Source organism: Malus sylvestris, chromosome 5 (assembly GCF_916048215.2).
Source record: "Malus sylvestris chromosome 5, drMalSylv7.2, whole genome shotgun sequence".
NCBI classification, from domain to species: domain Eukaryota; kingdom Viridiplantae; phylum Streptophyta; class Magnoliopsida; order Rosales; family Rosaceae; genus Malus; species Malus sylvestris.
Window position 1 is genome coordinate 22,919,565 of NC_062264.1, and position 72,089 is coordinate 22,991,653.

At 36.7% G+C, this 72,089-nt stretch overlaps 4 protein-coding genes, 2 long non-coding RNA genes and 1 pseudogene across 6 annotated transcripts; 3 read left to right on the forward strand and 4 right to left on the reverse strand.

Annotated features, from left to right (window-relative positions):
- Window positions 1-1,541: 1,541 nt before the first annotated feature.
- On the reverse strand, window positions 1,542-2,469 carry LOC126623361 (uncharacterized). Its single transcript, XR_007623739.1, has 3 exons — window positions 2,318-2,469; window positions 2,116-2,225; window positions 1,542-1,584 (listed from the first exon to the last, which is right to left on the reverse strand). It is a non-coding gene; the product is annotated as an uncharacterized LOC126623361 (long non-coding RNA).
- A 2,708-nt stretch (window positions 2,470-5,177) lies between these two features.
- Window positions 5,178-8,669, reverse strand: LOC126623353 (beta-glucosidase 12-like; annotated as a pseudogene).
- An 18,544-nt stretch (window positions 8,670-27,213) lies between these two features.
- Window positions 27,214-29,098, forward strand: LOC126621682 (uncharacterized). Its single transcript, XR_007623134.1, has 3 exons — window positions 27,214-27,376; window positions 28,062-28,120; window positions 28,982-29,098. It is a non-coding gene; the product is annotated as an uncharacterized LOC126621682 (long non-coding RNA).
- A 13,739-nt stretch (window positions 29,099-42,837) lies between these two features.
- Window positions 42,838-46,346, reverse strand: LOC126622668 (uncharacterized). Its single transcript, XM_050291417.1, has 6 exons — window positions 45,824-46,346; window positions 45,415-45,655; window positions 45,054-45,183; window positions 44,288-44,684; window positions 43,803-44,123; window positions 42,838-43,646 (listed from the first exon to the last, which is right to left on the reverse strand). The coding sequence occupies exons 1-6, from the start codon at window positions 46,344-46,346 to the stop codon at window positions 42,838-42,840; spliced, it is 2,421 nt and encodes an 806-aa protein (XP_050147374.1).
- A 93-nt stretch (window positions 46,347-46,439) lies between these two features.
- On the reverse strand, window positions 46,440-48,289 carry LOC126622669 (uncharacterized). The gene is made up of 4 exons (XM_050291418.1): window positions 47,450-48,289; window positions 47,120-47,389; window positions 46,719-47,026; window positions 46,440-46,659 (listed from the first exon to the last, which is right to left on the reverse strand). Exons 1-4 carry the CDS (start codon window positions 48,287-48,289, stop codon window positions 46,440-46,442), a joined length of 1,638 nt encoding a protein of 545 aa, XP_050147375.1.
- A 1,823-nt stretch (window positions 48,290-50,112) lies between these two features.
- LOC126622670 (uncharacterized) lies at window positions 50,113-53,181 on the forward strand. Its single transcript, XM_050291419.1, has 6 exons — window positions 50,113-51,920; window positions 52,011-52,035; window positions 52,217-52,323; window positions 52,438-52,552; window positions 52,605-52,692; window positions 52,907-53,181. Exons 1-6 carry the CDS (start codon window positions 50,113-50,115, stop codon window positions 53,179-53,181), a joined length of 2,418 nt encoding a protein of 805 aa, XP_050147376.1.
- A 14,483-nt stretch (window positions 53,182-67,664) lies between these two features.
- On the forward strand, window positions 67,665-69,448 carry LOC126621636 (type III polyketide synthase B-like). Its single transcript, XM_050290178.1, has 2 exons — window positions 67,665-67,858; window positions 68,196-69,448. The coding sequence occupies exons 1-2, from the start codon at window positions 67,675-67,677 to the stop codon at window positions 69,188-69,190; spliced, it is 1,179 nt and encodes a 392-aa protein (XP_050146135.1). The 5' UTR covers window positions 67,665-67,674; the 3' UTR covers window positions 69,191-69,448.
- The last annotated feature ends 2,641 nt before the right edge of the window (window positions 69,449-72,089 follow it).

Here is a 72,089-nt window from a genome sequence, read left to right on the forward strand (position 1 = left end):
ACATATCGCCCTGCCTCAGGTCTATGAACTTATTCTTCTTACTATCCACATACTCAGAAGGAATAAATCTGGCCTTAAATTACTGTTTGAAAACATCCCATTCTGCAACATCCGCATCAGATAAGGATTTCTTCTTAAGATCCCACCAAGATTCTGCTCCCAATCGAAAGAACCAGGTCGCGGTCTCAACCCATCTCTCTAGGGAAAGATTACCCTGCATGTGCATAACTAGAAAAGTCTTCTCCACATGATCGAACCATATCTCTGACTTCTACGGTCCCTCATTACCATAGAAATCATTAATCTTCACGCGGGATACAATATCCAGAGTATTCCTCGGGGTAGGACAGAGTGAAGACTGAATAGTAGCGGCGATAGCCTCACCAAATTGCCCAAAGTCTGGAAAGTTATTCTCCGCTGGAGAACGTGGCTCTCTACGAGGTGGCATGGTTCTGACATAAGAAAACAAGCGTTAAAACACACTAGGAAGTGCAGGACTGTCTAAACCTATGCTCTAATACCAAGCTAACACATCCCGACCTGGAAAGGTCGAAGCATGCTGCCGTCACCATGAGGTGACGTAACCATAAGGGTAAGTAATGCAAAAAGTGAATAAAATTTAAACTAATTAGAACTAAACAGTGAAAGAGTGCGCAATTCGTGGGTTGAACCCACTACAATTATTCAGAGTGTAATAGACAGTGAGACTACGAAAGAGTAGTTAAGGCAACCAAAGTACACTTATTACATAGTAGTGATAAGTTCGTACATCTAAACATAAGGAAATGTCAGAACTGTCGTGATTCCTCGAGTGCCACAGAGAGTACAGCTATCTAGGTCCGAGAGGGGCGAAAATTAAAGTTGAGCGGGTCAGCAAAACAATGCTTATAAGAAAACATTTATCTTTGAATATAGTAACCCCTCGCTGTAAAACAAGTATAGTTTCCTCAAAACATACTACGTAAGTATGAAATCCAATATATCAGCCATATAACCAGAAATATGCCAAGTAAATGATGTATCATATGCCACAATAATAATCATGTGATAATCAATATAACTAAGTGCTCATCCCTCTAAGCTGACACACAAGTTCAAACAGATGGTTTCTGACACGAACAGGACTGGGTGTAATCAATATGCTCTAGTATTACGATCACGTGAAAACTGGTGCAAAAACACATCACATACAAGTCGGATCGCCTAATGCAATCTACCTGACAAGACTGGCACCTAAACTTTGATCCAAGGTAAGCGAATGGTGCAGATGTGAACATACACGTGAAGAACTGGCCTGGCCCTAGCCCTGGCCCTGGGGCGAATACTAACACCAGGTGCATCAAGATGAGCATGTACACAAGTATGTATGAATGTCATGACAGTAATATCACAACCATATAGCGGCATTTATCACAATTTATATCACAATAATGATAATATGCAATATAGGCGTAAAAGTGAAGTAAATACGTATTTATGGAAACTATAAATATATATAGGTATAAAACAACTGCCCACTCACAAGTATGTCGTTGGGTCCCCCGAGCCTAGCTTGGCCTCGAAAATCCTCGGAATAAGTTTCCCCTATATGTGAAATAACTAAATAACATTAATTAAGCACATAACAGAAAACTAAATAAAATGCCCATAGTTAGCTCAAACCTAGGGTGTAAATATGTGAAATCGATCTACTCGACGACACGAACGTGCATGTACCAACCACGCGCCGGCCGAACCCCGAACGCGCCCCCACGCGCCGCCTAAAGGTTCAGTCCACGCGCGCCCACGCACCCCCACGAGTACATTGTACTCACCTTCTTCGTGAAAATCTTCCAGAGCCTATAACAAGCTCGATTCTCAACCAAATTCACTTCTACAAAAGCCAAATTAAAGCTAGGAATGCGATCTACCGATCCCAATTTACAGAAAGTTAGAATATAGTTCGTGTTGTTCAGAAACTTGGTCTGAATGTGGCCAAACGACCACTGCTGAAATTTTCCAAAAAACTAAAATTTTCTTCCTAACTTCTAGAGTTGATTTCTAACTCGTTACTTAACCAAACTCAGTGATTCAAAAGCCATTTTGAAGTTAGGAATGTAGAGAACAAGTTTGTACCTAGAAGAAGTCCAGTTGTGGTCGAGGTTGACCAGAAAAATGGTTTGAAAGTGACTAAATGGCCACGGTTCTTGTACGAAAAACTTCAGGTTCTCCTTCTTCTCGCGTTTCTGGGTAAAACCACACGTTCAAAACACAAAAAAAGGATCAATAACAACCCATAGAAGTGAAATGAAGGTTCTAAGGGTTTCTCAAGGCTTACCTTAGCCATGCATGGCTTGAAAACCGTAGTATCGAACTCGCCGAGTCGGACCTTCCGAGTTGGACATTCAAAACTCGGTCAACATGCGAACCAGGGGTATGGTCATGATCGTGGGGCTGAGATGAGCATGATGATGTAGTTTGTTTGTTCGATCTATGAGCTTTGGTGCTCGCTCATCGAGTTGTAGAGGGAGAGAGAGCTCACGGGAGAGAGAGGAAGAAGAGAGAGGTTTTCAAATTTTCTTTGCTTTTTCTGATAGAGGGGGGGACAGAACATACAGAAAAGATGGGATGGAATAGCTGAAAGTGGAGTGATGCAGAGAGTGCACGGGATGGGTTTAAAAGGAATCCAAGGGGTAGATTTTTAGATTTCCTAATGTAAAAGGAGATCGAAATCTATCCGAAATAGATATTTTTACACTTTAAAATCTATGTCTACTCGTACTAGCGTGTACAATTTAAATACGATAGCGAGAAATAAAAATGGAAAGCGATAAGAATAAGTCCATGTCACTTGCCAATAAGGCATAATCATCAATACACATACTCGGGGAGAAATACATAGGAAAATTAGGGACGGGTTGTCACACGATCTGTCATCCATACTTCTCCTTTTGTTTTAATCATGATTTTGTGTTGGATTCACAGGTATCTGCCTTCAATCTTGAGCTTCCAGTAGCCCTTCACTTATGCATCTACTGATCCACCCTCCAAAGTCTCTGTTTGGGTAAAATAGTTTTTTTTTTTTAATTTTTTGTTATGGGTAATGTTGAATTTTTTTTTTCTCATAAATACATGAACAACGTCTTTTTCATTGGCCGATGAGCAGTGTATATATATATATTTTTCATTGACTCTATACTGGAGTGGAGATGAACAGGGAATCTAGGCTAAAGTTTGATGCCATTTGTGTCATCACTCTAGAATCTAGGGATTTACTTTGTATATAAGGAAGCTTATAAGGTAGCTTTCTATAGGTTGTTACAAGGCCAACTGCAATGGGGTACAAATAAGCCAAAATTTTGATTAAATGTTTTTCAATTTTTGAAATTCTTGTTTGCCTCTTTCTTGTTCAAAGTTTTTTTCTTGTATTCTTTAAAAGACTTTGATGGAATGTTATCTTTTTGTCAGACAATTGCCACATTCTTTAGCCAAGTCATGGTTGCCATCAGAGGAATTTCTGTTGGTTGTGTAATCATAGTCTCACTTTAACTAGGTTCAACATGCAACTTAATGTATTACATGATTCAGGATCTCATGGGTTTTATCTTAGAGCAATGTGTTTTCCAGTATTTGAACTTGCAGGTGATGAACCAGTGATGAAAAAGCTATATGAAGGAGTGATGAAGGAGCTACATACATGGAATTTCTGTTGGCTTGTATTTGCACGCTAATGACACTTCGTTTTTAGTGAGCCTTCTTACCCATATGACCATCTTTTTTCTTGCAGGAAGGAGAGAGAACCTAAAGTGGTTATCAAATTTGCTACAAGTAATTTGGGGTAAGTATAGTATGACCACTAAGTGTTTGATGAAATATCTCAAAGAGTTATGACATTTTGGAACGCATTTGTAAACTGGGTTATTTGCTTCTGTATAAATTTGTTATGAATTGAGTGGTCTTCTAGTTGCATTTGGTTACTCTGCAAAATCTCTCTCTAAATTCGTTTTTTCTTTTAGGATACGAAACATTCCTTTGTTAATCTCTCTACGAATTTGGTTTCAATTTTTAGGTGTCTAGATTTTGATGGTTTGCTAGACAGTGACGAGATGCACTCAAGTGATGATGTGAATGAAGCAAAAAGAGAAAAGGAAGAGGGCCAACAATGTACGACTTGTAATATTTGAATTTGTGATTTTTTTTATGTAGTTATTATATTGTAGTAAACATGGAACTTTGTTGGTTATTCTGTACTAAAATGTATCAATACAAATATATAAATATATTTGTTAAATAGTTTTTTTTTATTTTGGAAAATAATTTATAACTGGCATTGGCTGTGGTCAATTAGTAATTGACAACGGTCATAGCACGTGGTGTTAGATTCCAATTTACCACGGGTACAATCCGTGGTTATATTGCATTTGATAACGGGCATAGTTCGTGGTAGAAACAGAGACTTTTTATCACATCCAGAATACTAACGGGCATAGTATTCGTGGTGGATTGCAATTTACCACAGGCATTAACCGTGGTAGATAGGCTTTTTTCTACTAGTGAGTAATCGGTGTCTATTTAATAAAGTTTTCAAATAACAAGTGCATTCCCATATATTTTAAAAAATTACAATCATTGTCCTTACATAATTCTCTTTGATAATTACTATCTCACATTAAATATCATATCATGTTTAGTCATTTAGCATATTCACAACAATTTATATAAAAGTTTACCAAGCACTCAGATATTATTTTTATTTATTAAAAGCACTTTTATCAAAAAGGTAAAGCAAGCACTCAACACTTTATTTGACAGTTATTTATTCTCAAAACGCAGCAGAAGCATTTGTTTTTCAAAGCACAACAAAATTTTATTTGTGGCGTAGCTTATTATTGTCCTTATCAACAAATGAAAACTTTGAGCTTTAACGATAACAACAAAATAAAAGGTAAAGTGAATAGTACCAGTATTGACTTATTACAATTGTGGTATTTTGTTAAAGTGTACAGCACCGAGTGTACAGCACCGAGTGTTTTTCGTTAAAGTTCCCTATTAACAATTACTACTATGTCGAGCTGAGTTTCCTTACAACAGGACCTATTAAAATGATAACTTATTACAATGTGAAATTTATTCCTAAACCCAAACAGGGACCAAAACTTTTTATGACTACAAATAAGTTATTCGTTTATAGAGAGAGGTTTTATTGTAGCATTCACAACACTTACAGCTTTTTATTGAATTATTGAATCTCAAATAATGTTTACATTATTGCAAGGAAATACAAATGCATAAGGAATTGAAATGTAAATACATAAAAAAAAGTTATCCACTTAAATGTTTATAATGAACTGTAGCTTTCTTTGAATTTATTCTTCTTAAGCAAATTTTTGAACCAGTGTGCTGAGAGTTTTTGGTATCTTTTCAGCCCATCTTTATAATCCACGTAGTTTAAACCAAATCGGACAGTGTATCCAGAAGTCCATTCAAAGTTGTCTAACAATGTCCATGCAAAGTATCCCTTCACTTTCGCCCCATTTCTACACACACACGCACAAATGTTCAAATGGGTTAGGTCAATATAATGATTAAATAACCATAACATAAGAAGGCTAGGCAGTATATAGCCTTAATCATTTTGTTAATCACTACTTACTTGATCGCCGCTTGAAGGTAACACAGGTGATGATAGTAGTAGTCAATTCTACTGGTATCATGAAGGGCCTCTTCAAGTGATAGTTCTGGATTATTCAACTCTGATACACCTATGTACATATTATTACACAAAAAAATTAAATTTAGTTTCTTCCTCTAAAACTATAAGAAAACGTGTAGTTTCATTTTACACCACTATAAATATGTGAAACTTTTGCAATTAATCAAGGCTTAAAAGTTTGTATTACATACCATTCTCAGTAATATAAATGAGTGGATCATTATATTTTTCCTTTGTGTAAAGCACAAGATCGTGAATTCCTTTTGGATATACATATAACCAATCTGAAGCAGCCTGCAACACCATTTGAAGATAATACGTAAATGTTGGGGAAAAAAAACTACTCCTCCAAATGCAAATAGCTCAAAATGATAAATTTGATATTTACCTGTGGACCAATGAGTACTCCATTAAGCTCAGCTGCCACAATATTTACAAACATTAGAATACAATTGGTGTAAATATTAGAATATAATTAAAGTAATTAAGAAGTTAAACTAGACAAAGAAGTACAAAGAACTTAAGCTATTCAAACTAAGTTTCCTTTTGCACTCACTTGTAAGATCAGCTCGAGAATCTGTTACGTAGCTTGCCGGTAGTGAATTGTTCTTGGTTGCACTACTTGTGTATCTAGCAGTATAATAATTTATTCCAAGAAAATCAAATGATCCGTTTAGCAACTTGGATTGTTCTTTTGTGAATTTGGGCAATCTTTTCCCAACAATTGATCGCATGGTGTGTGGATAGTCACCACTTGTTAATGGGTCCAAAAACCTACAAAACATGACAATTCCGGATATTAGCCTAATTATATTATTATATATAAAGAGTACTGCTGGCTAGGTAGTATCAATGTTTCAATTCATAAGTAAACATGTAATTGGGTTGATATATAATCTAATAAGACACTTGCCATCCAAACATAAAATCCAAAGATCGTAAGGCAGCATCTTTATCTTGCTTTGAATCCGAAGAAGGCTCAAACCAGTCTGACACCAATGTTATCCCTATCAAGCCTTTTTGAGTTGCCTACACAAAAATATGAATTTTGGTTGAACAAATAGGAGCTATGGAAAAAGATACAACCTTTAGATTATCTCACTACAAAGAGTATTCCCTCTTGTATTACAACTCAATAATAATGATTCATATAGAATTCTCAATTAGGAGCCAATAATCTGACCCCAAAAAAAAGAACAAAAGCTATTGAACCTAATATCTGTTCTTGTACAATTCTACAGCTGCTCCATGAGCAAGAAGAAGGTGGTGTGCCACCAAGTATGGTTCAATGGCTGAATCTCCACCGGTGCAGTTTAGGTTTTGCCAAGAAGAGCAGCGTCCCGGTACTTCAGTACCAACAGCATAACCCATGTAACTAAAAGTATATGGCTCATTTTCCGTGAACCAGTGCTTGACTCGATCACCAAATTCCTTATAACAAAGTTCCACATAGTCTTTAAAATGATCGCTGCAGATACACATTTATGTTACGAATATCAGTATGTATTTTATCAAATTATCACTGAGAGAAGAAATTTTGTTCACTTACACAATACGAGGGCTTAAGAAACCACCATATTCATCTTCTAAAGCTTGGGGAACATCCCCATGAAAGAGTGTCACAAATGGCTTTAATCCTATATATACATGATCAGTAAAATCAAATTAAAAGTCTGATTGAATGATGTTCTAAAAATTCATGTAATAATTGTTTAAGGTAGGATGATTAACCATTGCCTAGGAGTTCATCGATGAGATTGTTGTAATAATCAATTCCTTTTCTGTTAACGCCACCACTTAACGTTCCATCTAATTAGAACAAAAATAACAAGAAAAATAAGGGTTCTACAGTAGATAACTCGATCACATTAATTTTGTTAAAAGTATATAAAGAGAATAATTTTCTCATAGGACAAATAATTCTTATGCACAATATATATTGACATTGGTCCCAACCAAATATGAGGATGCGGAGCAACTTACTTGGTAATAATCTGGACCATGAAATAGAGAATCGGTACGCATCCAACTCCATATCCTTCATAATCCCCACATCTTCCTAGAATGACAAAAGGATATATATCATAATAAGAAAAAAGTTTAAAATGAAATATTGAGGATCTCATTATATTGTGCTTTTTATAAAGGCTCCAATTTAATATGTTAACATGTGCCCTTCAAGTATAAACGGTCAAGAGATTAAAGTTATGAGATTCTAGACCTTATAGCGGTGATATTGATCAATAGCAACATCTCCGTTACTGCCATCAGCGATTTTTTCTGCACTTAATAAAAAACATAATGGTGAAATCCATATCATATGCAAAGTACTTTATGTGCGTGCGTATTGATGAAGTATATACATATATTGCACATATCACATGACCACGTACTATTTGTCTCCGAACAAAGTGCATGGTTATCAGAGGGGTTGGAGTTTTTTAGGTATACTTGTCCTCATGAAGAAAAGAATGAGGTGCTAATTATACTCCTTTGAAATGAAGTAGCCAAAGTTTTCATATTACCAATTGATTAAATCACAGACCTGGATGTTTGTGGGTGTAGGTGTCCCATATGCTTGGTCCTCTTCCATCTTCTTTTACTGCACCTTCATACTGAAATATACATACATGCATATTCGTAAGTGTACTACCACACACGCAAGGAAGATGTCAACATTATAATTCATGCATGGATGCTAACTGCATGTATAAAATATACCAATAAAATGGTAAATAATCCCAGAAGATATATATATTGACCTGGTAAGATGCAGAACCTGTGCCAAATATGAACCCTGGTTCAAAACTGTTGCGATTGAGAAATTCGCAATGCACAGGTGGATCCGTATTAGCAGCTTTGCTATTTGTCAATGCAAAGCCAATGAGTAGCAGCACACCAAAGAGCAAAGATCTTGAATATTTCATTGCCATAACTTGGGAATTTTGATATCGATCGAGATAATTAAGTTGTCTCTGCCTGGAATATTGCATGGGGTTTATATAGAGGAAGGGAGGAAGGGATATGGTGTCCACGTACTTGCTCATGAGAATAGTAAAGGGTTAAAATTCGTAAACAAATTGAATTTTGAAGTCCTAGTTTAAAGACCAGGTCATGGTCTGCAGTTTAAAGACCAGGTCACGGTCAGTGATGAAATTTTTGGTATGCGCCAGGCTCCAGCTACAGAGACTTGTTCAAAGAGTAGAAAATTATTTGACCCAATAAAAAAGTAGAAATTTTTGACCCGAATTCTTTACGTAAGTACATAACCGATAAGGTTGAAGAATTTAATCTTTGAATTAAATCCTGATCTTTTTCTTCTTGTTAGAGTTTTAATATTGAATGCGTTCTGTTATCAAGGGCGAACCTATTATGGCGCAAAGAGGACGGCCGCCCCTCTTCTAGCCGGAAAAGAAGCCCAGGACTTTGATTTTCTGTGCTGCCACACCTCTGGTTCTATCGGAAATGGGGTCTGGTTTGCTGAAGGAGGAGGAGCCTCCTTGTCCCAACGAAGAAGATGATGCAGAGAGACTCATTTTCTCTCTCCCTCGTGGCAAAGTAACATTTTTGTCTTCTTTAGTTGTCATCCTATGAGCTTCTGCCACCTTCAATACTATTCACTAAAGGCCTTATGAATTGGGAGGTGATACATATATGCCGACAAAATAATCGGGAGGTGTGGCGCCAGATATATTACATCAGTTTACCACTTGCATGTCTACATCACTCAGCCTATGCTTTTTAGCTCTCGTCTGGAATTGTGATGTTTTTAAAAAAAATATATATAGCTTATTAAAAAATTTAAAATATTAAATGTGTTTAACAAAACTAAAAAGAAATATTTTTTATAAAAAATCTGTTGGCAATGATGGTAAAAAAGTATAGAAAGGAAAAGGCTACCAAGTTTCTAAAAGCAATGTCTTTTTTTTTTCAAAATATAGTAATCAATGTCTATTTAATAAAGTTTTCAAATAACATATGCATTCCCATATATTTTAAAAAATTACAATCATTGTTCTTACATAATTCTCTTTGACAATTATTATCTCACATTAAATATCATATCATGTTTAGTCATTTAACATATTTATAATAATTTAAACAAAAGTTTACCAAAACACTCAGATATTATTTTTATTTATTAAAAGCACTTTTATCAAAAAGGTAAAGCAAACACACATTTTTTTTTCAAAGCACAATAATAGCAAATTAGCCCTTATTCACATGTTTAACACTATTAATTCTTTTAAAATTTATAATAATTTTCATAAGACTTCTCAAAAATATTTCGTAAAGCACTACAGACTAGTAATCACTTGAATTTTCATCTCATACCATCAAATTACTAAGACACTAATTAAAGTAAAAATTCTAATACTTTTATATGTTGTATGTTAAATAAACCCGAACTCCTAATTTAAGTATAATTTTTTCATTGTAATTAGACGCTTATTTATATAATATATAATAATTTACTTAAATTTGTCTAGTCCGCCTATGCCTCACCTAGGCACTAGTGCCCAATCAGATGTCCAACTAGCACCTAACTTTGTTGCTGCTGCGCTCGACGTTTCTTTTTTATTCCCTGGAAAACCAACAAAACAACGCCATTTAGGTGTTTAATTAAAAATAAATGAATTATACCTCTTCAGTCTTCACCAGTTTCCCTCTTTTAAACTCCACAAATTAGAGCACACCCTGTGGTATGACTGTGACATGCAGGACGTTACTTTCAATTCATGCGTTTCGAAGAGGTAATACGAATTTATAGTCCTATACCTTTCTAGAAATTAGTAGCAGGAAAACTATATTGCTAGCATATTCACTCTGGATTTCGGTTATTGTATGCGTTGTTATTCAATTTTGGTTTTGATAAATTGGAATTGGTGTAATAGGAATCATTATGCGATGATGCGCTTGATTATACTATTGTGGATGCAAATTTCCGTTGTATGTTAATTTGACAAAAATGCACCTGCAAAATTATAACACCTTCAATTAAGACCAAAAGTTTCACGCGCCCACGATGAACGGCAGGGCTTTGGTCGAAGAATCTTTGATACCAAAGTTATTATTCTTAAAAGAATATATTTTTAGGAGTTTTTGGGCAGCAAATGGCTTAGCATTTTAGTGGGATGCGTGGGATATTTATAGAAAGGTGACCGACCATACACCTTCTTCATGGGATTATTTTTGTTCCTTCTCATTCAGGTTCAAATTCATTGAAAATGTCATGGCAATTGCATTTTCAGCTTTCTAGTCCCATACACCTTCTTCATCAAATATAACACCGTTTGACACAAAAACCTTCTTGATTGCTAAGTTACAAACTCTGTAACCCTTCACAACTTTGCATAACCAACAGAGATCTCTTTCATAGAAGTTTTATCTAGTTTTATCTTAGTTGTCCAGGAACATGATTGTAACAAATGCAGCCAAACACTCTGAGATGTCTTGTTCTTGGCTTTCTACCACTAAATGCATCAAATGGATTCTTGTCCTGCAAAGCTTTAGGTGACATCTATTTAGAAGATATATTGCATTGTTAGAAGCTTCTCCCCAAAAATCATAAGGTAGATTCTTATCAAGTAACATGCCTTTAGCCATTTCAATAATGGTCATGTTCTTCCTCTCAGCAACACCATTTTGTTTATGGGAATACGCCACTGTCAATTGCCTTTCAACGCCTAGATCATCATAAAAGCTTTGAAACTCTAGAGAAGTATATTCTCCTCCTCAGTCATGTCTCGATTTTTGAATTTGATAACCACTTTCAAGCTGAACCATAGCTTTAAATCTTTTAAATACACATAATACGCCTACCTTAGGCTTCAAGAAATATAGTCAGCATATTCTGGTATGGTCATCAATAAATATCAGAAAGTGTTTATTTCCACCAAGTGTAGCGACCTGCATAGGACTACATACATCAGAGTGTATCAACTCCAATGGCTTATTTGCTCTCCAAGTCATCTCTTTATTGAATGTCTCTCAGTGATGTTTTCCTACAATGCATCCTTCAGAGACAACATTTGATTTCTTCAATTTAGACAGGCATAATACCATTTCCTTATCAGCCAACATATGTAAACTCTGAAAATTCAAGTGACCAAATCTTTTGTGCCACTCTCAAGAGTCTTCTTCAGCTATTGCTTCAATGCAGATGGCATTATATCTTTCATTATGAGAGGAAAACATATGTTTCCCGTCATTTGTACTGCAACCACATGTCTTTCAAGGCTTCTATCTTTAAATATTTCAACTTTATCATATCTAAACAATAAGAAATATTCATGATCTAGCATTTGGCCTACACTTAGCAAGTTTTTACCTAAATCAAGAACAAGCATAACCTCTTTGATATGCCTTGTACTATTTTTGGTTTCAATCACCAAGGTTCCTTTTGCTATAGCTTGTACTATCTGTATGTTTCCCATCTTAAGTCATGCAGTGCCACTTAGTACTACATTCTAGTGGTATTTCTCTTCACTTTTAAGCATTGTTCCTAAAATCGCCGCCTAGCGCCGCCTAGCGCCGCCTAGGCACTAGGCTGCTGGCCACCGCCCCGATTAATGCCTAGGCATTTGAAAATTAAGAAAGGGTGCCTAGACCTGATAAGGCACCTACCTAGACTACCTAGGCACCCGACTAACCCGTCCAGACTTGCCTAGGCACCCGCTTAGGTTGCGACTACTTAAACAGAAAATAGATAACTTTCATTTTGTATTTTACTTTTTTCAATAAATTGGAAGAGACTAGTTGAATAGTTAAATGAACACACATCACATGTTTGTTCCCCATGTTTTCATTATGCTCCAATACTTCATAATTATATGTCATTCTATTTTGTAGTTTAAGATGAAATTATATATATATATATATATATATATATATATATATATATATATATATATATAAGTGCAAACAGGACACTTATTTACACGAAACATAATAGACTTACTTAAATCCACCTAGTCCGCCTAGCCGCTAGGCTCCAGCCCGCCACCCAACTAGAGCCTAGCATTTTTTAGAACCTTACTTGTAAGTTAGAGGTCTTAGATTTGATTCTTGCCAAAGGTGAATTTTAACCTCATTATTGTTAGCCCATTGTGAAGATAAGCACACCCAATTCCCCTTAGTGTATAGATAATATCGGTTGTTTAAAAAAAAAGTCATGTAGTCACATTTCTGTCTTCATCAATCAACATTGACTCATGTAAAGTCATGTGATTCCTGGATCCATTATCTATAGACCAGACATGTTCATTCTTGACAGTTGTTGTGGAATCACAAGCAAAGAACATACTAGTGCCTTTTCCCCCTCCTTGACATAATGAACCAGTTTGACCATTTTACTCCTACAATCTTTGGCAATATGCCCAAACTTATCACATTTGTGACACTTTGGATTTAAACCAGCATTCACCAAAATGTAAATTGGCACAAATCTTGCAATCTCCTTTGCTACCATTGTTCTTTACAATCACATTTGGCTTCTCACTTTGTTTCACATAGTGTTTCTTCTACTTATTCTTCCAAGGCTTCTTGCCTTTATAACCAACAACTTGTGAGTTCTCCTTTGGCTGAATACTTAGGCTACTAAATTCTCTTTCATTCACCTCTCCATCTTCAACATGTCTCATTCATCTTTACTCAAAAGCTTTAGGTGTTGTTGTAGACTCAGTTGGTTCAATCTCACTGATTTTCTTTGTACCCTCAATAAAAGATACAATAGTAACATAAGTAAGAGTTAGGCTAATGTACAGCTTCTCTACCGTAATTTTATTTAACAAATCCTTTCTGTGCATTTTCATTTGACTCACCAAAGCAAACAATCTAGTCAAATAATCAAACAGAGATTCACCATTACTCATTCTAGCATTCTCAAAATCAAGACGAATACCTTGTAATTTCATTGCCATGACCTGATAATCGCCTTTGTATTCCAGCTTCAACACATCCCAAACTTTGTTAAATGTCTCCTGATTTGCAATCTTGAAAAAAATTTGGTCACTCACTGTACTTTGAATTAACCTCAGGGCTTTTGCATCTCTGGAAAGAAGATCCCGAGCAACAATCAGCTACTTCCCATCCATTTACTTCTCATCTGAGGGAAGTTCATAGCCATTTTCAGCACAACCCAAGAGATTGTGAGACTTGAAAATAGTCATCATTTGGCGCACAAAAATTCATAGTTGACACCAATGAAGATCAGAGCTCGAAGATTAGCTCTAGATCCAAACATTTTGTTCTTCAATTTACTTGAGATCTTGGTTGAAAGCTCAAAGAACATTTCACAAATCACACCCCTTGATTCAATTCGAACCAAGCTCTTAAGCCATGTTAGTGTGTTTAGGGGTGATGAACTCGATTTCCAGTAGGATTTAACTCATGAAATCACTGAGAATGTGATCGCTGAATTGCAGAGAAATGGAAGAAAGAAGGTCACCAATGTAATCTCTCAAGAATATATCTACATTGGATTCTCTATCTCTCTAAAATCTGTTAAAAATAAAGCATGAGGAGCGTGTGATATAGCTGTTTCTAGTCATCACACCTCAATAACAAGGGCACACGTGAGTTGCACATGATCAAATTAAATCAGTTATAAAGCTAGACATGTGGCACAATCTACACCATTTAGATGTTATAATTGTGACCATCCATTAGAAACTTTGTGAACTTAAACTTCAAAAAAAAATTTTTTTTTTTTGTCAAACGATAGATTTGTTAGATTAGATATTAGATTAAGGAGCCGACAGGGTTTGAACTTGTTGGAAATATTTGCGATAACGATGCTCTCCTACAACAAATCACATAAAATAATATCAGTATATCACAATTTTATCACCTCAATTTATTAAATAAAATAAAATACTTAACTTTTGTAGGTAGAGAACGCTCTTTGTCGATCCTCAATTAGAACAAGATTTTAGGTTGAGGCATGTAGTCACTGTCCTTAAGAGTAGATTTCGCCCCTCTAAGATAATGTCTCAATGTAACAGGTTATGGCGCCCTACCATCCACGATACAACAACCTATAATCATCGTAAGCGTACACTCACAATACTTGGATCGTACGAACAACTCGATTTTCCTTTGGCATATGAGAGATGAAATTATAATAGCATTTGAGAGAATACAATAAATCAAGAGAGGAGAGGAAGGTGGGATTCCTTTAATTGGGTGAGGTTTGTAGGAAAGAAAATATTTGAAGTCCAATAGCAAAAGGAGTAGTCTAGGTAAAGATCAACATAATCCTTACGGCATGAAGAGTTGTTTTTATATAGAACATGAGAAAGGTAAACATGATTAAGCATGGTCTAAAAACGTTAGACAATATAATTGCCCAGTTAATGGGTTAATCAAGATGGCATATTCAAAGAGAAAATGTAATTTATAGCCCCAATATTATAACCTCTTTAATGCGTCAACTTTTGGTTTGCAAACAAAACTGAAATTAAGATTAAAAGAAATCATTAAGAATGATATTAACATGATCAATGAGGACTTGTATTTTGAAATACCCAATCACAAATTCTAACAAAACTCACGTCGTGGTGCAAGGGCAACACTCTTCTCTCCCACTGTAGTAGAGGGCCATTTGCAGTTGAAAAACCTCCAATTCTAGTTTCTAAGAACTGAAACTTGAACTTCCAGACATCCTATTTCTTCAATCTTCCTGTAGCTACAAGACTTATACTTCAACACATTCCTGTGAGTGTTCCGTAATTTGTTCATTCAAGTATTTTTCCCTGTTCCCATTATTCGCTGTAAATTATTGCATCTTTCTGCGGTGCCTTTAGTCCTTTGTTGAGTGTAATAGCATGAACTTTGCTCAATCTGGTAGGGTGAATCGAATGAGTGATCCTATTATGTGGCCTAGAATGGCTGAAAACATGAAACAGAAAATTGAATAACAAGTATGTATAACAATTTAGCTGTACCCCCTCAACTAAACCTTCGTACAATCTACTTTTTCAATACTTCAAACCTAGAATACAAAGTAGACAAGAAAGTCACTCTTGCATTGGCCAATGTAGTTGAACACACTAGATTCCCTAATCAAAGTTTATTTCATAACCCACAATAATATATGTCAAGGCTCAATAGCAGATGCGATATATATTTCCTCGACAATGGAGTAATGTTTGTTTATGGGCGACCTTCGTGCTTCATGCTGTATAGGAATATAAGTTGGAAATAAAGGATTTATGAAAATATGAGTTCTGTACAATCTCTTATTTCTAAAATAACAATATTAATACTTTATTCTTCTATGTAAGGAGATATTTATAAGATTACAAAGGAGCAATACTAGGAAATAAATCAAACGATCATTTATTTACAAGACAAGGAAACCTGGACCAAATCAAATCATACCAAAACTATAATTAAATTAAATCCCTAAAATACTTTCATTTTTATTTTCCAACACTCCCATAAACTCATGATGTGAAATCATAAGTTTGCCAAGAAGGAAATAAGATCTAATTTGAAACTATCGACGCCTCCTTCATGTGTGACCACGCATCAAAAGAGCCTGCATGAAATCTTGACTGGTATGCTGAAACTAACACCAATCTTTTTGAAAGCTTAACAAATCACAATCCGTCAAAACTAACGTCTCTTTCCGGATCCCCAACCCGAACTAACACCAATTTTTTTGAAAGCCCAACTAGAACAAACGTCTCCATTCGAAAACCCGACATACAAAACAAAGTGTCATTAGCGAGGGTCAAATACTGTTGGAAAAGGCATTTTGCCGTCGCAACTACTTATTTCCGACGGGAAAAAGCCCTCGTTGAGCGTCGGAAATTGTCCCATTGGAAATACTTTTGTTCCGACCAGCCGTTGGAATTAATGCATTTTCGACACACATGACTCGTTGTTAATAGTTATATTTATGTTGGAAATGAATGTTCAAAATGGCAAACTTATTTTATTTTCGATATGGAATTTTGGTCGCAAATACTTATAGAGTTGTCGGAATTACTTTTCAAGTGACGACAAATGTTTTTTGCAATCACGTTTTTCCTACCAAACAATTGTGTCAGAAAATCGTTTTCCAACAAAATCGTCTTTTTTTACGAGAGTGCACAATCATCGCATTTACAATTACTGACCATACAAGGTTGTCGAAAATACATAATGGCTTGACAGAAATAGGCACAAAAACATATTTGCTATGATCAAGCATCGTCGAAAATATGTACTTCCAACGGTGAAGTTTTGTCGGTAATACATATTTGCAATGGCAAGCTTCGTCAGAAATATATATATTTTCGACAATGGAGACTCGTCGAATATATATATTTGCAATGGTAAAATTTTGTCGGTAATATATATTTTTGACAGTGAAGCTTCATTGGAAATAAATATTATTGACCATATTTAGTCGTCGCAAATTTTTTCATAACCAATATTTAGTTGAAAATGGGTTTTTCCTATGTGAGCGTCTTTGTTAGAAATGTGCACATTAACGAGAGGAATTTACAATCAAAAAAGCTATTATTCTATTTATAATTAAATTATATATTGAAATTAAAATATGATAAAAATAGGTATGTAATCGTTACTAATAAATTAACCAAACCATTGTATTAAATTTCTCAATATCCAAGCAAGATTATTCATAAAATTATTTAAAAAAGAAAATGGACAATAGTTAAATTGGAAAAAATAAAAAGAACAATATCCCACGAATAAAACCTAACAAGTTCAGATATTTGATAATATCAAAAAGAAAGTATGATGCACTATTAATCTTCATGTTGAGCATCTGACCAACTTTCAACATTCTCCTGTCAAACAAACAATAAAGAGAGTAAGTAAAGAAATAATATATTAATCAACAGTAAGACAAACAATAAAAATGAAATAAAACAATTTACCATAGATGTCACAGCCCGTCCCAAAGTTTTACACTCGTGATGGTGAATTAACGGAAATGTCCCTAATACGTGACTAAGGTATGATCGGATCATATTTATATATATTTTTACTTCGAATTCACTCGTCTTTTCTTGGTTAGTTCCTTATATTTTTGAGCTATTTACGTTATTTTTGTGTTTATAGGATCTGTTATGCAAATTTACCCTTTATTGTCACATGATAATACTAATTTACATTTTATAAACAATGTTTGTCCCTCTCATTATTATGATGTTTGCAAAGGAAGAGAAGAAAGAAGAATAAAATAAAGGGAATCCAAGAGAGGAGTGCGGGGAGGACAGCAAGTCAAAGTGGACAGCACGCTGGGGGAGTCAAAGTAGGAAAAAGAAGGCAGAAAACTGGAAGAGGGACACGGCATAATTAAAAGGAAGGAATCCAAACATGGCAGCTGGCAGCTAGGGCAGCGGAAGGAAAGAAAAGACGGGATCCGAGGAAATAAAAAGAAAATCTGAGGTATGTAGAGACGAAGACAGAGGGGAGAGAGGGAGCTGCCTCTTGGCAGCTCGCAGAGACGCAGGCCAGAGAAAAAAACGTGAAAAAGGAAGGAGGACTGACAAGGAAAGAAGGCAGCCTTGCTGCCAGAAAGAAAAGGCAGTGTGACACGCGGAGCAGCGTGAAAAGGGGGAGAAGTGTGAAAGGTGTGGGAGCTGGACACGTGAGAGAGGTCAGTGAGGAGGGCTGCCCTTGGGCAGCGTGGGCAGCGTGGAAGAGAGATAAGAGAGATTTGGTGCGGAGACGGACGGAAGAGGAGGCAGAGGCTGCCATTTGGCAGCAGAAAGCAGGAAGCGGCATAGTGAGAAGGCAGAGAGCTGCCCTTTGGGCAGCCTTGCCTGACGAGAAGAAGGAGTGAGACGCGAGGGAGTGACGCGAGGGGGAGCTGCCTTTGGGCGGCTCGCAGACAGCATCAGGAAGAAAGTCAGGCAGGGCTGAAGTGGTTACAGAGGGCACGAACGCAGCAGATCCTTTCTTTCGGTTTAATCTTTCCAAACTCCTATTTTATTTCTGTTTTTAATAATGTGTAATTAAATTTATGTTGGTTAGAGGTTAATTCGAAACCATGAATATATTTGTAATATGAATTGATTACCTTCGGTTGTGATTTCATAAGTTGTGATTTCAATTTACTTATCCGTTCGTATAAAAACTGATTTGTGTATGTTGGTTGAGAGTGCACGCTTAATTTACATGCATGAATTTGATGCTAGAATATAAGTGAATTTCACCTAATCGTTATGAACTTATTTTCACAAGTAGTAAAGGTTGCTAGTCACAATCACGTTAAGTAAATTCTTGGCAAGAGTATCATGCTTTTCATAGTTACGAATGCCTCGTCAATGCTTATAGTTTTCACAAAGTTTAATGATCTTTGATTGTATCGCTATTGTGCTTTTCACGTAGGGGACTTTTGAAGAATGTTTTGAATTGTTGTATGCGTTTTTCCGTCCAATTCAATAACTTAAGGAAAACTTGAAGATTAAAAAAGTGCTGTTCACGGTTAATCTGGAGTATTGAGATTCACAATTTATTGAAAGAACAACTGAAAATCAATTTAGGTTGCATATGTGTCATGTGTGGAGAAGAACCCTCTAGCTAATCCGTCATTTATCATTTTACCTTAATTTTATGTTTTTATCAATTCTGTAATTTAATTAAGTTTAATTTACTTTTCATCAAAACCAAACACCCATCCATTATTAAATTATATTATTTATTTAGTTTTCTTTATTGTTAGTCTTTTAATTTAATTTCCGTCCATTTCAGTTCCTAGTGTTTAATTTAATTGTTTTCATTATTTTGAGTCATTTTAAGTGTGTTTCGAGTTATTAGAGTTTTTAGCCTAGTTTTGTGTCCTTGAGTCTTATTTAATATTTTTAAGTTAATTTAATAGATTAGCAATCCCTCCTAATCCCCGGCCTAGAACGATACCCTACTTACATCTATACTACAATTGTCAAAAAGAGGGTTTAATTTGTGTGTTAACTTATTTTTCGCACCAAATTTTGGCGCCGTTGCCGGGGATTAGCAACTTTGCTAATCCTTTTATTTTTGTTTTTGTTTATGTTTATATTGGTGTTTGTGTATTTTACTTTTGATATTTGATTTATTTTTCTTTCTTTGATTTTAGGTTCAAATGGAGCCGAGGGAAATTTAAAGGAAAGATGCGTCCGGCTAAAGACGTTAAATCAAGCGCTTCTTGGGAGGCAACCCAAGCATTCAACGAAGGGAGACTTTGGAATCACTAGCCCAATCAGCTTTGCATTCTTCCACCCTTATCTTTACTGCTTTCATTTTGTTTTGTTTAGTTAGTTGTGTTATTTGGTTGATTTCTGTGAGTTTGTATTATTTAGTTTAAGTGTGGGGGAAGGTTAACCAAAGTCTCTTTACATTAATTTACATAAAAAAAAAAAGAAATTTAAAAATAAAAATAAAAAATAAAAAAGATAAAATTTAAAATTAATGATAAAAAAAAAAAAAAAAAACAATTAAAAAAAATAATAATAATACATAAAATTAAAAAAAAAAAAAAAAAATTAAAATTAAAATTTTACAATGATGTAAACTAATAGTATTCATTGGTCGGGTGGTGCTTCAGTAGTAGGCGGGGCTTTAGCAGTCGGCGGGGCCACAGAAGTAGGAGGCGGCAGAGGTTGATCAGTTGGAGCTTCACTACGCGGTGCCGCCCCAGAAGACGAAGGCAGATGCGGTTGGAACAAACCCACAAACCTCCGATGATCAAGTAAAATTTGACCATCGGTGTCCTGCATCTGGTCAATCTTCCTCTTCATACTGGTGGCATAACTGTGTGCGAGCTTGTGCAATTCCTTATTCTCATGCTTGAGCCCTTTAATCTCTTGCTTGAGACTCTGTATTTCAGCCACCAAGGATTCAACGTGACGGGTTCGGGCATATAGGCGTTGGGCCATGTTGGATACGGAACTCGCACACTGCACGCTAAGAGCCAGAGACTCCTTCACAGCCAACTCATCAGACCGTCTAGCGAGCAGTCTGTTATCTCTGGGAGTGACAAGGTTTCGGGCCATCACCGCAGCGGTCATGTCATTTTTTATCACCGAATCCCCCACGGTAAGAGGACCGGTAGGGGATATGAAGGATGGGCGCCATATATTGTCTGGTGAAGGCGGAGCTGCCTCTTCACCAATGTTCAAGTCAAAACGACGATCGGAAGGGCCAGACATTTTTCAGAGGTGGTGAAGAAAGAAGAGAGTCGGAATGATCAAGATTAAACAAGTGCAAGAAGGGAGTGTTTACAGGAGGGTGCTCAAGTGTGTTGTGGAACAAGCTTAACGCCTCTATAAAAAGAAGAAATCGGAGAGGCGCTCCTCAGAGAAGCGTCCTCTCGCAAATCGAAGAGTCGGGGCTCCTTTCTCAAAAGCTGGATTCTTTTCTCAAAAGAGGCGTTTCATTTCTTAAAGGCTGGGCTTGCTCAGAAACCACGAGCCGAACCCCGGATTTCAAAAGATCAATTTGTCCAGACGTGTCGTCACTTGTCACACGTAAATTGCTTTGCGAAATTCTCGGGCAGTTTGTCGAAGCACCAATTCAGAAATCGAAGAGGGAAATTCAACAGTCAAAGACACGCTAGCTTTCTCAAAAGCTGGGCTTCAACCCACGGGCAAATCTTCTTTTCCAGATTTATCCGCACGTGTCACATGCTACCTCTACAATCGACGTTGCTCAGAGCTCGAAGCGCCGATTCCAGATATCAATGAGGAATCTGCTTTGCGGAAATTACGAGCAGCTTTGTCAGAAAGCGCGTAATGTGTACTATTCATCCATCCACCGGCTGCCGACAATGAGTGAGAGAATAGTTCCGGTTGTGAAGAAAAGCCCTATAAGTATCTACCTTCGCCTTCCACAGCAAAAGCACACTCTCTCAGCACACCCTCTCAACACTTCTTCATCTCCGAAAATGCATTCCCAAAGAATCCTCCTAAGTTACTCTGTGTTCCTCATTCCTTGGGATACTCCTGCGAACAACCCATTCAAAGCAAAAGTATTTCATATCATGAAGGTTGAAAGCAAGAGTATCTCATATCATGCTTTCTCCCTGTCCTTTCTCCAGCCAGCACTTGCTCTCGAGTACTCATCATCTTGTGTTTCCTCTTCGTCTCTTACGTATAAGGAAAGTGAAGATGATACCTCGAAGCATGTGGAGACAACGTGCTGATTCATCCTCAACTAAGGACAAGGAGAAAGAGAGCAAGAGGTGGGCACTTGGAAAGATTGAAGAAAGAAACAGACCAACACCTCTCCCTCGTGCCTGCCCGCCATGCAGAGGAAACAAGCAGAGAAGAATGCAGCTTGCACAATCATCCCAGCAGAAGGAGTCTGAGATGAAGAACTAGAGAAGCTGCCACATCTGCTTGGAGAACAAATAAGGAACTGCAAAATCACCAAAGAGCAAAGCTTCGCCGTACAATATCATCAAATCATCACTTGCAAGTAAAAAGCTAAGTGTCACCCTGTTCAAGAGGAAAGCTGTGGAAAGTCAACAAGCACGACCAATGATTACTTATTAGTTTTATTCATTATCTTTTATCGTAATTTTCAATTTTTCGTTTGCAATTTTTTTTTAATTAATTTTCTTGCTTACTTAACTGAATTATTTCTTTTCTTTGCAGGAACTTTTGGTTCTTTCCACCCTTGAAGTTGATTGCAGAATTTTAGCTTGGGGGTCATCGCTTGATTTTACTGCAAATTAGGGAAGTTTTCAGTCCACTTGTTTTATTTTGTTTCTTATTATTTATTTTATTTTTTTATTTTTTATTTGCATTATAGTGTTTTCTGACATTGGGGACAATGTCAAGTTTAAGTGTGGGGGTAGAAATCTCTAGAATTTCATTTGTTTCTGTGTTGTTGTTTTTTGTTTTCTTAATTAGTTTTGTTTTCTTTAAAAAAAAAAAAAAAAATTTAAAAAAAAATTCGGAAAATTTAAAAATAAAAAAATATTGTCGTTTTCTTTATTGTTTTAAATTAGATTTTTGTTAGTTTCCCGACCCAATGATATAATTAGATCAAATTTGAACCATGATCATCAAGAACTTAGTTAACATGTGTTTTGTGAAATTCCTAATTCTCTTGTTAGTTTTGTACATGTTTGACCATCTTTGAAAAAACCAAATGCACATAGCCTTGTTAATGTGAAACTAAAGCATGACTTAAAGCTTTATATGTGAATTTAGTGACCATATACATCCTATGTGAGTTTTTGAGCCTATTGAAAGTGTGTGCATTTTTCATACACTCCTATTCTTTCATGTGTGATGAACTTATGTGAGATACATCTCTAGAACTTGCGTAACGATCTTTCGAAATGTTTGTCATTGATTGCATGAACTTGGAAATGATAGAGGCATTAGGTTTACCACTATGGCCCAAATAACCATGTTTCCCAAAGAAAAATGATATCATTAGTTTGCCAATTTGAGCCGTGTTTGTTGAGCCTTTTATTTCTTATCACCAGATATGTCTACCCTTATACCTGAAACATTTTTCCTTACCCTTTCCAAGCAAGCTAGTGAACAATGTGAGATTGTTTTATGAGAAACGTTTGTGCAGTACTTTGAAGGTGTTTGGCAAAAGAATAAGTGTGGGGGTATTTCATGTTTGTATTTAAAAAAAAAAAAAAAAGAGAAAAGAGAAGAAAAAGAAAGATTGTATACAAATGAAATAAAAGTTTTTAAAGTTTCAGTTTAAGGGTGTGGTTGGAGGTGTTAGAAGAATTGTTGGAGAGCTTGAGTTCTTATAAATCTAAACAAAAGAACTGCTTGTAGCTTGGAACTTGTGTTTACCTATTCTTTCATTTCAATAACCCTCTCCCTAAACCTCATTACGTCCAATAAAAGTCCTCTTGATTTAAGTTTTGCAATTATGATTGTGGAGATGAGATCTTTATGCAAGCTTATGGTAGAAATTTCACATTTGATTCTTTGAGCGAAACACATTAAAACTAAACACATATGTGATTGAGTGTATATCCCGTGAGAAGGTTACTAGTTTGCATATGATGATTTTAAAAATAAAAACTTGAAATTGCATTAGCATGGCTATCTGACACACTACACTTCAAGGATGATTCAAAGATTACTGCTAATATTTGAATAAGGAAGATAAACTTGGATTAGTTTCTTGATGCTAGTTATGGTTCTTGATGATTTGTTTTCTTAAATGAAATTCTATGAGGGTCACATAGGGGGAAGCTAATGTTTTTCTTGTTACTTCTTGTTCTTATTTTCTTTGTTTTGCTCGAGGACTAGCAAAAGTTAAGTGTGGGGGTATTTGATCGGATCATATTTATATATATTTTTACTTCGAATTCACTCGTCTTTTCTTGGTTAGTTCCTTATATTTTTGAGCTATTTACGTTATTTTTGTGTTTATAGGATCTGTTATGCAAATTTACCCTTTATTGTCACATGATAATACTAATTTACATTTTATAAACAATGTTTGTCCCTCTCATTATTATGATGTTTGCAAAGGAAGAGAAGAAAGAAGAATAAAATAAAGGGAATCCAAGAGAGGAGTGCGGGGAGGACAGCAAGTCAAAGTGGACAGCACGCTGGGGGAGTCAAAGTAGGAAAAAGAAGGCAGAAAACTGGAAGAGGGACACGGCATAATTAAAAGGAAGGAATCCAAACATGGCAGCTGGCAGCTAGGGCAGCGGAAGGAAAGAAAAGACGGGATCCGAGGAAATAAAAAGAAAATCTGAGGTATGTAGAGACGAAGACAGAGGGGAGAGAGGGAGCTGCCTCTTGGCAGCTCGCAGAGACGCAGGCCAGAGAAAAAAACGTGAAAAAGGAAGGAGGACTGACAAGGAAAGAAGGCAGCCTTGCTGCCAGAAAGAAAAGGCAGTGTGACACGCGGAGCAGCGTGAAAAAGGGGAGAAGTGTGAAAGGTGTGGGAGCTGGACACGTGAGAGAGGTCAGTGAGGAGGGCTGCCCTTGGGCAGCGTGGGCAGCGTGGAAGAGAGATAAGAGAGATTTGGTGCGGAGACGGACGGAAGAGGAGGCAGAGGCTGCCATTTGGCAGCAGAAAGCAGGAAGCGGCATAGTGAGAAGGCAGAGAGCTGCCCTTTGGGCAGCCTTGCCTGACGAGAAGAAGGAGTGAGACGCGAGGGAGTGACGCGAGGGGGAGCTGCCTTTGGGCGGCTCGCAGACAGCATCAGGAAGAAAGTCAGGCAGGGCTGAAGTGGTTACAGAGGGCACGAACGCAGCAGATCCTTTCTTTCGGTTTAATCTTTCCAAACTCCTATTTTATTTCTGTTTTTAATAATGTGTAATTAAATTTATGTTGGTTAGAGGTTAATTCGAAACCATGAATATATTTGTAATATGAATTGATTACCTTCGGTTGTGATTTCATAAGTTGTGATTTCAATTTACTTATCCGTTCGTATAAAAACTGATTTGTGTATGTTGGTTGAGAGTGCACGCTTAATTTACATGCATGAATTTGATGCTAGAATATAAGTGAATTTCACCTAATCGTTATGAACTTATTTTCACAAGTAGTAAAGGTTGCTAGTCACAATCACGTTAAGTAAATTCTTGGCAAGAGTATCATGCTTTTCATAGTTACGAATGCCTCGTCAATGCTTATAGTTTTCACAAAGTTTAATGATCTTTGATTGTATCGCTATTGTGCTTTTCACGTAGGGGACTTTTGAAGAATGTTTTGAATTGTTGTATGCGTTTTTCCGTCCAATTCAATAACTTAAGGAAAACTTGAAGATTAAAAAAGTGCTGTTCACGGTTAATCTGGAGTATTGAGATTCACAATTTATTGAAAGAACAACTGAAAATCAATTTAGGTTGCATATGTGTCATGTGTGGAGAAGAACCCTCTAGCTAATCCGTCATTTATCATTTTACCTTAATTTTATGTTTTTATCAATTCTGTAATTTAATTAAGTTTAATTTACTTTTCATCAAAACCAAACACCCATCCATTATTAAATTATATTATTTATTTAGTTTTCTTTATTGTTAGTCTTTTAATTTAATTTCCGTCCATTTCAGTTCCTAGTGTTTAATTTAATTGTTTTCATTATTTTGAGTCATTTTAAGTGTGTTTCGAGTTATTAGAGTTTTTAGCCTAGTTTTGTGTCCTTGAGTCTTATTTAATATTTTTAAGTTAATTTAATAGATTAGCAATCCCTCCTAATCCCCGGCCTAGAACGATACCCTACTTACATCTATACTACAATTGTCAAAAAGAGGGTTTAATTTGTGTGTTAACTTATTTTTCGCACCAAATTTTGGCGCCGTTGCCGGGGATTAGCAACTTTGCTAATCCTTTTATTTTTGTTTTTGTTTATGTTTATATTGGTGTTTGTGTATTTTACTTTTGATATTTGATTTATTTTTCTTTCTTTGATTTTAGGTTCAAATGGAGCCGAGGGAAATTTAAAGGAAAGATGCGTCCGGCTAAAGACGTTAAATCAAGCGCTTCTTGGGAGGCAACCCAAGCATTCAACGAAGGGAGACTTTGGAATCACTAGCCCAATCAGCTTTGCATTCTTCCACCCTTATCTTTACTGCTTTCATTTTGTTTTGTTTAGTTAGTTGTGTTATTTGGTTGATTTCTGTGAGTTTGTATTATTTAGTTTAAGTGTGGGGGAAGGTTAACCAAAGTCTCTTTACATTAATTTACATAAAAAAAAAAAGAAATTTAAAAATAAAAATAAAAAATAAAAAAGATAAAATTTAAAATTAATGATAAAAAAAAAAAAAAAAAAACAACAATTAAAAAAAATAATAATAATACATAAAATTAAAAAAAAAAAAAAAAATTAAAATTAAAATTTTACAATGATGTAAACTAATAGTATTCATTGGTCGGGTGGTGCTTCAGTAGTAGGCGGGGCTTTAGCAGTCGGCGGGGCCACAGAAGTAGGAGGCGGCAGAGGTTGATCAGTTGGAGCTTCACTACGCGGTGCCGCCCCAGAAGACGAAGGCAGATGCGGTTGGAACAAACCCACAAACCTCCGATGATCAAGTAAAATTTGACCATCGGTGTCCTGCATCTGGTCAATCTTCCTCTTCATACTGGTGGCATAGCTGTGTGCGAGCTTGTGCAATTCCTTATTCTCATGCTTGAGCCCTTTAATCTCTTGCTTGAGACTCTGTATTTCAGCCACCAAGGATTCAACGTGACGGGTTCGGGCATATAGGCGTTGGGCCATGTTGGATACGGAACTCGCACACTGCACGCTAAGAGCCAGAGACTCCTTCACAGCCAACTCATCAGACCGTCTAGCGAGCAGTCTGTTATCTCTGGGAGTGACAAGGTTTCGGGCCATCACCGCAGCGGTCATGTCATTTTTTATCACCGAATCCCCCACGGTAAGAGGACCGGTAGGGGATATGAAGGATGGGCGCCATATATTGTCTGGTGAAGGCGGAGCTGCCTCTTCACCAATGTTCAAGTCAAAACGACGATCGGAAGGGCCAGACATTTTTCAGAGGTGGTGAAGAAAGAAGAGAGTCGGAATGATCAAGATTAAACAAGTGCAAGAAGGGAGTGTTTACAGGAGGTATCAATCTCTTCGTCTCGTCAAGTAATACAACTTTCCTTTTTGTTTTACTCAATTTCGTTGAGTATTGAAGAAGTTATACTCATTTGAAAAATACCCAGTTTCCGGCGACCTCCGAGGCTTTCGAGGCCGTTTCCGGCCAAACAACGGCGAACTAGGTGTTGTACAAGGTACCATTCTCTTTGTCTCTTCAAGGGCTACAACTTTCGTTTTTGAATCACTTGATTTCGTTGAGAAATGACAAAGTTATGGCAATTTGAAAAACGGCCGCCGGAAAAACCAGTCCGGCGACCCAAGGAAGAAGAAGGTGCGCGTGGGGGCGCGTAGGTCCGTGCCTTCCTTGGCGCGTGGGGGCGCGTGCTACAGTAAAAATTATTTTAAAAATATGTCGACGTCCGTGACGTCGAGTAGATCACCGTGGTATATTCATATACCCAATTTGAGCACCGTATGAGAAAGTTATTAAGGATTGTTGGTTAGGTGTTCAAATAACGTTTTATAGTTTTTGCATTTAGGTGAAAATGTGAATTGAAGATCCGACCGTTGGATCGTTACCAAACTTTGATACGTTGTAATACGTAATATTTGAGGATTATTGGAACTTACAGATTGGGAATCCGAGTTACGGATCTTCCGGAATTGGAATTGTAAGTTCATAAAATAAAATGTTAACCGTCACTTAGTTTTGGAAATTGACGGAGATCCAACCGTTGGATGGTAATGAAATTTTAGGAGGTTATGGATTTAAAATCTGAGTGGTGGATCTTCCGGATCGATCTACGTAGTGACGTATTTTATATAAGTTATATATTCTATCGATATGAATTCTAAGGTTGGAATTGATTATTGTTTTAGGCGACGATCGTCATGACGCCTTGGCGTATTGTGCTAGGGAGTTGTAGGGCGAACTCCAGGTGAGTGGGCAGTTTTGTTTTCCGTATACATATATACTTGCCGTTTTCCCAGAAATTGAAAATGCATGAAATTATGCTTTAAATGAAAATGTATTAAAGTATATGAGATATATTAGTTGAAATGCCATGCATAGAAGTATGCGAAAAGTATATAGAAATGTGAATCGAATTGCCATGCATGAAATGATATGAATTGATATATGATGCATATGTATGAATTGGTGCGGCGGACGCACAGGTGAGTATCAGGTGAGTATTTAAATACTGTTATGATGATGTTGATATATATATTGAGCTCAAATCCTGCACCATGGTTTAGTGCTTATAGTATTCACCGCATCGCACGCTCGCCTTGGATCCAAGTAAATGCTGGTCGCACAGTCCACGCGGAGTGGGTGCGACGGGCCAGTCGTAGAGTGTTAGTGAGATTTCGATTGGTGGGTGACCTTAGATTATGTGCACAGATGATTGATGAGAAAGCACTAGAGCGTAACTTGTGTGCAGAAGGCCGGACAGGTCACAGAGGTGACTCCGGTAGAGTGAGAGTGATAGATTTTGAGCTCTAGGTTCAACCGTACAGGGCTATTAGAGGGCCTCCGGTTGATTACTTTCTTGCACCTGATATGATTATTGTTGATGCATCCATACTTAACTGTTGAATTAGACATGGCATGATTGATAAAGAAAAATGTTGAGATAGTAAAAATGAAGTTTTGAGAATATATATGTATATTTATATTTTACATTTCTGGGAAAGTATACAAGTTTTACGGAGAGGGGTTACAACGTTTTGAGAAATGTTTGGATTTGGAAAAGAATTGTTTTACTGACCCACTCAATTTTGGTTTTGCGCCCCTCCAGGTTCAAGAATCACAAAGGTGTGGTGACTACGAGGAATTCGACGGTGTTCTGACATATTGGACAAAATTAGGACTCACCTTCGGGTGTATCAACTTATAAATTGTATCTTAAAGCTTCCGTACTGTGCAAATGGTTACGTCACTCTCACGTGACGGCCAGCATGCCCTCCTACGGGGTGTGTCAATAGAAGCAGATGGTCATGAGCGCGCATAATTATTTGGGTTGTTTGGCATCAATCTTTCAACTAATTCTTGCAAAGAAGTCAACTTATCTGTTAAAGTGTGGACTTGGGCCTTCAATTGCTCATGACTTTCTTCATGTTCTAAACACATACGTTTATTACAACTTTGGCTATTTGAGGGATATGCATCTTTAGTACTAAAGCCAGCACCTACACCAAGAAGACGACCATGACTTGGGCCACCAATCACCTCCTTGTATATAACCCAATCATTTACTTCATTTTGTTCTTCCATAGCAGTATTCTTTTTGTTGTCCATTTTTTCCTTCAATAAAATGGTAATTTGTAAGCATAGGTAATACACACAATATCATGTAAAAAAAGGATTGAAATTATGATAACATACATAAAGTTCTTTAGCCTTTTCACTTGCCCAAGTTTCTTCACCTTCACTCTTATGCTTACTCACATGGAATTTTTTGAAACAATCAATCGGGCTAGGTTCAATTCCACTACGATCAAGCTATTAAGATTTTTAAAAAAATGTTCGTTAAATAAATTTTAAATATGCAAGAATGACGGTATGGAAACAAAGCATAAACATAGTATTTTTACCTCATTTTTCTGTACTTTGCCATTGGAACTGAACCTATGGTGTGCACAATTGTGGACTGCTCCCTATTGCACGCATTTTGCACACTTTGTTTCTGCATGAAAAAGAAAGCAAAATTAAAACCCAATCATCTCACACTAAGCATATACATGTACGGAAAATAATATATTAACCATCATAAGATGATATTTCTTATATTAAACTTTTACCTTCCATTCAGGTTTCTCCCACTTTTCAACCATTTTACACCAAAAATCTTTAGATACATTTGATGGGCAGTTAATGTATCTCTCCCCAGTAGTCTTGTACTTGTGAAAAACCGAATTCCTTAATGTGCTCATCCAATCGGCATATCTTGTTTTAATATGTAGTTCAAAAGTAGCCCTCATCTCTTCTTCAGAACACGTGTATGTGTATCCAGTTCCCTTGAAACGATCATACAATTCATCCATTTGCTCTTTTGGATAATCTTTAAATGTAATCCAAGGCCCTTTAATAACTTGATTAAAGAGCACCCCTATAGTTCTTGTAGCATTTGTGGTTACAATCCTATGAAAGTAAAATTAGATTAAAACACTCACATATCTAAATAGTTAACTATTTGACAATCATGCTTTTAGTGACTTGTGCTCATTACCTGCTATCATGTATTACAATCGGAGTGCCATTCCCATCTTTACCCTTAGCCTTCCCTCTACCTTTCTTTTTGGTAGGACCTAATCAATAAAAATAATAATGAGCATGTATGTTTAATAAATAACCAATTACAAAAATGCACATTTTCAAACCGATATAAATAAGGTATATTGGACACTTGATGGTTGATTCTCAATAGATGTTTGTTGTGTCTCATGTATTTCGCTACCATGTGATGGTTGGGTAACACCAAGTTGGTCTGAAGAGGGTGTAGGTGAATGAGTAGTAGTGTGCGGTGCTCTATTTTGACTCATTCCTCTCGTTGTCGTGGCTACAATTTTACAAAGAAAACACAAAGCTAAATAAGACATAATTATGAGAGAATTAGTTTCTTTTAGCATAGGACAAAGTTTATAAAACAAACAACAACTTTGAATCATGAAATTAAGCAAACGAAATATCACTCTCTTCTATCTTCAAGTATACTTTGAAGTTAAACTATACATTCCAATTTAATAATTGGTTTTATACCTAACCGTTCAACACTAGTTTGATATAATTTTTTTTAAGGATATATTATTAAAAATCAAACCAAATTAAACTGAATTTGTGCATATATTGTTTTTTTTTTCATCATGATTTTAATAAGTGTGAGGCAAACGGGGTTAGTTAATTTAAACTGCAAAAAATTTAGTTTTTAATCAAGTGCATGGCAAATATGGTTGGATTGTTTTTAGCCTAACATCAAGATTTAAGAGTTGGCCTACTTGAAATTGACTTATTTATTTTGTTAACCAAAGAATAAAGTTTTCAACTAAGCATATGATTTACTTGTTTTTAATTTCTATCAAGCTTATTTGAACTCGGGGATGGGAGAAAAAAATTGGAGATGAATCATCTAGTCCTCTTAGTTGATCTTCCTTTGTCTTCGGGTATTTGATTATAAATTTTATGATCAAACCCATACATTTTTTATTTTAATTTCATGATGCGTGTTATCAAACACAAAAATTGTTAGAAATTAGAATGATTCAAATTAATCCATCATATATATTATGGAAAAGCTACAAGTTTGATCGTCTAGTCATAGACCTAAAAACTACCAAATAAAAAAAACTACAAGTTTGATCGTCTAGTCAAGTCATAGACCTAAAAAGCTACAAGTTTGATGGCCAAGAATCCAGACTTGATTAGGCAAAGACAAAATCCCATTGTAGCTTTTCTTTTTGTACATATAAATTAAAAATCCACATATAAAATTACCTTGTATATTTGCATGTTGGGTCTCTTGCATTTCATTGTCATGTAGTTCAGTGGTGATATCATGTTGGTTTAAAGAGAGTCTAGATGACAGACGACGTGTACTTGATGAATTTTTTTGGCTCCTTCCCTTTTTTGCCATATCTATCAATCATACAAATACAAGAAAATTAGATGCCAATAGTACCAAAAGATAGAAAAATGAAAAAACGAAACCATGAAAGCTAAAATAAAATCGACTAGAATTAGGGTTTCAATGGCAAAAGGCAAAATATATACATAAACCCTAATTGTTAGAAAATCCCAGCAGCCATGAAAAATGAATAAAATTGAAATTTAATATATACATAAACCCTAAACTTAAAATTGGCACAAGGAGAACTCATTGTCACAAAACCTAAACTGGACAAACAAGATGACTTTAGGGTTACCTGTATGCTCACGGTTGTACACTTCAAATATTGAATATGGAGAGTTTTTGTTCCCTCCTTTGAAGGTTGGAGGCATTAATATAAATAATGGCATAGATGCAACCCTAATCTAATCAAGAGTGTAGTTTCCCTCCTTTTTTTTTTTTTGGCTGTGGGCGGAACAAATTTTAGGAAACATTTTTGGAAATTGGGAGAGAAAAGGGAGGGACATGCCAAAACCCTAATTAATTTGGAAAAAAAGCCAAACTGCTTAAATTGCATAAAAACAAGAGTTTGGGAATTGTGGGAAAAAGAAGAGGGAAGCCAAATTTATTTTTGGGAAACGGAAAAACACTAAATTCTACAAACATTTTTTTTTAAATATAAAATAATATTGTTCCATGCCATTCATTTAAGGAAAAAAGCCAAAACCCTGAACATTATCAAAAATTAATATTTGCAGTCTGGAAAATTAATTTGAATGATCTAACCGTCAAACTTGTTTCTATATGCTTCAAGATCGCATACGTAAAAAATTGCAAAAAATGGACATTCAGATATTAGGTAACGAGACGAGACCTTTTGACGGTTATAAACTCAAACTCATGATTTAACTGTGATCTTAACTCCGATTTTGATAATTTTTTACAAATACACTCCTCAACCCTATAAGACTATGATGAATGAATTTGATCATCAATTTAAAATATTTGCACTAGTGGATACCACAAATTATTATGTTCAACTTAATGAAAGTATAAAATAAACTCCAAGTGTTTTTTGAATCTGTCGTTTTGAAGGAATACACATTCTACAAAACTAGTTTCAACGATCCAACCGTCAAACTTATTGATATATGCTTCAAGATTGCATCCGTAAAAAATTGCAAAAAACAGACATTCAGATATTAGGTAACGAGATGAGACCTTTTGACGGTTTTAAACGCAAACTCACGATTTAACGGTGATCTTAACTCCGATTTAACGGTGATCTTAACTCCGATTTTGATGATTTTTTACAAATACACTCCTCAACCCTATAGGACTATGATGAATGAATTTGATCTTCAATTTAAAATATTTGCAGTACTGGATACCACAAATTATTATGTTCAACTTAATGAAAGTATAAAATAAACTCCAAGTGTTTGTTGAATATGTCGTTTTGAAGGAATACACATTCTGCAAAACTAGTTTCAACGATCTAACCGTCAAAATTATTGGTATATGCTTCAAGATCGTATTCGTAAAAAATTGCAAAAAACAGACATTCAAATTATTAGGTAACGAGACGAGACCTTTTGATGGTTATAAACGCAAACTCAAGATTTAACGGTGATCTTAACTCCGATTTTGATGATTTTTTACAAATACACTCCTCAACCCTATAAGACTATGATGAATGAATTTGATCATCAATTTAAAATATTTGCACTAGTGGATACCACAAATTATTATGTTCAACTTAATGAAAGTATAAAATAAACTCCAAGTGTTTTTTGAATCTGTCGTTTTGAAGGAATACACATTCTACAAAACTAGTTTCAACGATCCAACCGTCAAACTTATTGGTATATGCTTCAAGATCGCATCCGTAAAAAATTGCAAAAAACAGACATTCAGATATTAGGTACCGAGACGAGACCTTTTGACGGTTATAAAAGCAAACTCACGATTTAACGGTAATCTTAACTCCGATTTTGATGATTTTTTACAAATACACTCCTCAACCCTATAAGACTATGATGAATGAATTTGATCATCAATTTAAAATATTTGCACTAGTGGATACCACAAATTATTATGTTCAACTTAATGAAAGTATAAAATAAACTCCAAGTGTTTTTTGAATCTGTCGTTTTGAAGGAATACACATTCTACAAAACTAGTTTCAACGATCCAACCGTCAAACTTATTGGTATATGCTTCAAGATCGCATCCGTAAAAAATTGCAAAAAACAGACATTCAGATATTAGGTACCGAGACGAGACCTTTTGACGGTTATAAAAGCAAACTCACGATTTAACGGTAATCTTAACTCCGATTTTGATGATTTTTTACAAATACACTCCTCAACCCTATAAGACTATGATGAATGAATTTGATCTTCAATTTAAAATATTTGCACTACTGGATACCACAAATTATTATGTTACACTTAATGAAAATATAAAATAACCTCCAAGTGTTGTTGAATCTATCGTTTTGAAGGAATACACATTTTACAAAACTAGTTTCAACGATCCAACCGTCAAACTTATTGGTATATGCTTCAAGATCGCATACATAAAAAATTGCAAAAAACAAACATTCAGATATTAGGTAACAGGATGAAACCTTTCAATGGTTATAAACGAAAACTCATGATTTAACGGTTATTTTAACCCCAGCTGATTTTTACAACTACACTCCTAAGCCCTATAAGAGTGTGACGAACGAATTCGATCTTCAATTTAATATTTGCACTAATGGATAATACTATTTTAATATGATTTTATGTTTTTTTTTTGTCGAAAATACGGTTTTATTGTTGCGTGTATGTAATATTTTAATACCCAAATTAATGTATACAATCCCTCCACTTTAGTACTGCTTAATTATACCCAAAATATACCTACGTATAATTTTAGTTGGGATAAACAACTCTTGGATTTGTGAACTCCAATTCCTCCGTTTTATGGTTTGGGCATTCTTGACTTTCTCCCTCCATTCCGTCGGACGTCTGAAATCGCACGGGTTGGAACGTTGCTATTCTCTTCCTCCGCTGAGAAGTTTGTGAAATCACACGGGTTGGAACGCTGCTATTGGTTTGGGTATGCTCTCTGTGACTCCACTTTTGCTTGATTCTATTTTCCTTTCTTATTTGGATCAATGGAATTTTGGGTTTTCTTTTTTATGTTTAATTTTCTATAATTTTATTTGGCTCTGTTTGCGGTTGAGGGTAGTTGGAAGAAAAGCATGTATTCTGTAATCCATTGCAAACCCAGATGGACCGAGGATGCAGAGGAGATTCGGTTCCCTTTTTTTTTTTGCTTCTAAAAGCATATTTACGTTTGGTTGTATTGGACTCTCTGAGATTCTTAGGAGAAGAATGTTTGCTTCTAAAAGCATATTTACTTTTGGTTGTATTGGACTCTCTGAGATTCGGTTCCCTTTTTTTTGCTTCTAAATTCAATCTTTTAGACAAGCTTTTGAGTTTGGAGTGCAGGCTAGGCAGCTCAATGTTTTGCTTTTTGAATTGTTTTGTCCTATGTAGTCCATTTATAAAGTGTAAAATCTCCAAGCACAATTTCTGTTTTTTTAAACAATTATTCTCTACGGTGTTTCGTGTGTGAGGACACATGCTTATTCTCAGTGGTATTCTAATTTGTTTAGTTGGCTATAGAATAAGTTTTTTTTTAATCAATTATCCTGAAATAAACTCTCCAACAAGTGATGTATGAAATGAATTGGTGTATTATTTTATATGGAATGACATGAAGACTGAATTGGAGTTATGTAATTTGTGATTTTTGTTGTTCGTCTTGCTGAGATTTTTGTTAATTTTGTACCACTCTGTGTTGCAGCGGTATCACCATTGCCACCCAACAGACCCAATTAGCTGTAGTTCAATTACTGTTCTTGGAGGGAGGTAAAGCTATTATCTTTTTGTTCAAAGTGTTGGTTTTTTTTATTTGGCTGATATATTTTGTGTTTTTTTCTCTGTTGGTTTAGCCTATATTGAATTCCGCTATGTCTTAATGTTCACATATGCCCTATAAGTGGTGATTTTTTTAGTGTGACTGTCTATAACATTACATGGTGTTCACATGTCATCGTTTTGTTATTGGTATTTTGTATTTGTTGTTGCGTTTCATTCCGCTTTGATAGTGTTTAATAGATAACACTAAAGTTCTGCCAATTATGTTGGTTCACCGTAAGTTCTATGCTTTACAATAAACTGAACACTTGCAGTAAAAATGTTGATTATCTTACATAATTGCACAGTGGATTCATGGGTATGCATCGTGTGTGTTCAATACAGAGAGTTTGTTTCTTTTTTGTTTTTCTTTGAGGCACAAAAAAGGCAATCTGTTTTGCCTTTTTTTTTTCTTTTTTCTTTTCTCTTTCACTTTTTATTGGTTCAAATAATAAAGTTACAATTGAAAATACCTTATTTTTATTATTCTTCATCAAACTTAACCATGTCAACCCCTCATATTGCTTTTAAAATATAAGGTACGTTAGTAGAAGAAGTTTTGCCCTCTTTTCTCATTTTTAAACACGTAAAAAGATAATGTCTTCGTGTTTTTCTTTTTTTCATTAGCTTTGCACTGAATGGTGTTTTTTCTTTTTTTTTTCCTTTGTTTTGCACTGAAAGGAAAAGAGTGGCTCAGTGATTTGGTTAGCGTTTGAACGCTTATAGGGATCAAATATAGAGTCAAGGGATTTCAATGCAGTGTTTTGGTTTGCTATTATTTTCTATTATGTAATTAAAATATCATGTCCTGCTGAAAAAATGATACTGACGTTAATACTGAGAAACGCAATACGTTTATAGCTTTCGATAAAGACTGTTCGGTTCTTGCACGTGTGTGTCCCCCCAATTAGACACTATGTGTGAACTTTGTTCCATGCAGGGAAAAATGCCAATCGATAAATGTTGGATGCAATCTGGGAGGTCATCCGAAGATTATTTTAACGGAGTTGAAACTTTTCTTGATTATGCATACAACCATCTTCAGCCGAACGATGCTAAAATTTTATGTCCTTGCGTCAAGTGTAGTAATAGATACAAAAAAAGTTAAGGTTGAAGTACAACAACATCTTTATAATGGAATTATCAAAAATTATACTAGATGGTATTTGCATGGGGAGGATGAGAATGACGAGACTGATGAAAGCAACAGTGACAGTGATAGTGATGGTAGTGAGAATGATGTGATCAATATGGAACAAGATGATGATATGCATGGTTTAGTAGAAGAAGGCTGTCCACAGGATCCAAATAGAGATGCAGAAAAGTTTTACAAATTGTTAAAAGAGGCAGAGCAGCCATTGTACGATGGTTGTAAGTCGTATTTGGTAGGCATAAAAGCACACCACAAAGTAACACACAAATATCCTATTAATTTTCCTTATTAACACTAGGATTTATCAATTGTAGCATATGAAAATAAAGGTCTTTCCCGCAGAAGATTGTTTTATCTAACTACTTAAAATGTCACAAAAACTCGTTGCGGTCCCTACTGACCAGCCACCAAAACATAATTATTAGACTGACTTACACTGGTCTAAAGTCTATGAAATTTTACATGCAAATACTAGACACACAGTACGATAGTCTCACAAATATTTGGAATTTTTGGAGTTGATTTGCTATTTAAATTAAATCGTACAAAAACAGTACAGAAACAGATTTTGAGTAGATCACAAGTTTGAGAAAAATGAGTTAGGGGAATTGTTATCCACCACCAAATAATCATGCAAACATGTTATGTTTCATACAAATTCCTTTTATTTCCGGATGAAGATGCTCAAGTTGGCTCAATGTTAGAACACAACCTATTACTCTTTCTTACGTAGTATGTTAAGAGAATGGCGTTTTCAACTTAACGTAGTCCCTAGCATGCAATCTAGAATAGCGTGTTCATAGATTTAACAAGTAGAAATCATTAAGAACGAAAAGAGTTTGAGTCATCACAAGGCATGGTAAGTACTGACATTGTCTTACTTATCCTAGAAATTGGTTCACATGTTAATCGCAATTAACAAGTACTACTCTATAACATATGTAGGTCCTCATTCAACAAGGGCAGGCATACATATATTCATAGCATTTGAATCCTAAATATGCTTACTAAGTATGCATCCATAGAAAACATAAAAAGAATTCATCACTGACATAAGTAATAAACCAATTTTCATCCATTCATAAAAGCAATTCAACGAAATGTCATAACAAACTTGCAATCATATTCGGGGCTTCAAAACAGCCCCTAACTACTTAAAATTTAGTTACACATAATTCTCAAATTAAACCAAAAGTAAAATATGGGTTTGAGAAGATAAAACCAAGAAAAATAGAGTGAAGCCTCTTCTTCTTTCCTTCCTTGCTCTCTGCTTCTGTGCTTCTGCTCCCGCCAGTCTCTGCTTCTCTGTCCTCTGCTTCTGTGTTTTTTCTTTCTCCGCACACTTCCCTGCGCCTACTTCACTGCCCTCCGTTTCTGTGCTTCTGCTGCGCCTCTTCCTGCGCACTGCCTTCTGTCCGTGTCTCTCTGTGCTGTTTTTGCTCTCTCTCTATTTTCTGTTTTTATTCTTTTTTTTTCGTTTCCTTCAGTGTGTGTCCTCTCCTCTTGTCAGTCTCCCCACTCCCCACTTATTTCTTTTCTTTTATTTTCTTTTCAGCCAGCGCACTCCACTTCCTTCCCACTATTCTTTGTCTGCCGTGTCTCTCCCACTGTCTATTTTTTTCTTTTGTTTTTTTCACTCTGTGCTCTCCCACTGTCTATTTTTTTCTTTTGTTTTTTCACTCTGTAACTTTGGATAAAGATAATTGAAATATTCTGGACCCATCTGCACATAATAACGGACTGGATTAGGTTCAATTATACAAAACACAAAGTGTCCTGTCTCTTTCTTTTTATTTTTCTCCACTTTGCTTGAAATTAATCTTAAAGCAAATTTAATTGCACACTAACACAAGGTAAGGTAAAATGCCACCATTTTAACACAAAAACATCACAAAGACTTTAGAAATGGATGGTATAAATGCATGAAATATATGAGTGATCAAATACCCCCAAACTTGCATTTTTGCTAGTCCTCTAGTAAAGCAAAACAAAACCAAAACCACTCAACTAAAACTAGACTCAACAACTTAGTAGCCAACTTCTCAATTTCGATTTCAGAGATAAGTGCTAACCACGAAACAAACAACCAAAAACTAAGCAAGAGCTCAAAACATCATCCAATAGTTAACCAAATTTCCTTCAAACAAAACGTTGAAATGCCATATGTGAGCTAGCCATGTCAATGCAATTCCAAACTCCTTTAAATCATCATATGCAAACATGTGAGCTTCTCACAAGACATACGCTCATTCACTCATAAGTTTTGGTTAATTTGTTTCACTCAAGTGATCTCATTGTACATGCTGCCATATGCTTGCTTGTCCACCTAACTCGCTTATCAATATTTAAGTAATACCTTGGATCAATAGGACTTTATTACGGTTGTAATGGGGCTAAAGGTGATAGGCTAATGAAAGAAAGGATATGGAAATCAAAAATTTTGAGAAAGTACACTTTGATAGTTTTCCAACACCTCAATATCACACCACCTCAAATTGAAAGCAAAATAATAAAACCTCGAGCACCTATTACTCCCCAAATTTAACTTCAAAAGGAAATTTATACTCTACCGACACATTTTCAACAAATCAACACTCTCCAATTTTCATATATTTCGTTTTTTTTTTTTTTTTTTTTTTGATGAAAGAAACAAATCTGCAAAAGCTACATCACCCATCAAATTCACATTTCATTGTAATACACATGCTCCATCCATCTTTCTACGTATATGAAACTCCCAAGAGCACAACCCATGTAACACTTTCTCAAAACAATAAGGAATCGATTTTTTCGTATGGGCTCAACTCCAATATTGGAGCAAGGTAAAGAGATGTGGCTAACAAAGAAATGGCTTAGTTAAAGGCTCAATGGGCTACTACAGATAAACATAGCATATAAGGTAGGCATGAAAGGCTCAAACGATCCAAAGATGGCCTATATCACTTCCAAGTTATTACATGAATTGATTAATGAATCGAGTAGTATAAAGCAAGTTCTAGAGATACATGTACAGTGAGATCACACGCACAAGAAGGAATGAGATCGATGCATAATGGTTCAATCATGTATAGGCTCAAAAACTCACAAGGTTTACATAATCTCACATGATTCACATATGAAACGCTAAATCATGCTCAAGTTTCACATTGACAAGACTAGGCACATTTATTTTTCAAGTTGATTTCTGGAAATCACAGTTAACACAAAGACAACGAAAAGAACTTAGACTTCTTGGAAGTAAGAAGGAAATTAAGATCAAATCTCATCATTGAATTGAGAAGTACCTACAAACAACAACAACAAATATGAAAAAAAAACAAAATTTTTTATTTATTTATTTTTTTTCATTTTTTTTTAATTTTAAACAAGAAGTAAACTAACGAAATATATTTAAATATATTTCCACCCCCAAACTTAATTATAGCATTGTCCCCAATGATAATGAAAGGAATTTTTGAACAATAAGACATAAAAATGGAAGAAAAGAAATATAAAATGAAATAAAGACACATAAAGAAAATGAAAGAACACACCAATTTGTGTAGGCGAATCTCGAACTGGTTTGGAATCCTGAGCGAGGAATATCAGAGTTCCTTGGTTTCAAATCAGGCTCCTTCTGCTGGGTTGATTTGATTGTGCAGTCTGCATTCTTCTCTGCTTGTTTCTTCTGCACGGCGGGCAGGCACGAGGTAGAGGTATTGGTCTGTTTCTTTCTTCAATCTTTCCAAGTGCCCACCTCTTGCTTTCTTTCTCCTAGTCCCTAGCTGAGGATGAATTGGCAAATTGTCTCCACATGCTTCGAGGTATCATTTTCACTTCCCTTATCTGTTCCCCAGGCAGATGTGGTAGACGAAGAGAAAGCATAAAATGATGAAGATGAGTACTCGAAAGCAAGGCTAGGTAAGCAATCAGGAAGGGGTTCCAGGCAATCGGTTCCAGATCAGAAGATTGATACCAAGTGCTGGTTGATTGCTCTCTTTCTCCTTGTCCTAAAACAACGACAAGGAGAATGACAGGGAGAAAGCATGATATGAGATACTCTTGCTTTCAACCTTCATGATATGAAATACTTTTGCTTTGGATGGGTTGTTTGCAAAGGTACCCCAAGGAATAAGGAACACTGAGTGACTCGAGAGGGTTTGTTGGAAAGGCATTCTCGGAGATGATGGAAGGTTATGTATGTCTGCCTTGCCATGGAGGGTGAAGGTCGACATTTATAGGAAATAATAACCGGTACTGTTCTTTCACCCTTGTCGGCAACCGTTGGATGATTGAACAGTAAACTTCACGTGCTTTCTACTTTACCAAAAATCGTCGACAGATTGCCCGTGATTTCCGTAAGCTGAGTGTGCATATGACAGATGCTGACACGTCTGGAAAAGCATATGCCTCTCCGATTTCTGAGCTTCGTCTTCGAAATCTGAGCTCCGTCGAGTACAGAGGTTACATGTGACGAGTGCGGACAAATCTGGAACAAAGGATGGCCCGTGGTTTCTAAACAATCCCAACTTTTGAGAAAGCGAATGCCTCTTTGATTTTTTTAGTTGGCCTCTTCGATATCTAGAATTGCCTATTCGATCTCTGAAATCCCATCGCGTGCTGATTTATATAGAGGTATGCAGGACGTTCAAAGCACACTTGAATTTTTGCCCGTAAAAACTCCCTCTTTGCATTTCTACGATCTTGACTTGTCCGACCTCTTCTTTCTTCAACACCTCAGAAAAATGTCTGGCCCTTCCGACCGTCGTTTTGACTTGAACCTTGGTGAAGAGGCAGTTCCGCCTTCTCCAGACAACATATGGCGCTCATCCTTCATATCCCCTACTGGTCCTCTTACCGTTAGGGATTCGGTGATGAAGAATGATATGACAGCTGCGATGGTGGCCAGGAACCTTGTCACTCCCAAAGATAACAGACTACTCGCCAAACGGTCTGATGAGTTGGCTGTTAAGGAATCTCTGGCTCTCAGTGTGCAGTGTGCAGGTTCCGTGTCCAATATGGCCCAACGCCTATTTGCCCGAACCCGTTAAGTTGAATCATTGGCGGCTGAAGTGATGAGTCTCAAGCAGGAGATTAGAGGGCTTAAGCATGAAAATAAACAATTGCACAGGCTCGCACATAATTATACTACAAACATGAAGAGGAAGATTGACCAGATGCAGGAATCTGATGGTCAGATTTTACTTGATCATCAGCGGTTTATGGGTTTGTTCCAACAGCATTTGCCTTCGTCTTCTGGGGCTGTACCGCGTAGTGAAGCTCCAAATGATCAACCTCTGATGCCTCCTCCTTCTGGGGCTCCGCCGACTACTGAAGCTCCGCCGACTACTGAGACTTCTCTTAAGCAGCCTTTGTGAAGGCTCCCTGTTGTATTTATATGCTTAATGTTCCTTTCGTTTTTATGAATGTAAAAATACCTTGCAAGAAGTTGTGGTAGAGATTGCAAAATCATTACCTGCATAAAGGAACAAAAGTAGGACTTAAACACAAAAACCAGAAAACAAGAGAAAAACAGAACAAGAACATTTAAAATTATTCAAAATAAAGAAGAAAGATAGAAAGCTTGGGTTGCCTCCCAAGAAGCGCTTTCTTTAACGTCTTGCAGCCGGACGATGCCTCCAGTCACACTCCCCTATGTTCCATGGCATGGAAGTGAATTTCGAATGGAAGGTGATACTTGAAGTGATCCGGCATTTGGACTAAAAACTTCCCCAATTTGCAGTAAAATCAAATGATGACCCCCAAACTTTAATTCTGCAATCAACTCCAAGGGTGGACATAACCCAAATACAAAGAAAAGAAATAATTCAGTTTAGCACACAAGAAAATTGAAAATGACAAAAAAAGGCAATGAATATAAATATTGGGTTGCCTCCCAATAAGCGCTTGCTTTTACGTCCGCAGCCAGACGGTACCAAGAGTAATCATCCAAAGGGAACTGGTTCTTGAAGAGGTACAACCTCCACATCATGCTCCGCAAAAGACTCGTAATATGGCTTGAGTCTATGCCCATTCACTTTGAACATGTATCCGGTCTTTGCACTTTGGATTTCCACTGCACCATGAGGAAAAATATTTTTTATAACAAATGGACCAACCCATCGAGAACGAAGCTTACCTGGAAATAACCGAAGGTGAGAATTAAATAGAAGAACTTTCTGTCCAATGACAAAGCTCTTCCTTAAGATCATCTTGTCATGAAATGCCTTTGATTTCTCCTTGTATATTCGACTAGACTCGTATGCATCATTCCGGATTTCGTCTAACTCATTTAATTGAAGCTTCCTTTGCTTTCCGGCAACACTCATGTCCATGTTGTAGGCTTTGATCGCCCAATAAGCTTTGTGCTCTAACTCTACTGGAAGACGGCATGGTTTCCCATAAATTAACCGAAATGGGGACATTCCAATAGGAGTCTTATAGGCAGTCCTATAAGCCCACAATGCATCGTTCAAGCGCATGCTCCAATCCTTCCTACTAGGACTCACAGTTTTCTCCAAAATTTGCTTCACCTCACGATTTGATACTTCTGCTTGACCGCTAGTTTGCGGATGATAAGGTGTAGACACCTTATGTGTGACATTGTACTTCCTAAGCAACGCTTCAAATGTTCGATTGCAAAAATGACTCCCTCCATCGCTAATGATTGCTCTAGGTATTCCAAATCTTGCAAAGATGTTACTCTTAATAAAATCTGAAACAACTTTTGAATCATTAGTTTTGGTGGCTTTTGCTTCCACCCATTTAGAAACATAATCCACAGCCAATAAAATGTAAAGAAAACCATTTGAAGATGGAAAAGGTCCCATGAAATCAATGCCCCACACATCAAAGATCTCAACAACCAAAATAGGGGTTTGTGGCATTTGATTTCTTGGGCCCAAGTTACCTGTTAATTGACAACGATCACATGTTGCACAAAACTCGTATGCATCCTTAAACAAACTAGGCCAATAAACACCACTCTCTAACACCTTTAGGGCTGTCCTCTTTGCTCCAAAATGGCCACCACATGCATAAGAATGACAAAAAGTTAGAATAGATTTAAACTCATATTCAGGTACACACCTTCTAATCAATTTATCAGTGCAATATTTCCACAAATAAGGATCATCCCACTCGTAGTATTTGGCGATTTTGACAAGCTTATCTTTTTGAGCACGTGTAAAATCATCCAGAATCTTTTTTATGACCTTATAATTGGTAATATCTGCATACCAAGGGTCAGTAATCTTTAATGAAAATAGTTGCTCATCTGGAAAACTTTCACGTAAAGGGATGAGATATTCCTTTGTGTTTGAATGCACAAGTCGGCTAAGATGATCTGCTACAACATTCTCACTCCCTTTCTTATCCTTGATCTCCAAGTCAAACTCTTGAAGCAGAAGTATCCATCAAATGAGTCGTGGTTTTGCATCTTTTTTGTGAGTAGATACTTCAAAGCTGCATGGTCAGAAAACACAATAACTTTAGTCCCAATCAGATAAGATCTAAATTTTTCTAAAGCAAATACAACAGCTAGAAGCTCCTTCTCTGTTGTTGAATAATTCAATTGTGCATCATTGAGTGTTCGAGATGCATAACAGATGACATGTGGCACTTTGTTGACACACTGCCCTAGAACTACACCAACAGCATAGTCTGAACCATCGCACATTAACTCAAAAGGTAAACTCCAATCTGGTGGCATGATTACAGGAGCCGTGGATAACAACTCCTTAAGCTTATTGAATGCTACCACACACTCTTCATTCATATCAAATGTTACATCCTTTTGAAGTAAACGACACAAGGGTCTAGAAATCATTGAGAAGTCCTTCATAAACCTACGGTAGAAACCTGCATGTCCAAGAAAAGAACAAACCTCCCTGACAGTAGTAGGGATGGGTAAAGAACTAACAAGTTCTACTTTAGATTTATCAACTTCAATTCCCTTTTAAGATATGATATGCCCTAGAACTAATCCATGTGAAACCATGAAATGGCATTTTTCCCAATTTAACACTAGATTAGTTTCTTGACAACGTTTTAAAACTAAGGACAGATTATGTAGACATGTATCAAAAGAATCACCATAAACTGAAAAATCATCCATGAACACTTCAATTATTTTCTCAATCATATCAGAAAAGATACTTACCATACACCTCTGAAATGTGGCATGGGCGTTGCACAGTCCAAAAGGCATCTTCCGGTATGCAAATGTGCCAAATGGACATGTGGAAGTCGTCTTTTCTTGATCCTCCGGAGCAACTGCAATTTGATTATACCTAGAATAGCCATCAAGAAAACAATAATGAGAATGACCAGCTAGCCTTTCTAACATTTGATCAATGAATGGGACTGGAAAGTGATCCTTGCGTGTGGTGCTATTTATCTTTCGATAGTCTGTACAGACTCTCCAACTATTTTGCACACGTGTAGGCATTAGCTCATTAGCTTCATTCTTAACAATTGTGACTCCAGATCGTTTAGGGACTACTTGAATAGGGTTTACCCACTTGCTATCCGAAATAGGATATATGATGCCAATATCTAGAAGTTTGATAACCTCTTTTTTTACGACTTCCATCATGAGTGGCTTTAAACGGCGTTGAGCTTCCCTAGTTGGTTTTGCACCTTCTTCCAGCAGAATCCTATGCATACATGTAGCTGGATTTATACCTTTGATATCTGCAATGCTCCAAGCTATGGCAGTTTTGTGATCCTTCAGTACCCGGATCAGTTTCTCCCCCTCTTCTGCTGTGAGTTATGACGATATGATGACTGGTAATGTTTCATCCTCTCCCAAAAATACATACTTCAAATGTTTAGGGATCGGTTTAAGCTCCAATTTAGGTGCCTGAATCACAGAAGGAAGAGTTTTTTCATTAGAAGTAGGAAGAGAAATAAAATAGGAAGAACATTTACCACGAATTGGTGAAAGAGACTCAAGAGAGGCCACTGTTTGGATTAATTCTTCTTCAATGTGCTCTGAATAGTTAAAATTTCCATGTGTACTGCTATGCACTAATGCCTTCTCTAAATTATCTTGTCCCACACCTTTATTAAAACAATCCTGCACAAAATAGTCAAACACATCAATAGACAAACAAGATTCTAATTCACTAAGATACCTCATAGCATTGAAGATTCTGAACTTGACACTTTCCCCCTCAATTTCCATGGTTAAGGTACCATCGTAGACATCAATCTTCGTCCGTGCTATTCTAAAGAATGGTCTTCCCAATATAAGAGGAAGTGCAGTAGGCATAGGATCATGTTCCATCTCAAGAACAAAAAAGTCAGCGGGAAAAATGAGTTCATTCACTTGCACAAGTACATCCTCCAATAGGCCTTTGGGATATCTATTTGAACGATCTGCTAACTGGATTACTACCTTTGTTTCCTTCAAGTCTCCAAGGTTCAATGACTCATACACTGAATATGGCATCAGATTGATGGATGCCCCCAAATCACACAATGATCTCCCAAACTCTTTGCCTCCAATTACACATGGAATGGTAAAGTTACCGGCATCTTTCAACTACGGTGGCAGCTTTCTCTGCAAAACAGCTGATACTTCCTCGCTTAATGCCACAGTTTCTTGATCATTGAATCTCCTCTTGTTCGTACAAAGCTCTTTAAGGAACTTTGCATACTTGGGCACTTGTTTTATGGCATCTAAAAGAGGTAAGTTCACTTGGACTTTCCGGAAAGTATCCAATATTTCCTTATCAGTTTGCTCTTTCTTAGACTTCATAAACCTACGAGGAAAAGGAATAGGGACACATGAGTTAAACGAATTTTGAACTTCTTTACTTACCTTATCAGAATCTTTTTTGTTAATTCTGTATCTTTATGAGACTTTTCAGTTTCTGTTGAAGCCTCATCTTGCTCAAGATTCTTGGTTTGCAGCTCCCCTTGTTCAATTGTGTCTTTTCTAGTCCTCTTTTGCATCCTCGGCTGCTCAAAAACTTCTTTTCCACTCCTTAAAGTCACAACATTCATCTGCTCCGCATTTGGATTCACCACGGTTTGGATAGGCAACCTTCCTGGTTGGTGTTGTTGCCCCATCAAACTTGCTAACTGACTCATTTGGCGCTCAAGGTTTTCAATTGCTTTGTCTGTTTTCTGTTGATGAGATTAAGTAGAGTTAGCTAAAGAAGCAATTAAATCCTCAAGAGACTTACTTGGAGCTTGTTGTTGTTGAGGCTGAAATGGTGCCTGCGGTCTTGCTTGAAAGAAGCCAGGCGGACGATTATAGTTGTTGGGAACAGATTGTTGTCCATTGTTCCACTTTAAGTGTGGATGATCGCGCCATCCTGCATTATAGTTGTTGGAATATGGATCATACTTTTGCCTTTGTTGCCCTTGAAATCCTCCTAATGCATTAGCTTGCTCAAGACCACCTTGATCCATCAACGAAGGGCACATGTCCGTGGCATGTCCCATCATTGAACATACACCACACACCTGTTTTGGAGCCACAATAACCTGTTGCACAAGATTAGTCAAGTTAGCTAATTGTAATTCAATACTAGAATTAGCACTTACCTCGTTAACTTTCTTAAGAGGTAGCTCATCTCTCCCTCCAAATTGTCGTGTATTGCCAGCAATGTTCTTTAACAATGCCTTAGCATTAGTAGGCGTCTTGTCCATGAATGCTCCGCCACTTGCTGCATCAAGCATTACACGATCAGTACCATACAATCCCTCATAAAAGTATTGTATTAGTAAATGCTCTGAAATCTGATGGTTAGGACAAGATGCAACCAAATGTGTGAACCGCTCATAGTAATCTCCAAAGGGCTCTCCATGTTGTTGTCGGATTGCACATATGTCTTTCCTTATGCTTGCAGCTTTTGTGGCTGGAAAATATTGCTCCAAGAATGCTTGCTTCACCTGGTTCCATGTGTTCATTGATCCCGAAGGTAAATTGTAAAGCCACTCATTTGCCTTAGCTTCTAATGTAAATGGGAATGCCCTCAACTTGACTTGCTCCTCATCCACATTTGCTGGTCTCATTCCTGAGCATACCACGTGAAACTCCATGAGATGCTTGTTCGCATCCTCTATTGAGAAGCCATTGAACTTAGGCAAGTAGTGAATCATGCCGGACTTAAGCTCAAATCCTCCTTCTGCATTTGGATATGTGATGCACAAGGGTTGTTGATCCGTATTTAGCATTGTCAACTCCCTCAATGTACGGTTATCAGCCATGCCTTCTTGTGATTCCTCCTCCTCCTCTTCCGAACTTAAATGTGGTGGAGAAGATGATGGTAAAGACACCGATGCACACTTTTGCTTGATTTTTCTCTGAAGCTTTCGAAGGGTTCGTTCAATCTCTGGATCGTAGGAAGCTAGATCAATGCTCTTAGACTTTCGAGTATGCATGTACTACAAAGAGTACCTGAAATAAAAACAAAAACACTAATTGGACAAGAAAAGAAAACAATAGAAAAATAAGTAATTTAGAAATAACAATCCCCAGCGGCACGGCGCCAAAATTTGGTAGGCATAAAAGCACACCACAAAGTAACACACAACTATCCTATTAATTTTCCTTATTAACACTAGGATTTGTCAATTGTAGCATATGAAAATAAGGGTCTTTCCCGCAGAAGATTGTTTTATCTAACTACTTAAAATGTCACAAAAACTAGTTGCGGTCCCTACTGACCAGCCACTAAAAAATAATTATTAGACTAACTTACACTGGTCTAAAGTCTATGAAATTTTACATGCAAATACTAGACACAGAGTACAATAATCTCACAAAATTTTGGAATTTTTGGAGTTGATTTTCTATTTAAATTAAATCGTACAAAAACAGTACAGAAACAGATTTTGAGTAGATCACAAGTTTGAGAAAAACGAGTTAGGGGAATTGTTATCCACCACCAAATAATCATGCAAACATGTTATGTTTCATTCAAATTCCTTTTATTTCCAGATGAAGATGCTCAAGTTGGCTCAATGTTAGAACACAACCTATTACTCTTTCTTACGTAGTATGTTAAGAGAATGGCGTTTTCAACTTAACGTAGTCCCTAGCATGCAATATAGAATGGCGTGTTCATAGATTTAACAAGTAGAAATCATTAAGAATGAAAAGAGTTTGAGTCATCACAAGGCATGGTAAGTACTGACATTGTCTTACTTATCCTAGAAATTGGTTCACATGTTAATCGCAATTAACAAGTACTACTCTAGAACATATGTAGGTCCTCATTCAACAAGGGCAGGCATACATATATTCATAGCATTTGAATCCTAAATATGCTTACTAAGTATGCATCCATAGAAAACATAAAAAGAATTCATCACTGACATAAGTAGTAAACCAATTTTCATCCATTCATAAAAGCAATTCAACGAAATGTCATAACAAACTTGCAATCATATTCGGGGCTTCAAAACAGCCCCTAACTACTTAAAATTTAGTTACACATAATTCTCAAATTAAACCAAAAGTAAAATATGGGTTTAAGAAGATAAAACCAAGAAAAATAGAGTGAAGCCTCTTCTTCTTTCCTTCCTTGCTCTCTGCTTCTGTGCTTCTGCTCCCGCCAGTCTCTGCTTCTCTGTCCTCTGCTTCTGTGTTTTTTCTTTCTCCGCACACTTCCCTGCGCCTGCTTCACTGCCCTCCACTTCTGTGCTTCTGCTGCGCCTCTTCCTGCGCACTGCCTTCTGTCCGTGTCTCTCTGCGCTGTTTTTGCTCTCTCTCTATTTTCTGTTTTTATTCTTCTTTTTTTCGTTTCCTTCAGTGCGTGTCCTATCCTCTTGTCAGTCTCCCCACTCCCCACTTATTTCTTTTCTTTTATTTTCTTTTCAGCCAGCGCACTCCACTTCCTTCCCACTCTTCTCTGTCTGCCGTGTCTCTCCCACTGTCTATTTTTTTTCTTTTGTTTTTTCACTCCGTGCTCTCCCCCACTTAAGCCTTAAGATGTAGTGGTATTGTAGTGGTCTGTAACTTTGGATAAAGATAATTGAAATATTCTGGACCCATCTACACATAATAACGGACTGGATTAGGTTCAATTATACAAAACACAAAGTGTCATGTCTCTTTCTTTTTATTTTTCTTCACTTTGCTTGAAATTAATCTTAAAGCAAATTTAATTGCACACTAACACAAGGTAAGGTAAAATGCCACCATTTTAACACAAAAACATCACAAAGACTTTAGAAATGGATGGTATAAATGCATGAAATATATGAGTGATCAGTATTCCAACTTGTCCTTTGTTGTCAACTTGTTGCATATCAAGAGTACTGGTACTATGAGCAACAAAGCTTTTGGTGCATTGCTAAAATTGTTGAATGATGCCTTTCCTTTCTGTGAAAAGTTACCTACAAGCAACGATGGTGCAAAGAAAATTGTTGCAGAATTAGGTCTTCATTATGAAAAGATCGATGCATGCAAGAATGATTGCATTATTTATTATATGGAGCATGCAAATGCAACGCAATGTCCTACATGTAAGCTTTCGAGGTGGAGAACACAAGAAAAGGGTAACAAAAAGAAAGGTAAAAAGGTTCCCTGGAAGATTCTGAGATATTTTCCACTCACGTCAAGGCTTCAGAGATTGTATATGTCATCAAAGACAGCTGCAGATATGAGATGGCATTCTAAAGATCGTGTGAAAGATGGTGTATTGAGACATCCAGCAGATTCTGAGCAGTGGAAATCTTTCGATCAAATTCATGAGTCATTTGGTATTGAACCTCGAAATGTACGACTTGGTTTGGCAACAGATGGATTTAACCCTTTTGGGAAGATGATTCTTCGCCATAGTACTTGGCCAGTTGTCCTATTCCCATACAATCTTCCTCCGTGGATGTGTATGAAGGAGCCTTATACTTTCATGTCCTTACTTATACCTGGACTAACAAGTCCAGGTAATGACATAGATGTAAATTTGAGGCCATTGATTGATGAGTTGCAAACACTATGGGAAAATGGTGTGGAAACGTATAATATATCTACAAGGCAAAATTTTCAAATGAAAGCTGCACTTATGTGGACTATCAATGATTATCCGGCATATGCTTACATGTCAGGTTGGAGCACTCAAGGAAAATTGGCATGCCCATATTGTGCCTCTAAGACTTCACATCGCAGGTTATCTGATGGGTCAAAAATGTGTTATATGGGTCATAGACGATTTTTACCGTCTAACCACTCATGGCGCAAGCAAAAATGTAAGTTCGACAATACAAGAGAGAAAACGGTTGCACCCAGTAGACCATCTGGTGATGATGTTATACAAGAACTGGATGAATTAAGAAAAATAACTCATGGCAAGCAGAACAAGCAGACAATACCTGGGTTTGGAAGGAGGCATAATTGGAAAAAACATTCTATATTTTTTCAATTACCTTATTGGAAAACACTTTTGGTGCGTCATAACTTAGATGTTATGCACATCGAGAAAAATGTATTTGAAAGTGTGATTGGCACAATGATGAGCATTGATGGTAAGACAAAGGATTCTTTAAATGCTCACCTTGATCTTCGTGAAATGGGTATAAGGGAAAGATATCATCCAAAAGTAAGAGAAGATGGTAAGCTTGATTTTCTCCCAGGTGACTATACATTGTCAGACGATGATAATAAAGTTTTATGTAAATGGTTATCTGAATTACAAGTTCCAGATGGATATTCTGGAAATTTATCTCGATGTGTGGCTACTGGAGAACGTAGTATTTCTGGTATGAAGACCCATGATTGTCACATTTTCTTGGAAAGATTACTTCCCTTTATAGCTCGAGAGTTATTGCCTAAAGACGTTTGTGAGCCCCTTATTCAGCTTTCTTATTTTTTCAAGGAATTGTGTGCTAAAGTGTTGAGAGAAGAAGATTTGAATGTTCTTGAAAATCAAATTGCTATTACATTATGCAAGATGGAACAAATATTCCCTCCTGCCTTCTTTGACATCATGATTCATCTAACTTGCCATTTAGCATGGGAGGCAAAAACGGTAGGTCCAGTGCAATATAAGTGGATGTATCCTGTAGAAAGGTATTGTCAATTTTCAAATATTATTATTACATAACATTTTATTTGATATTAAGTTATATTCTGTAATTTCAATTTTTACTATTTGGTTAGGTATTTGCATAAACTAAAAGGTTATGTTCGTAATAAGGCTCGTCCAGAAGGATCTATTGCGGAAGGCTACTTGGGAGATGAATGCATAACATTTTGCTCTCTTTATTTGCATTGAGTTGAAACTAAGTTTAATCAAAGGGATAGAAATGATGATGGAGGTCAATCGTTATCTAATACATCTCGATTACCTATTTTTTCAACACCAGGTAAATCTTTTGGGAAAGGTGTACTTGAATCCTATGCATATCAAACTCCTTGAGGCTGCCAAGTTTTATGTCCTACAAAATTGTGATGAATGTTTACCTTTTGTTCAGTAAGAAATCTCTCATTACCATACGAACTTTCAACATTCGATCTTTTACTACTTATTTTTAGTATTACAATATTTTAATATATTAATTTAACTAACTCCTTGTTATATGTGCAGAGAACATAAGAATATTCTAATGCATTCTGGTGTTAGAAATGTGGAGGAGTCACATAGGCTTCAATTTTCAAATTGGTTTCATAAGAGGGAATGTATACTATATTATGTGAAAACTGTTGATTATTAGATATATTGTTTCTACAATATTTTTCTTTCTATATATGCAGATCAAACAACTATACTATGGTAACAAAGTTGATAAGCAAATGCTTTCATTGGCTCTCGGTCCGGAAAGGCGAGTAAAATATTACCCTGGTTACTATATGAGTGGGTTTCGATTTCATACATTGCAACGTGATGAGAATAAAAAAAACACAAAATTGTGGAGTTATAGTTAAGGGGGAGAATCAGATTGATAGTGTGCCTTGGTATGGAGTATTAAAAGACGTGGTTGAGCTTCGTTACACAGAAGGCAATAGAGTTGTATTGTTCAATTGTGAGTGGTATGACATTGTGTGAAAAGGAACAGGTTATAAGATAGATCGTTACAGAATAATTAGTATTAATACAACTCGCAAGTTGAATACTAAAGAGCCATTTGTGCTGGCAAACCAAGCAACCCAAGCTTTTTATGTGAGAGAGATTAAAACTAAGGCTTGGAGTTACGTGGTGGAAACGAAGCCTAGAAATGTTTATGAGATGCCTAATGTGGATGATGATGATGAGCCATACCAAGAAGAAGAGGCGCATGGGGGTACTCAAGCCAACCAAAATGATGACGAAGATGATGAAATTGTGGGATAAGCTCTCATTGTGATTGTGTTTTTTTTTTATCTAAAAATTTAGTTGCGGAAGTGATGTGGTTATACTTTATTCAATGTCAATGACAAATGTTATGATTTAACAAAGGCATGCAAATTATTTATTTATCATAGAATACTATATTAAGTTATACACTTTTTAGCTCAATGGTTTTATTTTTAATTTAATGGTCCAATTTTCTCCATATGTATTCTAAGTTATATGATCTATTTATTGTAGAATTTAAATTAAGCATCAAACTTATTTCAAGAATATTCAAATGACACATGTGACCTTTAGTAAATAATTGATTCCAACAAAACCATATGCCTTAAAATTTATTCTGACAAAGAAAAAATCTTGTCGAAAAAATATGATTACTTTCGACAACAACTAATTATCCTCGAAAATATAAAAACATTACCGAGAGGACCTTTTTTTTCCTCAAAATTATAAAAACATTACCAAGAGGTCTTTTTTTCCCTCGAAAATACTAAATCAATTTCGTCAACATGAGTAAACCTTCGGAAATAACCATTCTATTTCCGTTAAGAACTTTACTTGTCGTTAATACAACTGGTGCCAATTCTTCCCGCCAAACAAAAGTGCAATTCCGACAAAACTTGAGACTAGTTCCGAGGATATCATGTGCGTTGGTAATACAAATTTGTTTCATGCCATGTTACCGACGACTCATATTTTATGGTCGCAAAATGTGCTTTTTACGACGGTTTTTTTTTGCCCTCGAAAAATCTTCGTCGGTAATAACTACTTTTTTTGTAGTTACCAAATCATAATCCTCGGAACTAATGCATATTTTCAAAAGTCCAGTTGGAACTAACGCTAATCTTTACAGAACTCCAACTGAAACTAACACCTCTTTTCAGAATCTCCAATGACCAAATCTCTTTTTTTGCTTTTAATTTTTTAATTTTTTATTCTTCCTCTGGTTTTTTTCCTCAAACTTAAAAACAAGCACTACTAAATTAAACACTTTGCACGACAAGGGAGTCTTTGTCGCGCAAAGCATTTTTAAGTCGCACAAAACCTATGGTGACGCACAATCGTCGCGCAGAGTTTGTTGCGCAAAGGTCGTGAAAAAAGACCTCGCGCGACGAAGAAGTGCACATTCGTAGCGCGAAAGGTATACGGACAAAGGCTTTTGTCGCATGATATAAAAGGGTACAAGTGTGCTTTGTGACGAGAATTTCTGGAGACGTCTAAAATTCGTCTCAAAAATGTTTCCCGACAAAACGTGTAAGACGAGCGTGGTTTTGCGCAACGACATGTTTGCGTCGTGCAAGTGCAATTTTTAATAAAAATAATAATAATAAATAGAATAAATGGAATATTATTATAAAAATATATTTCTGTTGTAGGCCTATTTGATTGAACGATCTAGGATTTAGAGAGAGAGATGGGTTTGACAATATTGAGAGAAAATAGGGTTTAGGGTTTAGGGTTTAGAGAGAAGAGAGATTGATTTAATTGTGAGGTCTATCTGATAATGTGTTGTAGGCCTATTTGATTGAACGATCTAGGGTTTAGAGAGAGAGAGGGGTTCAGCAATATTGAGAGAGAAGAGATATTGATTTAATTGTGAGGTCTGTTTGATTCACCCCACTGTGCCTTTATTTATAGTAGTAGGAAGGGTAAAACCTTTCCCTTTAGGATTACGACATTTAATAGGTAATCTAATCCTAATGGGAATATAAGATACATTCCCAGATTCCCTAAGATTTACACAATCACATTCCTATTCTAAATATGACTGCAACAATTTCATACAATTGACACAAAAAAAAAAACAAATTAATGAATAAAAAAATTATTTATAATATAAATAAAAATGTACATACAAATACAAAGTTTAAAAAGAAAGAGGGAACAAAAACCAGGAAAAAAAATAAGGAATAATCTATAGGCAAGTTGTTTGGAGGTGCTTGGTAATCTTGCTGCTATAAGAGGGTGGGGTTGGGGACGGGGTCGGAGGTCAACGGGCCTGATTGCTGTGTATGCACAGTGTGGAGGGGCTCTGATGGTGGTGGTGCAGAAAAATTGGGGAGACGGATCCCGGAGGAACTGAGGGCTTGTACAAGCAATGACATTTGAGACTTGTACGATGCGAGCTCACTCCTCAGGCCAGCGACTTCATGCATCAAAGCCGTAACCTGGCCCTTCTATTGCGAGGATGAAAATGCTCTACTCTCCCGCCACCTGGCATTTCCCATCCCTCGACAATATGTCCCTAGCCTCCGACCGAAAGTGTGGTCAAACTTCTCTAAAAGGATATGAAACCCCGCATCTTCAGAGGTATCCATAGACTCGATCGGCGTGTCCAGGGGAAGCTGGGAGGCGGACTCCTGAAGCAACGACTAACCCTTCTCCACCATAGTCGCTTGTGAAAAAAACATATATTATTAATAGAAAACAATTTGAAATAATTAGTATAAATCTTTAATGCATAAGAAATTACTTACATGAAGGGACTCGGTCAACTCATCTTATGTCGAACATAAATGTCAGCAAAGACATCAATCTCCAGGAATTTTGAACCTTCCTGAAATAGAAAAAGATAAGGAAAATGTTAGTACAAAAACAACAACAAAAATTATTAGCGAAATTTTAAAATTGGAAATAAAAGCTATAATATATACCTTCCACCACGCCTCCATCCTATATGAGAAAGGCCTTGAACCTGAATGGTAGAGAAGAGTCTTCTTCTCCCGATTTCCCTTGCTCACCTTCGCCTTCTTCTGTTATACACAAAATAAACGTATTAGTTGTAATATTTAAAGAACATAAAAAAATCATAATAAACATTGGTAAAAATTTTAAAAAGTAACATGAAAGAAGTCCTAATTAAAAACGCACCACATAGCCCAACTCCTGAAAATGACTGCAAAGCCAAACCCAACTATCTTGTCAGTCTTCAAGCTCATTCGAGCAACCTTCCTCGAGAGCAACCGGTGGATCACCAAACATCTCGAAATGATGGTGCAGGTCACTCTTCCACTGCTTGTAGCATTTGGAGTAGAGCCGATTAAGGTACGCCAACATGTCCTCATTGATGTCATCCAAATTGTAGTTTGTCAACAATGTAAAAAATATTATGAAAGTATTAGCAATAAAAGACATTAATAAATATAAATATATAAATTTTACATGAAAAGCATTAAAAAGGTAAAATTACTTACCTACAAATGATTGTGCACCGTGTTCTTCAACTTCTCCAGCATCGCCTTCCAAGACTTCCACCGCATAGGGCAAAAGGTTCGCACAACATGCCCAATGTCATGGGCCAATGCGTTATGCTACTCCACTGTTGGTGATGCCTGATGTCGCTCATCATATCCGGTTGTGATACGACCGTTGGTCACCCGGAGACCTTCGCCGTCTTCAATTACCGACAAGGTCCCCAGGTGTTTTTCTTGGCTGCAAAGAAATGAAAAATTAACGTTAACCCAAAACTAATAACAAATCATACTAAAATTTCGGCATATCCTCCCTATAATTAAAACATTTCCCAAAACCCTGAAAACAACATAAACAATATACGTATCCAACACAATGATCACAACAGTTTAATAATAGGTTCAGAACTATGACAACAATAAACAATATATATATATGATAACTTTTTAATCCTTAAATGACATAACTTAATAAACTGAACCTAAAATCACAAAACTAAGTTAACATGGGAATGAGGGAGTAAATTAGGATAGTATACCTGGCTGTGTACCCGAGGCATCGGTTGTGGATCCCGATGGCGACATCTGGTCTGGAGTGCAGGGGCACCAATGAGCACGTCAAGCGCTAACAGGTAGCACCATCGAAGAAGTCTAAGATGTCGGCACCTGTGGGACTGGAGGACCAACTGGGTCAACTGGATTCACCAGCCTATGGTCCATCTCTGCAAAAGTAGCGGCGATAGTAGTAGTTGTAGTCGTCGAATGAGGTGTAGAAGTCATCACCTTCCGGGTTCTAAGGAGCTATGACATCTACAAAATTGGAAATAAATTTGTTAGATTACAAAGATTTAAATTACCGTACACATGCATAATAATTTCTACTTGAGTTTAAAACGAAATTTAAAAACCCTAATTCTAAACCCAATTCAAGTTTGGCAAAAATAAAACTTTAAATTGATCTACTATACACAAACTAATCAATGTTAGATAGGATATAGACCTAGCAATTATAACTTATAAGAATAAACTAGCACAAAGGAGTAGTTGGAGGCAAAATCATAGCTCAACAGCTTATCATGAAGAGTGTGCAGTTTAATACTAATTTGAGTACTATAGAAAATGCTGAACTGATACTCTTCAATACAATAGAATGTATGCATGTCATATACAATCATAAAATTGTTACAATCATAAAACTGCAATGTCGAGTTGAAAAACAAGCAAAGTTGCACATCTTGAACATTTGAAGACAATCTTCAATGATGGGGAATCTTATGAAGAAATATACAAATTTATGGAACTTACATAGTTCCATATGTCAGAAAATAAAATGCATATATGCAGGTATCTATATTAGTCCCCAACCAATAGTATAATCGATTGCTCTAAGGCAGCAGCAGCTACTACACTTTTACTTTGTTAAAGAAGTATCAAGTCTGAACCATTTAAAATCACAATAGATTTGTTCACTTGCAAAGATAAAATCACAATCTTCTTGGTGATATTATATGTGGATTTGATATATATATATATATATATATGAATTTCATCTCATATTTGTTCTACCATCTAATATTTATATATATATATGAATTTCATGTATGCTAATTTTGTGTGCGTGTTGTGTATCCATGTACTCCACGTACTTTGAGTGATGAAATAAACGTACTCATCACGTAAGGGTCTGAAAATTCAATCTTCCCGCATAAAATTAAAACACTTGCGTAACCAAAAATTGTTGTGTGTCGCGCAATTATGTTTTAAAATGGCTTTTTTATTTTTTTATTTTGATTACAATTTATTATAAAATACGAATAAAACAATTTATTTACAAAGTAATTCACATATAACATGGGAATCATTCATACCATTTTTCTTTCATCACTGTATATAATGCATTAACCATTTAATGTGTTTTACAAAAAAAGTTACAAATAAATTGCATTAATCTTCGTCTGAACTATAATAAATTTCACTTTCGTCGCTATCATCATTTTTAGTGTCCCATTCCTCATCATCAATAGGTACGTCACCATTGTCGTTTGTACGCACTGGACCATCGTATCGTGGAAGATTACCAAGGTCAATTGTGATCGATTGAATTGGTATTTCGATTGAAGATACTCTTCCTATCTGAAATGGTTCTTGGATAAGATTAGTATCTCGAAGTGTTTCCACACCAATTTCCATCAAAGATTCTAGACGTTGGTCAGCAACATTGTCAATGTCGTCGTCGGTAGGGTTTTGTTCTGGTATAGCATACAAGTTCCTAAGATCCATCTTTTGAACAACTTTCCAACCCCTCCCGGCTTTAGGGTCATCTAGATACACAATTTGTTTTGCCATATTTGCTAAGATGTGAAGGTCGTCATCGTACCAAGTTTTGGTAGTGTTCACTGATAGTAATCCATGATCTCTTTTCACACTTCCCTACCTATTTGGGTTTGTATCAAACCATCGACACTTAAGTAGGATCACTTGGCACCGGTCTTCGTAACACAATTATTGACACTTGTTAGTTTGCCATAGAATTCAATGTATGTACTTTCGCCTCCACTTGGGACATGAACACTGCTATTTTGTGTACACAACTTTTCATCTCGTGCACCCGCTAAGAACTTGACGTCGTTGACATGGCAACCCCGAGTACAATTCAACATGAATTGGTCATATAATTCTTCACTGTACACTGGGGAATTCGATGCTTTCAATTGATTCACCTAATATTACATAAACATTTAAATTTGTTAGTTTGAGAAAAATAATTGGTACTATATATATGCCCAATACAAAACACTTGAAACTTACATATTCAAGAAACCACTGCGGAAACCATTCACGGTGTTTCATGGCATACAAATGTGAAGGATGTGTCTGCTTCATCATATCTTCATGCTTGTTTATGTATGACAGTGTCTCATCACAATTGTTGAGTACGAACCAATGTGATACCCCCATGTCTCGTCACAATTGTCGAGCGATTTGGACAAAAACTAAAAGTTTCTCCTTTCTCACACCCCCATCATTATTGCGAGGAGGATGATTGAAAGGTGTCCCAACATCCTAAAATACATTCCACGAAATGTAAGCGCCTCATATGCCACCCAAGCTTGTATAATTGATCCTTCGGGCTTCGCTTTGTTTCATACACTTTCCTTCAAGTCTCCGAGAAGTCTGCCAAAATAAAACAATACGATACAAATTTTACTAATCGTAAGATATTGATTAATAAATATGACGATGAATATATATCTTTCTATTGGATACATCTATCGAAAGTTGTCTAGTCCAGCAAGCAATGCCTCATCCAGTAAGTGAACCATCATGTGGATTATACTTGTGAAGAAAGCTGGAGGAAATATCATCTCAAACTTGCATAGAACTTGCACAATGTCATGGCACAATTGATTAACGTCCGTCTTTCACAAAGTTCTTGACATCAATTGTAAAAAAACAAACTAGACAACAATATGATTGGTTTCACTGCATCGGCTGGCAAGAGATGTCGAATACCAACAGGAAATAGGCGTTCCAGAACCACATGGCTAATTTACCCCCGTCAACATTCACGCAACGCGCGATATTTGAAGCATACCCATCGAGAAACTTTACAGACGATAAAAACTTTAAAATTTATTCTTTGTCATTCGGTTTCACGAAAAAAAAATGTGAGACCCCTTCTGGCTTTATCAATGTCCCTATTCATCCATAAACCCCGTCGTATTCCCATTCGTTCCAAATCAAGAAGAGCTTTGATGGTGTCCTTCATCCTGCCCTCAATATCTAGAATTATGCCGACCAATGTGTCAAATACATTTTTCTTAACATGCATAACATCAAGGTTGTGTCTCCATTTTAGTTTCGATCAATAGGGGAGCTCAAAAAACATAGACTTGTGCGTCCAGTTCATATGTGTAGAAGGTCTGATCCTACTGACATTGGTTTCGAACGGAGCAAAATCCAACCAATTAAGCTGTTCCAAAATCTGATCACCAGACCATTCTCTAAGTCTAAGGCGATGCTCTTTTTCCTCGTCAAACTTTTTATCCTTCTCTCGCCACTCGTGGTCCTATGGTAGCCATCTTCGATGTGCCATCTTCGATGACCAAAGTTGCAAACTTTTCTAGTGTACCAACTAGATGTTACGTCTTCCTTGCATACAGGGCATGCCATATAACCCCTAGTGCCTCACTCGAAAACCATTGCATATGCAAGGAAATCGTTCACAGTCCACATCACTGCTGCCCACAAAGTGAACACTTTGCCAGTACACTTATCGTATATGCACACATCGTGTGTCCATAAATCTTTTAGCTCATCCACCAACAACCGTAAGTATACATCAAGACTGACCTACCAAGATCCTCAGTTATCAATAGAGTCATCATCATGTATTCTTTTTTCATATATTTCCATGGCGGCAAATTATACGAAAATACAAAAATCGGCCAAGTACTGTGGTGTTGGTTTAGAACCCTGAACGGATTGAATCCGTCAGTGGCAAGTCCCAATCTAACATTCCGAGGATTAACACCAAAATCAGGGAATGTTCGATTGAACTCTTTCCATGCTTCTCCATCTGCAGAATGCCTCAGGACATCGTCATCTACCCGCTTTTCCTTATGCCATCTCATGTTGGTGGCAATATGCGTTGACATACACAACCGCTGCAACCTAGGCTTCAAAAGTAAATAACGCATGACTTTTTGTGGGATCTTCGTCGATCTATTCTGAGATGTCATTTTGAACCTCGACTCATTGCATATAAGGCATTTATCTAATGCTTCATTCTCCTTATAGAATAATACACAATTGTTTTTGCAAGCATGAATTTTTTCATAACCCAATCCGAGACCATTCAACACCTTTTGAGCATTTCTATGGTCTTTCAGCAAACAATTGTCTTTTAGTAGCATTCTCTTGAAAAACCCCCAAAAAATAATCAAAACACTTGTTCGACATACGATACTTTATTTTCCCGTGCATTAGTTCCACAATAGCTGTGAGAACGGAAAATCCCTCACACCCCAAGTATAACTCTTCGTTGGCATTTTTTTAATAATTTGTCATATCTTCGAATTCTCCCCTATCCATTGGTGTAGGCACGTCATCTTCCACTTCATGATTGGTATTTGTCAACGCAAATGGAAAAACGTCATTTAAGATTTCCATGACTTGTTCATTAAGATCCATAGTAGGTTTAACATTGCTCATTGTTGTCACATTTGAAGACGAAGCATTGTGTAATTGTTCCCCGTGATGGTTCCAAATATTATAGGTCTTCACCATTCCACTCCTTACTAAATGAAATCGAACATTTTTAAAAGTTTCCCTTAACGTGTTGTTACACCTCCTACAAGGATACCAGATTCTAGTTGCACCCGTGTTGTGTGTACGTGCAAAGAATAAAATCCTCAATTACGTTCAAGTATTTGTTGGCGCATCTGTTCGGGTTATGCATCCACGTTCTGTCCATCATTCCTGCAACCACAATAACAGTGCAACAATCACAACAACTTCTACAGGATTTTCTCACCTAATGCCTCCGGTAAGGGCCCTATCCTATTCAGGAATGCAAAATTATGTCATGTAATTTACAACTACTTCGGATTAGATTTCGACGTGGAGAAATTTCGGCAACATCTCCGTACAATTCTTCAAGTGCATGACATAGATATGAAATACCTATGTGCCACCTGAAGAACGTACGGAGATGACACCAAAATTCCCATGATCGAAACCTAACCATAAACTACGCAGCATAACTTTGCATTCCCAAACTGTCCAAATAATGGGACAATTCAAGAATCAATTGGACCGCAGTCATGCTTTCGCATCCATGCGCGACATCCAACTACTCCTCAAACGGGAAACTAAGTTTTACTAAAAAAACAAGTACGAAGTTAATTACAATTAACTTCGTACATCACAACACATATTTGTACGTCACGTACAAATTTGTACATATACAATTCAACATTATACATAATTATAACATAAAAAATAATATAATTTAACAACTTAATATAAACAAATTTCACAACATAATTTCAATATACTTTAACTAATTCGTTTTTTTTTTAATAAGACGAAGAAAATACCTTCCAAATTGTTATCCACCGAGCGCTAGTCACACACAATATCCCTATACACAATGAATTTTACAGTTTTAGTATGAAGTGATATTGATCATTTTAAATGAAAATAAGAAAAAATAAAACCCTTACCAAACACAACGAAATACGTCGATCAACCTAGAGATTTAGATGGACGAAGTTTTAGAAGAAGAAATTGAGAGAAAATGGGACTGAAGGATCCCAAATTGAAGAAAAACGAAGGAAAAATTGCAGGGGATAAATCTGCATAAAACTGCAGTTTTCTCCCTTTGCAACTAACGTCACGTTATCAAGATTACTTTTGGAAGAACCACTTTGCACAACGAACGCATAATTCGTCGCGCAAGTTTCCTTCTAGCGACGAAACATTATGTTCGTCACGCAAGTATCTTTTTTTTTCCAAAATTCTATTTTTCGTTTTCTTTATAATTTAATAATGTAATCTATTTGCGTGACGAACACTATATTCGTCACGCAAGTTTTTTTTTTCCGTTTTCTTTCTTAATGTAAATTTGTTTTTACCCATTTCAAATTATCAAACCAAATTATATATTACCAAAATATTTATTAAAACTAATTTATTAACTAAAATATATATTATAACTAATGTCAACTTGTGCGCCCTCTGCAACCCGTTATACATCGAACTTCCACTCCCAGGACTTCTTCTTGAAAAGCTCGTCCACATACTTCCGCTGCTTCTCATCGGTTTCATCAACATCCCAAACAACCTGTAATGGCAATAAAATAAAATTAAATGTCGCAAAAATATTATTTTTAAATAAAACAATTACACATTCTTTAATATAAACTTATCGATAACTGCTGCACCATTAAGTTCTTCACGTCCACAGGCACCATTTTCCAAGAGTTGAACTCAATACAACACTTCTCCCGCACCAATCCCCCTATATCGCAAATAAGTTCGGCGTAAGCTTCAGCCGATTTTTGTCAGCAAACGAGGGCAAACGCTTACGTCGGTACCTCTATAATGTCACCACAGCTTTCTTCATTTTTTTTCCTACCACAAAATTTTTAAATGTAATAGCCTATTAAAACAATAATTTCAACCATTTCAAATGTAAAACAATTAACTCAACAATAATTTTTTTTTTACCTTTCCCTTCACGAGAGCCTTCTCCCTCCCAACCTTTTGTTGACTCTAAAGCCGAATCGGCCATCATTTGATATAAAACATTTGCAAAATAAGGTTCTGAAACTGTGTTTATATAAAACTCGACACACTTTGCGCAACGAATCCTTGGTTGTACAAGGTTGTTACAACTGCCCGCTATAAATGCAAGCATTTAATGTGTGATTGACAGTCTGACCGTGTTAAGAACCCTTTTCGTGATGAATAGTAGTAGTCGTCGCACTAAGTGGTCTTGCGTGACGAAACCCTTAGTCGCTGTCTTGTGTGACGATTACAGTTGTTTGTCACGCAAACTAATTAAAACCTTAAGTAATTACAAACAAATATTCAGTTATAATATTTATTCTACAAATAATTAAAACCTTAAATAAATTGAATTAATCCATTCAGTTATTTAAAAACTCAAACAAGAATTAAAGCCAAATTAAGTCCAAATACATAACTTATAAAAAAATACCCTAAATTTAAATAGTGTCCTCAAAAACAGAAATCTAAAACTACTATTTCGATGGTGCTCCATTCTGCCCGATGTCATAACGCCACCAATTATAACCTCCCTCCAACGCTGCCTTCATCAACTTCATCAACTCTTCGTTCGTATCATCATCAAGAGTATACTTACACTGTTACACATATATGAAAATAATTAATTCCAACATATAACAAAAAAAATTCACAAAATTAATTATTGATCCATCAACAGCATACTTACTAATAATTCATTTATCACCACCTTCTTGACATTGTCGGGCACATATTTCCAAGAAAGCCACTCAGCAGTAAGACAATTATTCCCCATGGCTACAGCAATCGCATGCGCGAACTCCACATGTTGTCTCAAATCATATGGGTTGGCGGGCATGCTCACATCCCAGTTTTTATCCTCCATCACATCACGAACATAATTGTGAAGAATAAGGATAGCAAAAGTGCATATTTATAGGAAGGTTAGGGACTTTGCGCAACGAATGCTTTGTCGCGCAAACATCTACACTAAATACAGTATTGATTCCTCTTATTCACATGCACTGAATTGTCGAGGAAAACTGACAATGACTTGCATGACGAATCCTTCGTCATGTAAAGATTCACCCTTCGTCGAGCATGTTTTTCACACCAAAAAATTACCCGCGGTTTTTCTTACTGACTTTGCGCGACAAGTGTATTGTTTTCATCGAGCAAAGTTTGTTTGCGCAACAAAGTTATGCGTCGCGCAAAGCTGACCTTTCTTGTGCGACTAATATCCTCTTCCATCGCACAAAACTATCTTACGCAACGATTTTTTCATTGTCGCACAAACATTTGTCACGCAAGTAGTTTTTTCTACTAGCGAAGTATATTGATGTAGCCATTTCCATCATAACTGCTTACATATTTTGTAGCAAACTTTTCTCTCCGTTGTATGTCTCTACAGGTTTTTGATCTACATGCAATTGGCTTGCGACGAGCCTTTTCAACACCAGTCTTCAGAGGGAACTTAACCTCAAGGTAAAAAGCATGCTGAAAAATGCTTGGATTCGAAAGTTATTTGAACACTTTATATAACTGGTATAGCTTCCAAATCATTTCATTAATTTATGATCTATATGAGAGACTGCTGCTACCTACGATAGAGATTTGCATTATCATTATCGCTAATTTCTTTATAATTGATAGACTCACAAATTTATTACAATGGGATTCGTAATTCTCCGCGTACACTTCAGGTTGGCAAACTGTCTACTGGTGACTCTAATGTCCCCACAGGATAAAGCATCAATGGTTGCAACGATGCTAGGTAATCTTTTAACTAAACCACGCCGTTGCTTTCTTTGTAGCATATTAGATCTTGGTATCCCTACTTTTTCATGCGAAGGTTAATGGACTGTCACCTATTTGCACATTTGAAATCTAATCTATTGTGTAAATAACTTGGTAAATTGGTATGGTGATATGGATAATCATGACAGTGCTCTTGTATTTGGTAGTCGTCGTTACGTTGGAACATTAAAGAAGGGAGGGACATTGAATTAAGAGACCAATCACAACACAAAACGTGTCAATATCATAATAAAACTCCTAGAGTCCCATATCAACCGCGAAAGGGAGCTAAAGACTCTCCTCAACTATAAAAGGAGACTGTTCTCCTACAATTAATTCATAATGCCATTATTGTACTTAAACTCGTCATTAGAACTCACTCATAATGATTGTGCTTTGTGAAGCCTAGTTTTAGTGTTTGGCTTCCCTTGTTAAATGTAATCAATTGTACCACACATGTTCTCATTAGATTTAGGGTTATATTGCAACTTTTGGGATCATGTTGCTGGAAATATAACTTCAAGAGCTTAACTTCTCTCATCAAAGACTTGTTCATTCATATGTATTTCATGTCATTATTTACAGTTCATTCTGTCTAGTGGTTCTCTGTCATCAAAACTTCTTGTTGCTATCACGCAAGCTGGGCACATACTTTAAGACAACCCACATGAGTCATCTGACTGCTTTTTCCCGAAGGTTTTTCAGCCTTAAATCTTTCCAAATTGCCTTTACACATGACACGTGGTTATTCTTGTCCCCCGTCTTGTCTAAAACAAAGCCCACTATAAAAATTTAATCTAGGGTTCTTTTCAACTTGGCTAGGAGATTTATATTTTTTTTGCTTATCCAAATCATTGCATATTAGGGTAGCATTGTTTTTGTGATTTTGATCTTTGTTAAAGGTATGGAGGTAATCATTTAACTAAACCACGCCGTTGCTTTCTTCGTAGCATATTAGATCTTGGTATCCCTACTTTTTCATGCGAAGGTTAATGGACTGTCACCTATTTGCATATTTGAAATCTGATCTATTATGTAAATAAGCTGGTAAATTGGTATGGTGATATGGATAATCATGACAGTGCTCTTCTATTTTGCAGTCGTCGTTACGTGGAACATTCTTTACCATAACTTTGAAGGAAACAAAAATTGGATTTCAGGGCTTCGCTGTTGCCAAGTAGCAGATATGTTGAAATTGGCATCAATATTTGTTAAAGCTGTGACTGACATAAAAAATGCTGAAAAACAACTGCAGAAGAGTCCTTGCAACGTGTGACAGCCCTTGAACAGGCGGTCACCCAAGTTATCGACTTTGTTATTGGAAAGTGCCTCTCTGATCTTTTGACGATTTCATCCAACTCCAAGCCTTTTAGTTGCTAAATTTTATGGGGTAAAAATGTCCAGATCATTACATTTCTGCAGAGGTTAATAAGTTTTTTATATATTATTGGTGCTGATATAATTACAATTTCTCTCTTTCGATCTTTCGCTCATATCCTTAGTGAATGCTACCTACTCCGAAAGCAATTTGAAGGTTTAATCCTTGTTTAGCTAGATCATTTCTCAGCCAGTGGGACATGCCAAGTCCATGGCTTCAATTTTGTGATTACGTAACAAAAAATGGGGATCTCTGGACCAAAAATGCTGAGAGAATAAGTACATATTTGATTGCTTCTAGACATATTTGTTTGTAAGGTCCCTGCGCTTCAATGAAGATCCCACTTTGCCCCCTAAACTTGCAACCGTGTGACGTTTACCCCTACGCTTTTAATCAATTCCGCATCAAATAAGCAAAATAATTTTTCTGACCAAATTGACGAAATAAGGTAAAATAAAGACACGAAACGGAAGCATATGGGGCAAATTCTCATAATTACAAGTTCATGGAGCAAAGTGAGATTTTCATCAAAGCACGGGGGGTGTAAACTAAAAAGCCTTGATTTTTAGTGAAAACACCGTACCAGTGCAATGCCCAAACTCCAAACCAAAGTATTACCTACCACCTTTAAACATAACCTACATGAACACCTTGCTTCTCAACTAAACCACTCTATTTATAACAATTGCACCCTGCATGATATCTTACCACCCCAATTGAAAATGTTAATCCCAAAGTTCTCTTTGATTTTAATATAATGTAAAAAATTGGAGAGGAGCTGTATATATAGGGGGGCAGCCCCAGTTCCTGCTTTACTGGTAATTTCAGAAGTTATATATATCAGAGAACTAGAAAATGGGGAGTGAACATGTTGTTCAAGGAGGTTTCCCAATGAAGGCGAACGCCGGAAATGCTACGATTCTCGCACTCGGCAAGGCTTTCCCTCACCAGCTTGTCATGCAGGATTTTCTGGTTGATGGGTATTTCAAAGATACCAACAGTGATGATCCACAGCTTAAGCAGAAGCTGGCTCGACTCTGTAAGTCCGTCAAACTTCTCTCCTTTTTTTTTCAAATATCAACATTGACACTAATAGTTATGCAAACCCTACTCAAAAGACCCCAATTTGGGGATCATAAGAAGTTACTACGCGTATAGACTCTGCATGTGAACCATGCGAAAAGAAATGTTCTCTTGCCAGACTTTTCACTTGTACCATTAACTAATCAGGTGATTTTTTGGTTTAAATTTGTAAGTCCGAGTAACAATCTGACAACATAACATACCAAATATCTTGTAGGAAAATATGACAGTGTTTTGTTTAAAAGGACAGTGATATCGTATTGTTTTAGTAACTCTTCAATGGCATTTCACAGGCAAAACAACAACAGTCAAAACTAGGTATGTGGTCATGTCAGAAGAGATTCTGGAAAAGTATCCAGAGCTTACAACTGAGGGCACACCAACTATAAAGCAAAGGCTACACATTTGCAATGAAGCTGTAACAAAGATGGCAATTGAAGCTTCACAAGCTTGCATCACGAAATGGGGGAGACCTACTTCAGATATAACCCACTTAGTCTATGTCTCGTCCAGTGAAGCTCGCCTCCCGGGTGGTGACCTTTACCTAGCGAAAGGGCTTGGACTCAGTCCCCAGACTAAAAGGGTCATGCTCTACTTCTCGGGCTGCTCGGGCGGTGTGGCTGGCGTTCGTGTTGCCAAAGACATTGCCGAGAACAATCCAGGAAGTAGAGTCCTGCTCGCTACTTCTGAAACCACTATCATTGGGTACAAACCACCAAGTGCAAACAGACCATATGATCTTGTTGGTGTTGCACTTTTTGGGGATGGTGCTGGAGCCATGATGATTGGCTCAGACCCCGAATTGGTCTCTGAAAACCCGCTGTTCGAACTTCACACAGCCTTACAAGAGTTCCTGCCTGGTACTGAGAAGACCATTGATGGAAGGGTCACAGAAGAAGGGATCAGCTTCAAGCTGGAAAGAGAGCTGCCTCAAATAATTGAAGATCACATTGAAGGATTCTGTGGGAGGCTGATGGGAGTTGTTGGATACGATAACAAGGAGTACAACAAGATGTTTTGGGCTGTCCATCCAGGAGGTCCGGCAATCTTGAACCGAATGGAGAAGCGTCTTGATTTGTCGCCAGAGAAGCTGAACGCGAGCAGACGAGCTCTGGCGGATTATGGCAACGCTAGCAGTAACACCATAGTGTATGTTCTGGAGTACATCATTGAAGAGAGCAAGAAGATGAAGAAGGAAGGGGAAGGAGATGGCGAATGGGGAATGATCCTGGCTTTTGGACCTGGAGTTACTTTTGAGGGAATTTTAGCAAGGAACCTTGCTGTCTAATTTTTTTTATATATATACTGTCATTAATGGGATGGCCAATGTTACTTAGTAACTGCCTTTCCACTGCTGTTTCAGTTGATTAATCAAAGTCTTATGTTCTTAGTTGATTAATCAAAGTCTTGATTTGTCATCAAAGTCTTATGTTCTTAATCAAAGACTTACCACCTGAGGATATGATAGGAGCACAACGGGAATACAACCCCGTGCCAGGCCAAAATTTTATTTGTAACCTAAGCTATATCTCTCACTTTTTATTTCTCCCGTCACATGTCAAACGATGAGAGAGAGGTGTTATACCCTCTTTGCACGATCTAATCTCTCCCTATTGAAACTGATGGGTGGCCATCACTTTGTGTTAAAGTGTTATTCTTTAATTTTAGGGTTTATGTCTTCTAGGAGATTTCTTGTGAGTTGCATCTAGGGCTAGCCTTTTATTCCTTAATTTTAGGGTTTATATCTTCTAGGAGATTTCTTGTGAGTTGTATCTAGGGCTAGCCTTTTTCTCTCTAGCTACTACTTTGTAGCTGTTTGCATTTGTTTATTGGGTAGGTTTTTCCTTCCTTACTTCGTCTCCTTTTTATGAGACCTCTCCCTTGTAATTCTTTTTCATGAATACATACACACTTTGTTGAACTTAAATCTCAACATGGTATCAGAGCAGGAACCATATGGTCCTACCTCTGTTGTTCAATCCATTCCATTCAAAAAAAAATCTTTCTTTCTTGGTGTCTTCTGCTCTTCATTCATTGTCATAGCAGAAGACCAGACTTTAAGCCGAGAGGCAGCAAGCTCGTCAAACACTTTATCTTCCAGTGTGATTCATGGTGAAATCAATCCAAATCTGCGCATGTGCTCAGTCTTATTAAACGAGTTTAATTACCTACCATGGTCTCGCACCATCTCTCTTGCCCTAGGTGGAAGATCGAAGCTAGGGTATGCCAATGGAAGCATTAAAGCACCTAAACCATCCTCTACATCGTATGTTGCATGGCATGCAAACGATCAGCTTGTTATGTCCTGGATACTTAACTCTATGGAACCTAAGCTGTCTGAACTCTTCAGTTACTCAGAATCCTCTCATGTTTTGTGGGAATCTATCAAAGAGATGTATGGCAGCCAAAACAATGATGCTCGTATATTACTCAAGAATGATCTCACTGGGCTAAGGCAAGGTGATCAATCCTTCGTGCAACACCTTGGGAGCATGAAGTCCATGTGGAACGAACTTGACATGTATCGTCCACATACAACAGATTCCGCTGCACTCCTCAAAAAAGCCGATGAAGACAAAGTGTTTCAACTTCTGGCAAGTCTTGGAGCAGAATATGAAGATCTTCGAAGTCACTTGCTGATGACTGCAGATTTGCCCTCGTTTAATAGTGTTTGTCAAGCTGTCCAACGGGAGGAAACTCGAAGAAAAGTCATGCACATTGAACCCAAGTCCAACTTTGAGGCAAGGGTTTTCACCAGCAATCATAAACACACTGGTGAAAAAAAAATTACTAGAAAGAAGGCAGATTGGAAATGTACCTACTACAACATGAAAGGGCACATAAAGGAAAAATGTTGGATCCTACATCCGAAGTTAAAGCTAAAGTTTGATAAGGAAGGAAGAATGATCAAAGAAGGCAAGGGAATTTTTCCAAAGGCTCTCCATTCAACTAGCTCGTTGACTGATGGTTTACCAAACTTCACTACAAATCCCATAGATTTGATAAATGAATTTGCAAGCTTTTTTCAAAGGAGATGAGGCACCACTGAGGAAGAGGAAGTGATCTCTAAGAATCTTACTGCCATGCTTGGAAAATTTGCAGGCTTCCTGAATGAGACCACAACCCAAGACAATGTTTCATGTATTATCTCTGCCCTCTCCACTGCTCTCAATGAAATTACGCATGATTGTTGGATAATAGACTCAGGTGCCACATATCATATAACAAATAAGTCCTCTTACTTAGATAAGTTTCAAAATATGCATGAGTCTTCACTTGTGTCTGTAGAAAATGGGAAAGGAGAACCTATTATGGGAAAAGGTAAACTTAAAATGTTAAGTGATGAGATTGAGTCAACAGCCTTGTATGTGCTTTCATTTCCCTTCCAGCTTTTGTCCATAGGAAAACTCACAAACACACTAAATTGCCTTGCCATATTCTCTCCTCACAATGTTTTATTTCATGATCGAGTCACCCAGAAGAAGATTGGTGAAGGGTTTCTATTGAATGGACTCTACTATCTTTCAAAGAAGCTCAAGCCTGTTAAGCATCCTTTTGCTAACCTAAGTCTTCCTCAAGAGTACCAACTTTGGCACCTTCGATTGGCCCATCCCTCAAAACCTGTGATGAACAAACTATTTCCAAATTTTTGTAAAGCCACACATGAATGTGAAGTCTGTCAAATATCAAAAGCTACTAGGCTTCCTTTTGTTTCTTCCAAGTCTAGAACCAGTAAACTGTTTGAGGTTGTTCATTCAGATATTTGGGGTCCTTCCCGTGTAGAATCATTTGATGGATATAAATATTATGCCACCTTTATTGATGACTATTCTTGTTGCACTTGGATTTACCTCTTGAAATTCAAAAGTGAATTCTTTGATGCTTTCAAAGACTTTCATCAATTAATCTTAAACCAATTCTCCTCTAAGTTAAACATTTTACAGTCGGATAATGGCACTGAGTATACATCTAACAATATGTCTAATTATTTGAGCAATCATGGGATTTTACATCACACCAGCTATGTTGGTACACCACAACAGAATGGTGTAGCCGAGAGAAAAAATCGTGACTTATTAGAGAAATCCAGATCTCTTATGCTTCAAATGCATGTTCCTAGAAAGTTTTGGTCTCAGGCTCTCCTCACTGCAGCCTACATCATCAACAGGTTACCTACACGTGTATTG

Excerpts from the sequence above, each read along its gene's own strand:
- LOC126622668 (XM_050291417.1), bottom strand. The coding sequence starts at position 46,346 with ATGCCATATTCAGTGTATGAGTCATTGAACCTTGGAGACTTGAAGGAA. Across the intron at positions 45,184-45,414 it reads TATCCTATTTCGGATAGCAA|GTATAATCAAATTGCAGTTG; the intron begins GTGGGTAAACCC and ends TGGCTATTCTAG. Across the intron at positions 44,685-45,053 it reads CCACATTTCAGAGGTGTATG|GATGTAACATTTGATATGAA; the intron begins GTAAGTATCTTT and ends TTACTTCAAAAG.
- LOC126622669 (XM_050291418.1), bottom strand. The coding sequence starts at position 48,289 with ATGCATACTCGAAAGTCTAAGAGCATTGATCTAGCTTCCTACGATCCA. Across the intron at positions 47,027-47,119 it reads TCTTTCAAGCAAGACCGCAG|AAAACAGACAAAGCAATTGA; the intron begins GCACCATTTCAG and ends TCTCATCAACAG. Across the intron at positions 46,660-46,718 it reads ACAAAAAAGATTCTGATAAG|GTTTATGAAGTCTAAGAAAG; the intron begins GTAAGTAAAGAA and ends TTTTCCTCGTAG.
- LOC126622670 (XM_050291419.1), top strand. The coding sequence starts at position 50,113 with ATGAGTGATCAGTATTCCAACTTGTCCTTTGTTGTCAACTTGTTGCAT. Across the intron at positions 52,324-52,437 it reads GAATGTTTACCTTTTGTTCA|AGAACATAAGAATATTCTAA; the intron begins GTAAGAAATCTC and ends TTATATGTGCAG. Across the intron at positions 52,553-52,604 it reads TACTATATTATGTGAAAACT|ATCAAACAACTATACTATGG; the intron begins GTTGATTATTAG and ends CTATATATGCAG.
- LOC126621636 (XM_050290178.1), top strand. The coding sequence starts at position 67,675 with ATGGGGAGTGAACATGTTGTTCAAGGAGGTTTCCCAATGAAGGCGAAC. Across the intron at positions 67,859-68,195 it reads GCAGAAGCTGGCTCGACTCT|GCAAAACAACAACAGTCAAA; the intron begins GTAAGTCCGTCA and ends GGCATTTCACAG.